The sequence below is a fragment of a genome, unplaced genomic scaffold (assembly GCF_019419815.1).
Source record: "Pyrus x bretschneideri cultivar Hongxiangsu unplaced genomic scaffold, Pyrus_bretschneideri_v1 Contig29, whole genome shotgun sequence".
In the NCBI taxonomy this organism is placed as follows: Eukaryota; Viridiplantae; Streptophyta; class Magnoliopsida; order Rosales; family Rosaceae; genus Pyrus; species Pyrus x bretschneideri.
The window spans coordinates 1,670,944-1,743,032 of NW_025999601.1; the positions used below are offsets into that span (position 1 = coordinate 1,670,944).

The window sequence follows — 72,089 nt, forward strand, 5'->3', positions numbered from 1 at the left end:
TCCGTGTCCAGCGGAAACTTTGTTTTGAATCCTAAATCCGTATGAAGCTATGAAAGCTATAAATTTTCTCCCAGTATATGATGAAAACAGAATAAGCGAAGATCTGATTCTGGCTTCCCGGTATACCTGGAGAACTGGTATTGTAAGTTTGGGTGTTATGTGAACTGAGATATGCTTTGTTGTATCTATTTTTTAATTTCAATTTCAATTGAAAGGGGATATTCTTCATGTTTCCCTTTATTGATTGCACAATAAGATTTGTTTGTAATCTCATATAATGTTATTTTGTCATTATCTGGGCATAGTTCGTAAATATACTTTCTAATTGTATAAGGATAGGTACTTTCAAATTGTTGGTAAAAAATGGATGTCGGTAATTTTCCTACATCTTAGGTAGTTTAAAACCGTCCCAAACAATAATATATCTGTACAACTAATGGTGAATGTAAAAGTCATATTCTACAATGATAGCATAATAAATATATAGTCTTCACAGATTGCATAAGTCATATGACATGTAAGTAGATAATGGAAAAAAGAAGAATATGAGTAAACTAAAAAGTCGAAGGCATCATTTTATTACATTGATAAAAAAAATAATAAATAAATAAAAAATAAAAAAAAACATGTGTTCATATATTTGAAAAAAAAAATATATTCCAAATGGCAATGGAGATGTATGTCAAATAGGGGCGTTGCAAGTTTTCCGATTGTGGCGTGTAGCATCACCAGACCTACTGCACTTGTTGGGGCATGTTTCTTCCCCAATAGATTTTAGTCTTTTAACTTTTGGTCTACCTGGGGGCCTCTTTGTCAATGGGGGTTCTATCACAAACTCCTGACTCATAGATTGTTCATCCTTTTCAATATCAGGTACAAGAATAATGGGATATGAATAAGAAGACTTATAGAAATCTGTTGTGAAATAATCTTCGACATAATCATATGGGTTACCTCCAACTTTCAAAAAAGCTGCCAAAGCATGTGCACAAGGGAACCCTTTAATTTGCCATTGATAACAAGAACAATTATGACTTTGTAAGTCCACCATGACAGAATACTCATCTCTGACTTCAAAAATATGTTCACTTGAACGACACACATTCCAATGTCTTCCAACTTCAACCATTTTCATCATTTCGTCATCCATTGTTGGGCATATTGGTGAGGTCCATCTTTCGGCTTCACGTTGCCTATCAGAACTCATCTCCATCAACTTCACACGTATGTTATCAATCATTTGGTAAGTTGGCATCTTGCGTTCATCCAAAATCCAAGAATTGAAGGATTCTACAATATTAGAGCACATCTCACCATATTTTTTTCCCCCTGAAGTATGCATTGGACCAGTTTTCTTTAGGTGTGTTATGCAAAAATTTCTGAATTATTGTACCACCATCCTTGATGAGAGTTTTCATTTCCTGATCGAACACAAGTTGGGATGGAGCGTAACAACATTTTGGAACAGGTTAGCAACGACTTCACCATAACTAGAACCCATCTGCTTTGGATATTTACTTTGTATATTCAATTTCAAATGAAATATGCAAAATGCATGTGGTGCTTCTGGAAAAACGGTGGAAACAGCTTCAAGTAAACAACCTTTCCACCAAAGAATGCCCAAAATCAAGAAAATGAGGAATAATGTTGAAACAACTCCAATCACAATGAATTTCTTCCTTTTGCTATGATAGTGACAATAAGAGAACAATAAATTTCTACCGGAAATTAAAGAGTACACTTTTCAAAGAGGCATAACATCAAACACCTTCTATGCATTGGTTTTTTTTTTTTTTTTTTTTTTTTTTTTTTTTTTTAAATAAAAAGAGAAGGAAGCATATCAATGAGAGATGATAGAAAGGGATTAGGAGGATTAGGATAAAGTCTTCATGTTTGAATTCGCACAGCAAACAACAATAAAGTGGAAAACAATTATAATATACCTGACTTGAAAGCTAATTGGCATTCAATCTGCTGTGTTTTAGTCCTTTGATAGATGGAGAAGGTTGAGTATCGACAAACCACGAAGGAAAAACACGGTCATAAAAATTGTACCTAGAGAATAGGTCTTCTGAAGAAATCTGCACGTATAAACACATGTAATTTGTATAGAAAGTTACTAGAAAGTTAAAAGTGATTAAGCCTTCCTTAAAAATAGATTGATAAGAAATTCAAATTCAAAAATTGTTATCAAGAAATCTAGGAGAAAGATGAAAGACCACTGAACAATGAATTTGAACTCTGATAAAAATTTAAAACGTGGGAAATATATGGAGAACGTGCAAAATCTACAGGAGGGTAAAATAGTAATAACAATGCAAAAAAAATCAACCTAATCAGAAAAATTGCTGACATGGAATCCTAGTCATTGGAGCTAAGTCAAAACTAACTAAAAATTGGACTAATCCTAATGTTGGGCTATAAAATTGGACCTATTTCAAGTTTCCCCTACAATGAAAACATAATTGTTATGTATATAAGATTACAATGACAGTTTGAAAAGTCTCGTTACGTATATCAACCACCGCTTAACCGTGCACGTGGAAAACATGATACTCGTTGTCGTTATTTCACAGACACGCATGATCCTTAACGTCCTTTAAGTTTTTTCTTAATTTTGTTTTTAGCCGAGGCCAACTAGGTTGTGGTCATACTTGCTAAATTTTGAGGCACAACATACGTGCATCATAATTAACTAGTGAGCATTCCCGCTTCTCATATTAAGATGTAGCCATGCACACCACATGCACATTACAAAAAAATATTTCACAAATTTCTACAATTTGACACTTGAACCAGAAATTGTTCCATCCCAATCTTGTAGCATGTCAAAACTTGAAATTTATTCCACAACCCATATGCCCGAACATGAAACACAAACCCTAATTTAACTTCTAAGTATTAATTCATGTTACAAACAACCCATTTATTCCATAAATCATTGATGACGGAACTTGGAACAAAATACCCTACCTTGCTATACCTGTTGAAGCTTCAGTTGCTTGAAAAAATGGAACTTTCTAGCCAAAACAGAAAATATGGTACAAAACCCAGCTCACTCTTCTTACCTCTCTCTCGCATCCCTTTGTTCGAAATTAGAGGTATGAGGTGAACCCAAAGCCCAGCTCACTCTTCTCACCTCTCTTTGGACTTTCATCTCTTCAAAATCGAAGCTCAGAGATCTGAGGAAGGGAGAGAGTAGAGAGTAGAGAGAGAGAGAAGGTGAGAGAAGAGAGAGAGAGAGAGAGAGAGAGAAAGGAAGGGTGAGAGAGTAGAGAAAGAGAGAAATCAGAAAATGGGGGAGAGAGTGAGGAATAACCCATTTATATGTGGGTATTTTAGTAATTTCGGTTTTGTGCATGGTGTGCATAGCTTGTGCATGGCCGGTTTATCCTATTTATGTCCCAAGATTAAGAAATTGTCCTATTTTGGGGTATTTTCCTAAAAAATTTGGAAAACAAATTGTAACAACACACTAGTTTGATAAAATATGAGTAATGAGACACTTAGGTTCAGCCGTCACCTAAACAATTTTATGTAGTTTTACCAATTACTCCTAAATTTGTCTATTTGATCACTTTTTCTCAAGAGGAAGTCACAAGTCATACATTGGAATAATAAATCAAAGTATAAAAATTTCACCAAAATATACAAAAAATAGGGTAAAATATATAATATAAAATCAATTCATCATACACACACAAATGCACCTTTTTTTTTTTTGTTGACAATAGGGCATAATCCTGAAGGATAAGGAAAGATTATACAAGAATATCACGAGGCCACGAGACCTCAACTATATATGCAACTAGTAAGCCAAGACAAGAAGGTAGAGCTTGCTAAAAAAAAATCTGAACCCAAACAAACCAAATTATCAACAATGAAATTCCTTTCACGGTAGTTATGACGAATTTCACAAAATCAACTTTTGTGCATTAAAGCACGATAATTCAGTACTAAACTTCTCAAAATGTGATTATCCACTTTTACACTTTTGACGTATGATATAAAAAAAATCAGTGTTAAGAGGTCATGTTCATGCTGAAAGGGCCAAACATTTCCAATTCTTCCAATTTTCTTCCTCAATTGGTTTATTTTTTTGCTTGTTCTTCATTTCCAATCATTAAAAATCTCATTTCCCCTTAAGAATATTTAAGAATCAATCAGTCTTCTTATAAATAAAAACACTTTAAGATTTCACTGGCTTCGCGAATTTTTTCAAAGACGTTAGACATTGTTTCGTAAGAGATGTTATTGAGAATTTAAAAATGTTGTATTGATGATTTAGGGACTGCTTTTAAGATGGCTAGAAACACTTTTGTGAAAATAATTTTGAAACCAATTTTTAGTGAAAATACAAGTGAATCGTGAAAAAGCAATTGAAGTATTTTTGGAACCTTGGAACATTTTGTTTGTTTAAAAAAAATGGTTTTAATTATTTAAAAGCACTTCTAAATGAGTCTTAATAAAGTGCAAGTTGATAAGTTAAAATAGCAATTCCCATAATAATTCTCATTTTTTATTACCAGATTGTACATAAATGGTATGACAGTAAACTCAATCTTTTTATGGCCAAGTACGATAAACTCATTATTCAATAGTGGAATTTGGAAAACTTGAGGCTGAGTTGATTTCTTTAGAAAAATATTTGACTTGTTACATGTGAACTAACAAATTTTACATGTAATTTAAATGGCTTCTTACGATCCTTTTGTTCTTTTCAAAGAGAGATTCTCGAAGCAAGCAGTTGTCCATCCTATTCGCCCAATATATCAGAGCAGATTATATACGTTAACTAAACAATTTACGTGTGTATTAAGTTCAAAATACGTCACGCATAAGCACGTGTGTCGAGAGTAATCTCAACTGCTTTCTTGATCCTCATGCATAAGAATGATACGTTACACCAAAACAACACCAATACAAGCTTTGCTACAATAAATTTATGTACGTAATATGATCACTCATTGTGCTTTTGGGAGTTGTTGGGTTCTAATTGGCTGCATGTTTGAGTATTTTACTTGACGAGTGGTTGCAGGAAGCAAATGAAAGTTTGTATTTCGTTGATTCTGTTACTTTTGTAAAGATTTTGAATTGCTACAGATATCATACATCACTAGGCGATACACGAATGAATGGTTACCTGAATTCGACTCAGCCGTGGAACAACACTCTCCAATGCAACATTCAAGGGAAGGAAGCCCCCAAACTTGTCTAAACTGCAGAGATGCAAATCAGTTTCATTGCGGACTTTCTATAAATGCCAACAAAGCAAGATCTACTTCATCTTCAGACAATAAATTAACGATCAACTTCGCAGTTGATGCATCTAAAGAAAAACCCCTCTCCACCATTTCTTGAATAAGCCTCACCGCCCTTGATATGTCGTTGTTATTGAAAAACCCTCGGATAATTGTGTTGTACGTGCAACCATTTGGAGAACGACCTCTCTCTTCCATTTCCCTTAGCAAGTTTTCTGCCTTACATGTTAGCCCCCCATTACAAAATCCACTAATCATTATATTATATGACCTGACATCAGGTTGAACTCCTTTCGATGACAAACTCCGAAAGAGATCCCATGCATATTCAACTTTTTCAGCTCTGCACAAACCTTGAATAAGAATATTGTAAGTTACAATATTAAAATCCAACTTCTTTTCCTCCATCTCGTCCAACAATTCAACTGCCTCGGGAAATTGTTGGTTTTTACAAAGGCCATCCAGTAAAATAGAATAAGTTTGAGTATTTGGAAGTTGGCCTAAAGCTTGCATTTGAGAGAACAAGTTATGTGCATCTTGTAGTTTTCCCATCTTGCAAAACCCATCTATAAGAGTGTTATAAATAACCATATTTGGAACAATTCCCCTTTGAGACATTTCCAGAAAAAGTATCCGGGCATCATCTATCCTTTTAAGCTTACAATAGCCGTTTATCAATATGCTATAACTACGAGCATTGACCATGCATCCTGTGCTAAATATCTCTTCAAAAACCTTTTTCGCCTCGTCCATTTCTCCTCGCAAACAATACCCATCCATAAACGAATTGTAAGTAATCGTATCAGGTTCGATACCTCTTTGAATCATCATTTCGATCACGCTCCTTGCTTCTTGGACCATTCCCTCTTTACAAAATGTATCAACCAAGACATTAAAGGTGTACACATTTGGAAAGATATGTTTACTCACCATTTCATTCAACAATCTTGTAGTTTCTTTCCAATCCTGTAATTTGCAAACTCCAAGAATCAAAGAGTTATAGGTCAAGACATCTGGGGCAATACCCTTACTCTTCATTTCTGAGAAGAGGTTCAGTGCATCCACAACTAGAGTATCTTTGCAAAGACTGTCGATAATCGTGCTATAAATAACTATGTTAGGCTTGCAAGCCCCTTCTTCCATCTTCTTAAGCAATTGGATTGCTGCAGTGTTGTTACCTTTTGTGCAAAGACCCTTTACTAGGGTACCGAAAGTAACCACATTCGGCTTAGAATTACCACTGTCCAACATTTTTTTGAAAAGTGCTGCTGCCTCAGCCACTCTATTACGGAGAATAAAGCCGTTGATTAGAATATTTAAGGTTGCGACATTTGGTTCAAAACCCAATTTGAAGAAGTTTCCCAAGACTGACAAACCAAACCCCGTTTGGTGCAAACGACAAAAGCAGTTAATGATAATGTTCAGAGTATAAACATCAGGACGAATTCCGGACACAACCATTTGGTTATTCAAGGAGATGACTGCCGAGTAATGTTTCAACTTGGCAAGTTGAGTCAAGACTTGGTTGAAAGGGACAACGGAAGGCAGAGGACAACTTTGAAGCATTTCGTCGAACACATTGAGAGCATCTTCGACATTAGTGATTTCAACAAGATGGTGTTGTTGGGTGTTTCTAGATTCGGTCGATTTGGAAGACGGAGAGTGAAACAAAGCCAAGTAATTGTTTAAGAAAACAACAGCAGTAGAAGATTGAAGAAGACAAGGCGGCATACCTCTGAGTCTGAGTCTGCCGGTGGTGTTGCCATAACCAACCTTCAAAGAAGAAGACGCAGCAACCGTTGCCCGCATCATCTTCACCATCTCCAAGTCAGCGGTTCAGTGCGTTAATCCTCCACAGCTGAGATCCACTATACAGAAGCAGTTTTGGACAGGATGAATTATGGAGGGAAGTATCTGATTCAACCGCAAAAAGTCGTGGTCATGGAAAGTCTTGCCTATATCAAAAGATCCCTTCTCTCCAAAAGGTCTGGGCCAAAAGTACCGTGAACCGAATCGAATCCGTACCAAACCTAATTGGTTTGGTTTTATTTAAAAACCAAAAGATCCCTTCTCTCCAAAAGGTGAGGAAGATATTCTCTCTTCAAATATTATATACCCAAAAAGCTATTTGACCTATATGTGGCTTCCTTCAAAATGCAACACGTGTCCATTCAATTACTAACCTTAACTCGATTAACTCCTTGGCCCAAAACCTCTATTAACACCTTATTATCTCTTAATTTTTTTTTTTTTTTAAAAAAAAAAAAATTCAAGAAACAAACTCCAACGTGGAGAATTCGAAGTCCCACTCATCACTTATCTGCTCACTCCACTTTGTCTCACTTTCTCAGTTCCCAAACACTCTTTTTCCCACTCCATCAAACTCCCGAGAAATTTTATACCCCAAAATGAATCCCAACCCCAATCCCAGAAATCCAACCATCACAATGCGATCCCAGTGGCGAAGCCAGGATTTGTTGGGAGGAGGGACTAACTTTCGAAAGGTAAATGTTCTCAAACAAATGTAAACAACCAAATCCTTTTAGACGGTAAACAATATTAATGTCGTTATTAATTTATCAATACAAATAAGTTATAATAGTTGATGACGATGTTTTATGTTATGAAAACATCATATAATAAGCTCATTATCAATAAAAACAAAGATATATCTCTCAATATCAACAACTATACTATTACGCAATCATTAATCTACCATTTCAATGAAAGTGTACGGATTCTCCAACATTTACTAGTGAGGGGAATTACTTAATATATCCCACCTTAATGACTAACTTTTATTAAGACGTCACTATTTTCCTGTTATTTTTCTAGTCACAGCCTCTTCAAATAAGAAGTTGTAACTCCCACAAGCTTAAATTCACAACTTCTTTGAGATGGTTGATTTACAATTGAAAGGAATGAGCTCCATGAGACCACTTCAAGTGACAATTTTTTTTTTAACTAGATAATGTCGTTTGTTCAAAAAAAAAAAAAAACCATAATGGCGTATGGCACATTGTGTTATTATTTTAGACAAATCCAAGCTCAAATAAAGATTACATAGACAATTAATAGTTCAGCTGTGATTAACATTCTAATAATACAACAAGTCGAATCATATTACAAGAGGAAACATTTTTTTTTTCACATCCGTGTATATATATTACATTCTCACACCTTTTAGTTTAGATAATATCGTATGTATTTAAAAAAAACGTATATTATCTGTACAAACTCTTTTTAGTTAGGCTCCTAGTGGGTCCCTTGTTGTTTTGTTCTTCGTTTTAACGAAACGAACCGTTTCATTTAACTTCTTTTTTCATTCCAGGTCCAAAACCACGTCGTTTGACCTGGGTTTCTTAAAAAGAAGGGTGATTTGCTGCCCATCGCAACCCAGCGCAGCGCCGCAACAGTGCACAGCAAAGCAGCAGTAGCAATAAGCAGAGGGGTGGAATCTCACCTCAAGGCTTGATTTCCAGCGAGGGAAAGGACGGCCACCACTCCCTGTCCCTCTATAGCTTCGCCTATTCCCAATCATCACTTCTGTTCTCACTTTCTCTCATTTTCCCAATTTCCAAACACTCTTTTTCCCACTCCAACAAACTCTCGGAAAACTTTTATATCTGCCAAAAGAAATCCTGACCCCAATCCCAAAAACCCGATAACCTTCCCCAGGAATCCATTTCCAACATGAAACAGTCCTAGTCTTTGAACTCCGACGACTCAGCATACGCCGACTCGCCCTTCTAATTCCACTCCACAATCCGATTCGAAGCCTTCAACACCCCGCCTTACGACTCCTTCGAGAAATCGTAGGAGAAGCCGGTCGACAACTCCAATGCAATCATGGTCGTGACAAGTTCACCGGTACTCGTCGCTCGTTTCTTGGATTTTTTTTGCTTCAAAATTTTAGGAGATAACAAAGGAGTTAACAGAGAGATTAGGAATGACAAAGGAGTTAACAGAGTTAAGGTTATAGTAAGTGAATCCACAAAGAGGCTAAATGACTTTTTGGGTGCAGAAGATTTGAACTGACTTTGGGCATGGCCAGCTCCCATAGTGTGCCGGGTTGTGTGTACAAGGCCCTAGACAAATTCATCGTCATAGGCTGACTAGCGATTACTAGCGATTCTGGCTATTGAGGACAGGTTTTTGTAGTTAGCTCACCCTCGCGGGATCGTAACACTCTGTCCCAGCCATTGTAGCACGTGTATTTCGCCCAAGGCATAAGGTGGACTATTTCACCTTTCACCAATTTATGAGGTCAATACAATGGTATTAATATGTTTGCAGCCTTACTTCTTCGTCTTTCTGTGTGGGCGATTGATGTAGGGTGACAGAGAAAAGAAATAGGATATAGTATCTCCTACTGTGAGGAAATACCTAAAAACACAAAATAAAGGTCGAGCAATCTCATAAGAGAAAGGCACTAAAATGACATAGAAAACTCTTTCAATATTTCATTATATGCCCCCACATTCTAGCAAGAATTGGGTTTTACAGTCACTTTGTAACATACATTCAAAAACTGAAAAGACAACAAAATTAAAATAAGAATTGGGAATCTGCATGAGCTTTGTATTTTTGACTTGTTTTGAGAAGGTTCTTGTGAGTCATGCTATGGACTTGCTTGACATTGTCAACAAAATTTTTAACGTTGCCACTAATTCTTTTCGTGTTTGGGACAAGAGAAAGATCAATTGGTGCTCGCGGAATTACGCCATAGACAATATAGAAGGGACACTGTCTAATGCTACAATTGACAAAACGACTGTAGGCTAACTCTGCAACTACAACCACAACCGCCACCATCGTTGTTGTCGTCACCCCTACCACTATTGTTACCTTTTCAGCCAAACACCACACCCTTTTAGTGGCATCACTACCACCATCACAACCATTGTCCTCGCCATCGTTCTCGTCGTCATCTCCACACAATCATGTTCATTTTTGTTATTATATACAATTATATCACTTTACATTAAAATATAGGAAACTTTAACGAAAAGCTCCTGATACTGTTCATTTTAACGAAAAACCACATTTTTACACTAAAAAGTCAACCCTGGTACTATTCACTTTACCCTTTATTTTGTCTTTATCATTAAAACTTAATAAAGTTTTAAAGTCCTTTTTATTAGTTTTCCTTAAAATATATCAAACACTTTTACACTACTTTTCATAATCATAACATTGTAAATAATACGGTTTATCAAATGTTCAATAGTTTTATTTTGCAACTGATTATTCTTAAGATACAGTAGAAGCAGTTTTTAAAAAAGCACAACAATTCCAAACTAATCCTTAGCAAAGCAAAAGTGTCACATCCTGACCCGGGGCGGACCACTTCCCCGGCCCGCTCCACCACCGTAGCACGATATTGTTCGCTTTGGGCTTACCATTCCCTCACGGTTTTGTTTTTGGGAACTCACGAGCAACTTCCCAGTGGGTCACCCATCATGGGATTGCTCTAGCCCCCTTCTCGCTTAACTTCGGAGTTCCTACGGAAGCCGAAGTCAGTGAGCTCCCAAAAGGCCTCGTGCTAGGTAGGGATGAGAATATACATTTAAGGATCACCCCTCGGCGATGTGGGATGTCACAATCCACCCCCCTTAGGGGCCCGACGTCCACGTCGGCACACCACGACCAGGGTTAGGCTCTGATACCAAATGTCACATCCCGATGGGATTGCTCTAGCCCCCTTCTCGCTTAACTTCGGAGTTCCTACGGAACCTGAAGCCAGTGAGCTCCCAAAAGGCCTCGTGCTAGGTAGGGATGGGAATATACATTTAAGGATCACCCCTGGGCAATGTGGGATGTCACAAAAAGATCTCTCAATAACCGATTTACAACTTCAGTTTGCCCGTCAATTTGAGGATGATAGGTACCGCTGAAGTTCATATGAGTTTAGCTAATCTCCACATGCTTCTCTAAAAATGACTCCAAAACTTGTGTCTTGATCAGAAACAATTGAACTCAGTAATTCATGAAGTCGGCACTATGAAAGAATAGCTCAGCAACTTTCGAAGCATCTGTTGTCTTCTTACAGGCAAATAAAGTGAGCTATTTTAGAAAATCAATTGACCCCACCAAAATTGAGTCTACACCATGCTGAGTGTGACGCAAACCCAAAACAATATCCATGCTTATATCCACCTGTGGTTGCAAAATAGGCAATGATATGTACTCAGGGCCAGCCTTGAGGGTAGTCTATGTAGGTGCCCGTCCAGGACCCTCACTTTAGAGGGGCCTCAAAAAATTTTGTACATCCTGTAAATAACATATATATAATGAAAAAGTAAGCGATTCAGTTATGTAAATCAGATTTGAAGCCCTTGACCTGCTCGACACCCCGCCTTATGAATCCTTTGAGAACTCGTAGGAGAAGCCGGTCGACAACTCTAATGCAATCATGGTCGTGATAAGTTCCAGTACTCGTTGTTTCTTGGAAAATTTTTTTCTTCAAAATTTTAGGGGATAACAAAGCAGTTAACAGAGAGTTTGGGAATAACAAAGGAGTTAACAGAGTTAAGGTTAGTAAGTGAATGACACAGGTTGCATTTTTAAAGAATCCACAGAGAGGCTAAATGACTTTTTGGGTGGAGAAGTTTTGAACTACGGAAGTAGTGAACTATTTCACCTTTCACCAATTTATGAGGTCAATATAATGGCATTAATATGTTTGTAACCTCACTTCTTTGTCTTTCTGTGTGGGCGATTGATGCAGAGTGAAAGTGAAAAGAAATGAAAACTAAAATATAGGATCCACTATCTCCCAGTGTAAGGAGATACATAAAAATTCAAAACAAAGGCTAAACAATCTCGTAAGAGAGAGGCACTAAAATGACATAGAAAACTCTTTCAATATTTCATTCGTAATAAAAAATCCAATCTGCCCCACCTTCCAGCATGAAGTGGGTTTTATATTCACTTTTTAGCATACATTCAGAAATTGATAAGACAATAAGTAAATCATAGAAAACTGAAAACTACATAATGCCCTGGCTGTTATTAAGTGCTAATGATGGCTCCTATAAGTGCTACTGAATGGTTTTAGTCTTTTACTTTACCCTATGGCTGCATAAATACACTGGCCAACAAATTTGCATCATCCTTTTGGGGTTGGAGAGAATTCATCTCAAATTTGCATGTCCAGTATAGTCGATGTCCCCTCTGAATAGTATGAGGTGTTTCACATTAAATACATCTGAAGCACAAATATGGCTTGGTAACTTCAGGCGATAATCATTGGGGTAAATCTTTTCAAGAATTTTATATGGCCCAATCTTCTTTTGCACATAATTTGTTATAATCTTTAGCTAAAAAACAATCCTTCATCAAAACTGCCCAAACAAAATCTCCCACATCAAACTCGACCATTTGCCTTTTAGAATCTACATGAGCTTTGTATTTATGACTTGTTTCATGATGGTGCTTGTGAGTCATGCTAGGGACCTGCTTGATATTGTCAACAAAAATTTCAGCGTTGCCACTAATTCTATTCATGACTGGGGCAAGAGCAAGATCAACTATTGCTCACAGAATTAAGCCATAAACAATATAGAAAGGACACGGTCTGATGCTAACAGAATGATTGTAGGCAAACTCTGCAATACTTAACTTCTTGTCTAATGACTTCAAAATGGTCACCCACTACGGCCAAGTTTGGTTTGCTTCTTTTTTTTTTTTCACCAAAATCTGCTTCACTTTAAAGTTAAGTAGTAAAAAATGTTTGGTAAAGCCAAAATATCTTGCTTATTTTAAAAGTAATGGCCTTTAGACAAGAATTTTTAAAAGCAGCATGTAGGTTGCTTTTAAAGGTTGATTTACTAAAAAGCAGAGTTGAGCCTTTAATGAATATTTTAATTCATACAATACGCCCATTAATTTTAAAGAATGACATTATTTATCTTTAGAGAACAAAGTGATCACCATTGGTCCACCTACCACTACAAACGCTAACCTCTTACACCACCATTGTCATTACCACCACCACCACACGACCCACACCACAGTCGCGCCACCACCACCATCAATACAAACACCACCACAGCCATACCCACTGTGAAACCCCATCCCCAAATAAATTGTAATTTTACATTTATTTTAACAATTTATGAAATTACAATTCTACACTATATCTCTAACCAATCCGGATCTACTTTTTAGATTTTCTCTAAAATTCCCTCTTTTCTCTGCCTACGACGTGGCAAACCCTCACCTTATCTCTCCTTCTTTCTCTTCTCCTCGAGCACTCTCCCTTTCACTCGTAAATCTCTCTCGTAGCTCACTCTCTCCCTTTCCCGATCGACACCCACACACCCAGACACCCCAACACCCAAGGAAATCCATCGACGCGACACCACCATACTCACCACCATGGTAGCACTTTCTCTCTCTCTCTCTCTCTTCTCACCTCTGTGGAACACAGAGAACCCCTGGCGAGCCATAGTGTTCGAACCCACGTTCGGCCACCTCCGACCATTTCGCGGCGAATCAAAGGTACCAAACACCCCCTCTCATCTCTATCTTTATTTTAGATGCTGAATCGTAGGTTAATGTGGCCAATCGGCGTCGACCGAAGCTCGGGAGGGTCCAGTCTTTGTTCTTGACGAAAACGGGTTAGTTGACCCACACTTGGAAACCCAAAACCCTTAACCCATCAAACCTAGGCTCGTTAAGCCCTAAACCCAACCCAATACCCCCAAAGCCCAAACTCATTTAGTAACCCTTTTAAACCTTCGGACCCGAGCCTTAGGGCCGTTTAGAACTATGGGCTTTGGCCCACTAAGCCAACCCAATCAAATCCTTTGGGCCGGGCTTTCAGGCTCCAGGCCCTTTAAACCCAAGCCCAAAAACCCAAGTGACCCTAGGCTTTTGGGCCATGGAAGTGGTCCACTAGCCCTTAGCCCAGCCCAGCCCAGTTGACTCGACCTGGTTGACCTGGTTGATCTGGCCTATGACCCAACCCACTGATCCGGACCCATTGACCATTGACCATTGACTTCCGATCAACGCTGACCGTTGACCGTTACCGTTGACTTTTTCAGGTTTCGATTGGGACACCTTCTAATTTAATTTTGACGTCCTTAATCCGTTTATGACGTCCGTTTTCTGAAATTCAATCTTTTGAGTATAGTATTATTAATTGGACCATTTATGTGCTTAGGAGCATTTATTAGCGGTGATTCCGTCATTCCTATTTCGCACGACTCTTTGACGACGGAGTATCTGTGAGTGGACCCCTTCTAAAATGCATGTTTTAATAGTAGATATGCATACATGAAAAACATGATTTAATGGTTACGTTTTATGAGTAAATTATATTTACACTTTATTATTATCATGCTTTACTAAGAATATTTTGGAATACCATACTTTATCGAACTTATATTCTTTGTAGTATATATGATGGATAACTATATACTACTTATGAACATGTTTTTACACTTCTTTGTAGTATATATGATGAATGACTATATGCTATGAAGATGTTTTTGAGATATATGTACTTATGTTGGAAAGATTATATTCAATGCTTTTGCATTACTTTGTTCCTTTCGTAAGTGTGATACGTGTTTGTGTGTTATGTCAAACACCTTAAGGAAAGAGCATCTTATTAATTACAATTTTTTTTTTAATATTTTGCCGATGGCTATTGCAACTCCTACTCAAACCGTTTCTGTAAACGTTTCCTCTCTCTCTCTCTCTCTCTCTCTCTCTCTCTCTCTCTTTTGTGTAGCATTTTTATTAATTTATACCATATATTATCAATACACAAACTATGATTCAGTGCAAAACAGAGCAGATTAATATGGTCTTGTTAGTTGATAATGTGATTGATTAGTTGTGCTTTTTGTTTATTTTATATATGTAGAATTATGAAATGAGATTATAAGAGGAAGTTTGCGGAAGTTAGAGTAGGAGTGCCTACGGGCCTCGACTTGTAGTGTTCACGAACCTTTCTAGGGTACCGAAAGTAACCACATCCGGCTTACAATTACCACTCTCCAACATTTTGTTGAAAAGTGCTGCTGCCTCGGCCTCTCTATTCTGGAGAAGAAAACCGTTGATTAGAGTGTTGCAGGTCGTGACATTTGGTTCAAAACCCAATTTGAAGAAGTTTCCCAAGACTGACAAACCAAACCCCGTTTGGTGCAAACGACTGAGTCTGAGTCCGAGTCTGGTGGTGTTGCTTCTGCTGCCATAACCAACCTTCAAAGAAGAAGACGAAGCAGCAATCGTTGCCCGCATCATCATCTCTAAGTCAGCGATTCAGTACGTTAATCCTCCACAACAGATTCTACTCAGGAATAAACCACCCTTCTTGTTGATTGATGGAAAATGCTCTCCCTTGAAATAATCAAATCAAAATCCCATGTTGCTTCAGATGGAGTCTACTCTTGCCAAATGTAAAACCCAAACAATTGTAATCTATCTACTGTTGGAGCAATATTAGAAAATATGAAAAATAACAATATATTCTAATGATAATAATCATAAAGAAATTCACGACATCAATTATATATGAGATTAATATAAACAACTAGAGAAAAAAGTTAGAATAACTGACAAACTTGGAGATTGAGGCTTGCATAAATGCAATGTCCTAAAGATAGAATTTCGCCCCTACTCTTGTGCTTGTAGTTCGGTAGGCGTCCATCTCCCAGGATTCAACAATCTATAATCCGAAGTCAAAGCACTTCAATCTTCGGACTCTGACGAACTTTATATATTCCATACTCTCAAGACACGACTCGGAATTTGACTCACGAAGCATGAGAGAAACAAAGTGGGGAAACCCTATTTCTCAAGAGTAAAAATTAACTCTAATTTTCTATTTTTAATACCAATGGTTTCATGGTTTATATATAATCCAATTTCTACTTATCAAAGAGATGTAACTTTTCATCTATAAGTATACATCACTTATCAAGGAATACAACTAAACAACATAACCTTTCTAAGAAATTGGTTAACAATATTTTTCATTCAATTATTAAAATTATATACTATAATATATAATATATAATTTCCAACAATCCCCCACATGAATGAAAAATTAGGAAGAATTTGAGAGTACAGACGGACAAGAGATGCATCGGGAGAGGTGTCTTTTAGACTTGAACCTACCCTAGTGAATACTTATCGGATTTACTTGGTGACGCAGTGAATATAGAATCTTGAACTGTTCACCGCAGTAGTAAACCGAGACAATAAGCAACACACATCACTAATCCTAATATATTCTGGTTCATACGGTTGTGTTCATTTTGGTCCTGAACAAATCCCGGATTCATGAGAGCTTTAGAGAATTTAGCCATCTCATACTCATAGAAGCGACCCACTTCTACTCTCACATAGGTGACCACTGATTAAGAATACTCTGCAATATTCCTCTTATTTATAAGATATCATTGTCATTAAGTATAAATATACATCCTAAACTTCTGCAGACAACACACTTCTTCCATCATAGGAATGAGGTATATAGTGTGTTAACTTCTTTGAATCATGCCCAACCAGTTTGCCTATTGAACTTAGACCATGGGATCTGCAATCAATTAAGTTAGGTTTCCGCTCGGCTAATTCATTAGTTATGTTGGCTTTAGCCTCATTCCCCTCGATGAACAACTTACTCTCTAGTCTAACCTTTAATGATTGGATTCACCACTAGGTTGACTATCATTAATGGCGTGCACAATCCGTCTTATGAAATTATATTTCATATGAGAATAGTTTGTTTACTATGTCAAGTCCTCAACTGTATATGTTGGGACTTAAGTAAGTAATTTGCTATCACTTGGGCATACTCCCCCACATTTAAGGTATTTGTAAGAAGGTCTCTAACCTCTTCATACCTTAAAAATTGTTTATCATAAAATATATTGTTTATTATCTCTTTTATCTAAAATTACTCTTTTCAATTTAGACATTCTACTTTATACTATTCGACAAACCATCACAGTATATGAAGTCAATATGCTTCGTATCCAGTACACCTCTAATTGAGGATTGATTTCCTTATGTAACCGCATATATTTCCATTTATGTACTTTGACTTCATATTGTAAAAAATTCAATTAGTTAACATCATTGAATTCATCTAGTACATGTGGATGCTCTGAGCTATGAATAACGGAACCCAATGGCTATGTACATTCAATTTCATATGCTTACTTAATAAGCATGACCTTGTCTAATTCAATTGTGCATGCTTACTCAATAAGCCTCTTTTTCAATGTCTCATCATTCCTTTTACGAAAGACCCCCACACTTTAACTGATTGGTTGCAATGACATTTCCCTCTTCTCGGAAATGCACACTTCTTTAGAGCAGCATGAAAGTATGTCCACTTTTATTGAGGTCCACACGTTGACTATCCAAACACTGATGTTGTTCCTCGTTTAAATAATTTCAAGACTTAATCTTCTCTGAATCATGGCCTTTTTGTATATCTATCTTCTAAACCAAATTCCAATGCCTTTTCATCAAATGATGCCAAGCGGTGCATCGTTTCAACTACCCCAAAGACACAATTCGGTAAAAGAGGATATACATCTTTTGGTAGTAATAAAAGGAAATCCTTAAAACATGGTTGCATTCAAATCCAACGCTAACGTTCACAAGGCATATCATTTTAATCCACTAATATTTCTTTAGGAAATACATAACCAAACATTGAATTGCTCTGCATTTGTTTCATGAATATATTTGGGAAAAATCATCGTTCATGCTATCGTCAGTCTTAACCAATTGGTTGGAACAAATACCATGTAATTGATTTCCATTGACACTTATCATGATTTACACCCCTTCATATAGAGTTGTAACTTTCAGATTGCAAAATCTGAAAGAAAACCTATATCCAAATTGCCTCATAACATTCTTAATTTAACTACGGTGGTGGAAGTCATGATGCCCTTCCAACGTTTAGCAAAGAGGGTATCCCTTTCCCTTTATTCATTTTGGGTATGAAAGGATGCCATCTCTAGAGATACGGCAGACGACAAAACACAACAAGCATATAACTGACACAAGGAAAAATAGTTTTCCAAAAATTTGGAACTTCATTTTACCCCAAACAGCACCACTAGTTTGCATACTGATCATTGTATCAATTCCAATGTTTCTTCAATTCACCACCAGTCCCTTCATTGGCACTTGATCTTTCTCTATTTTGTATACTGAATATACAACAAGCAGCGTGCATTATGATATGATGCCAGACTCATCAACAAATACTCATTCTTTTGTTAATTTCTCCGTAAAGAACACTCTGGACATCTTCTAGTATATATAAATTAGAAGTTCAAAAACGTATGATGCAACTAACACTAGTATGACAACATACAGATATAATTCTACTAATATATATCAATATGCATATAAAACTCCGCCCCACAAATCTTTCAAAGAAAGATCAGAGTTTGTTCTTCTTAGTGTTTAGAGCTACATTCAATCTTATTCATTTTAACTTCTATTAATTAGAGTCATATTCTCCAACAATGCAAGAGAAAAAGGTTCTATCTTTAGATTGTTGGAGCAATATTAGAAAATATGAAAAATAACAATATAATTCCAATGATAATAATCATAAAGAAATTCACGACATCAATTATATATGAGATTAATATAAACAACTAGAGAAAAAGTTAGAATAACTGACAAACTTGGAGATTGAGGCTTGCATAAATGCAATGTCCTAAATATAGAATTTCGCCCCTACTCTTGTGCTTGTAGTTCGGTAGGCGTCCATCTCCCAGGATTCAACAATCTATAATCCGAAGTCAAAGCACTTCAATCTTCGGACTCTGGCGAACTTTATATATTCCATACTCTCAAGACACGACTCGGAATTTGACTCACGAAGCATGAGAGAAACAAAGTGGGGAAACCCTATTTCTCAAGAGTAAAAATTAACTCTAATTTTCTATATTTAATACCAATGGTTTCATGGGTTTATATATAATCAAATTTCTACTTATCAAAGAGATGTAACTTTTCATCTATAAGTATACATCACTTATCAAGGAATACAACTAAACAACATAACCTTTCTAAGAAATTGGTTAACAATATTTTTCATTCAATTATTAAAATTATATACTATAATATATAATATATAATTTCCAACATCTACTTTTTCTACCACCACCACCTTGTAAAACCAATACATAAAGGCTCGAGGGAAATTTAGAAATATAGCCAATTCAGAGAACACGTATTTTAATATGACCTACTCTATTTTTTATAAAACTAACCAAAATTTATGTTCCAAAGACTAAATTACCCTAATACTAAAACCTTCTCAGTTCCTCCCTTCTTCCCATTTCTGAATTCTGATTGAGATGCTTCTCTGTTATTTCTGATATCTAATTATCTATCATTTTCTCTGTCTCTTCCGCTTCCGACTTCCGTTTTCAACCTTTATATAATTCCATGAGCTTGAGCTTATCTTTCTTTCCAGTATACACAGCTCGCCATTCTGCTAAGTCAGTTGTCTTCCTCGTGGGTGTGGGTTGGTAGGTGGGTGTTGAATCATTCGCAGAATGAATGGCTACCCGAACTGGACTCAGCAGCGGAACAACTCCCTCCAATGCAGCATTCAAGGGAAGGAAGCACAGAAACTTGTCAAAACTGCAAAGATGCAAATTAGTTTCATCACGGACTTTCTATAAATGCCAACAAAGCGGGATCAATTTTATTTTTAGACAATAAATTAACTATCAACTCCGTAGTTAAAGCATCTGCAGAAAAACCCCTCTCCACCATTTCTTGGATAATCCTCACTGCCCTTGATGTCTCATTGTTATTGAAAAACCCTCGGATAATTGTGTTGTACGTGCAATCATCTGGAGAACAGCCGCTCTCTTCCATTTCCCTTAGCAAGTTTTCTGCTTCACATGTTAGCCGCCCATTACAAAATCCACTAATCATTATATTATATGACCAGACATCAGGTTGAATTCCTTTTGATGACAAACTACGAAAGAGATCCCATGCATATTCAACTTTTTCAGCTCTGCACAAACCTTGAATAAGAATATTGTAAGTTACAATATCAAAATCCAACTTCTTTCCCTTCTTTCCCTCCATCTCTTCCAACAATTCAACTGCCTTGGGAAATTGTTGGTTTTTACAGAGGCCATCCAGTAAAATATTAAACGTTTGAATATCTGGAAGTTGGCCTAAAACTTGCATTTGAGAGAAAAAGTTATGTGCATCTTGTATTCTTCCCATCTTGCAAAACCCATCAATAAGAGTGTTATAAGTAATAGTATTTGGAACCACTCCCCTATGAGACATTTCTCGAAAAACCATCCGAGCATCATCTATCCTTTTAAGCTTGCAATAGCCATTTATCAATATGTTATAACTATGAGTATCATCCATGCACCCTTTGCTAAGCATTACGTCAAAAACCTTTTTCGCCTCATCCATTTCTCCTCGCAAACAATACCCATCCATAAACGAATTGTAAGTAATTGTATTAGGTTCGATACCTCTTTTAATCATCATTTCGACCACGCTCCTTGCTTCTTGGACCATTCCCTCTTTACAAAATGTATCAACCAAGACAGTAAAGGTGTACACATTTGGAAAGATATGTTTACTCACCATTTCATTCAACAATCTTGTAGCTTCTTTCCAATCCTGTAATTTGCAAACTCCATGAATCAAAGAGGTATAGGTCATGACATCTGATGCAATACCCTTACTCGTCATTTCTGAGAAGAGGTTCTGTGCCTCAGCGACTCTATCCTGGAGAATAAAGCCGCTGATTAGAGTGGTGTAGGTTGCGACATTTGGTTCAAAACCCAACTTGAAGAAGATTCCCAAGATTGACAAACCAAACCCCATTTGGTGTAAATGGCAAAAGCAGTTAATGATAATATTTAGAGTATAAACATCAGGACGAATTCCCGAAACACCCATTTTCTTATTCAACGAGATTACCGTCAAGTAATGTTTCATCTTGGCAAGTTGAGTCAAGATTTGGGTGAAGGGGACAACGGAAGGCAGAGGACGCCTTCGAAGCATTTCGTCAAACACCTTGAGAGCATCCTCGAGATTAGTGATTTTCACAAGCTGGTCCTGTTTGGTGTTTCTAGATTCGGTCGATGTACAAGCCCGAGAGTGAAACAAAGCCAAGTAATTGTTGAAGAAAACAACAACAGAAGAAGATTGAACAAGACAAGGCATCATATCTCTGAGTTTGAGTCTCAGTCTGGTGGTGCTGTTTCTGCTGCCATAACCAACCTTCAAAGAAGAAGAAGAAGCCATCGTTGCCCGCATCATCTTCAGCGATTCAGCCTCCAAACCTGAGCTCCACTATACAAAACACTTCAGCACACGAGAAAAACTTCGCTGGTGTTTGGTGGAGTGAAAAAGAGACGAAGTCGGGAGAAGATTAAAAATAGTTATGTGGAGGTGGAGGTGTTTGGGTGGAAGAAACTTTATTTTTGTTGAAGCTTGCATGATTTTTCAATGCCATGTGGTTATTAATATTTAGGGTAAATTACATCAAATTATCTCAACTGTGAATTCAACTACAATCTTATACCTCATATTTTAAATATTATAATATCATACCTCATTTCATTTATGTTGAAGCTTGCATGATTTTTCAATACCATGTGGTTATTAATATTTACATTGCATTACAATTCCATAGTTTCACGCAACAAGAAAAGCATTGAGTCTAAGTTGTGTTCAGCGTCAAGTTGTTAATTTATCCAGAGGATGGGGAAGGTCTTGAATATATATAGTCTGAAAATTTGTGGATATTCAAGTGTAGATTGTTCTGGGAGTGAACATGGGGTACTGAATGTTCAACTTTAACCCCAACCAACATGCAATAGTCATCAAAAGTTTTAGATGTGAATTCTTCAATATTATCCAATCGAATAGATTTGATCAGATAATCAGGATGGTGAGCCCTAAGTTTGATAACCTGAGCCAACAGTTTGGAGAATGCAGTGTTCCTTGTGGACAACAAGTACATGTATGACCAACGTGTGGAAGCGTTAACCAAAACTATAAAATATCTAAATGGTCGGCAGGGAGGGTGAATCGGTCCACAAATGTCCCTCAGAATCCTTCGTAGAGAAATAAGAGGCTTCGAACGAATCTTATCATAAGAAGGCTTAATAATAAGCTTTCCCATGGAGTAGGTTTGACACGCGATTCCTTTAATCAAACCTAAACTTCAGGTTAGTGGATGCCCGTGTGATGATTTGAGGATATAGCGCATCACTATTCGTTCAGGGTGTTCCAAACAATCATGCCAAAGTGTAATTTCGTGCACAGTCCCAGAGGTAGGGCCAGCCACATGGTGGCTTTCTATAGAGCGTATGGTCGTAGTATACAGACCACTCGGGATACGCTTCATCTTTTCTAGAATACACTTCTGGCCATATTCGTAGACAGTTATGCACAAAAATTCAACTCCATTTTCTACATATGTTTCAGCATGGTAATTATTATCTCTAATGTCCTTGAAACTCAACAACGTTATTCCGGAACGTGGAGAATAAAGTGTCTCATCAATGGTCAAAATTGTACCATTGGACAACATTATACGTGTCTTACCGTATCCTTCGATCAGGTTGGATGGCCCTGAGAGGGTTGTCAGTGGTGCATTCTTAGGTATGAAGTTAGTGAAATAGATGTGTTCATGCAAAATTGTGTGCGTGGTTGCACTATTTGCCAGACAACTCACTTTCCCACTAGTCATATCTAGAAATAAAAATTAATTTGAATTGGTCACATGCATAAAAGTTCTTGAAACAAATATCCATTCAAAATAATTTAAGTATTCAAGGATGGTAATTAATTAAAACTTAATATCCAAAAACAAATCGCCAACAAATAATCCAAACATAAAGGAAAATTGTTCAAAATTTAACCAAAAACACATGAGGGGTTTGGCCACTAGGTGAAATTCGACCCCATTGTCTAAATTTCAACTAGAAAAATAGTTTATGTCTAAGATTATAATCTTCCATAAGGGTAATAGCCTCTTGAAAGTCAGAAAACTCCATCTTGGTACTCTCTGGTTCATCTGCTTGCGCAAAGTTTGATCAAACTTCTTATGACGAGAATGATATTCAGTTACAACCTTCTAGGGAGCTCGGCAAACACGGGACCAATGATCCTTTGAACCACAACGATAACGCATGTTCGCATCCACGGTTTCAGGCAATTTGCCCTTATTCTTGAAGTTTGGGGTCTTGGGAGTGAGATTCAGGCGTTTTAGGGCCCGGTTTCCTCCCTTAGACGGGCTTGGGCTCTGTTAACCTTGACGGGATGGTTTCTGGCTGCCCTTACCACGCCTATTTTGGCGTTTTGGGCATTTGTTTGTGCTATAATGTACTTTAGGCACACCAGTAGGTCGAGCTTTATGATTCTTCATCAACAGTTGATTCTGCGTTTCAGCGATAAGTAAAACAAAGATCAAATCCAAAAACTTAGTGAACTTCTAAGCCCTATATTGTTGCTATAGGACAATATTAGTAATATAGAAGGTTGAATAAGTCTTTTTCCAAGATATCCTCTTCAGTCAGGGTCTTGTTACAGAACTTGAGAAGTGATTGGATTCTACAAACTTTAGAATTGTATTCATTCACAGACTTAAAGTCTTGGAAGCGCAAATGCTACCAGTCATGTCTTGCTTCAGGCAAGAAGATGTCCTTTAGGTGATCAAAGCGATCAGCTAAAGTGACCCAGAGTGCTTGTAGATCCTGCTCAGCAAGGTACTCAGCTTGTAGTGCGTCATGAATGTGTCTTCGGATGCAGATCACTAAAGTGGCTTTCTCAGCTTCTCCAACCGGGTTGTCTATCTCATCTTCAATGGCGGAGCGCAAATTATTTGCAGTGAGGTGGAGCTTCACATCTTGGATCCACTTGAGGTAGTTCCTTCCATAGACCTCTAAGGCGGTGAAGTCAAGTTTGTTCAAATTCGACATGTTCCTATCACAAAATAAATGGACAAGATGTGGTTAGTTTAATGGAGAAAAAAATCAATCCATTCACATAGGAGTAAAACATTCAGGTTCTAATAAACATGTATTGGTTTAAATTTACATGAAAAAGCTTCGAGTTTTCATGGGTGATGTTTTTAAGGAAAACTTCAGGTTTTCAAATAAGGCATGTTTCTAGAAACTTCAGGTTAATAATTATGAACTTCAAGTTCATATGTTTTTGCAGACAAACACAAATATATATACAGAAATATGCAACAATAAAATATGTAAATAAAACTTCAGGTCTATAATTATAATTGAATTAATTATTTGGACTTTAGGCCAAATTTAAAACGTGGGTGAAAAATTATAAAACCCAAATTGTCTAAAAAATTAACAATTAAAATCAGGGTCCAAAAACAGGGACCATAAACCCATAGGTGGGTTGAGTAAATTTGTCAAGCCAAAAAACTAGGTTGGGGTTAGGCACAAGCTGATCAGTCAAAAATAAATTTGGGATGTGAGGCCAGTAGCAGTAAACGGGCTGCAAAAAGGCCAGGCCCAAAGCATAGGCCCAGTTAAGGCATTGATTAGGCGTGGTGGGGAGCACGAATACCCCAACGAGGCTGGGATCCGATGTGTCGCAGTGTAGGAAAACCACAACAGCCACATGGGTCAAGATCTGGTGCAGCACAAACACAAATACACTAGCAGAGGCGGTGATTATGTGTGACATGGTGCATAGGAAAGACGACAGGAGCCAAGAAGGGCTCAACTGGTTCTCGGGCCAGGTTATCAACAAAGCCCAAGGGGCTGGTGATGTGGATCAAGGTTATGGGCATAACCAGACCCAATAAAAGGGTGTTGTGCGAGATAGACCAAAAGAATCCGAGGCCCGTTAGGACTTGGTTTTGGATCTTTAGGCCACCCTAGCGGCGATGGGTATGGGGATCTACCAGAGATGGTCAACGGTGCCACTTCATGCAGTGTTCCATGGTTGGTGCAAGTCGTGGTTCATTGGAGAACCAAGATTTGACAAAGAAAGTTGAACCTCAACGTTGTGGGTGGTGATAACCGAAGGGATTCAAATGAATCCTATGAAAAACACACGAAATTCTTCTGGAAAACGATGAGTTTTGTCCAAATCACATGACTGTCGATTGTGTTTTAGTAAAAAAAAAATCGACAAGGGGGACCTAGGCTTCAGGTCGAGGGTTTCAGATAAGGACGATGGTGCCTAAAAAGCACTGCATGGTTCTGGACTTACTGCCTTGTAATTCGTGGTTAGGCTGGGCTTGCCAAGCCGACGCAAGCTGTTGGCCTAATACTAGCGGCTTATACGGCGGCGCAGCATGGAGCCGGCAATGTTAGGGTTTTACGAAACCGCTTTTTTCATATTAATTCAACATATAATTTAATGCATGATATATGTTGCAATTCATGGCAATATCAATTTACATAATTCAATAATTATGGATATAATGCATACACAATTTATGTAGAATTTAAAATTCATAAAACGTAAAGTTGGATCATGCATTATGGTGAATGTTCATGCTATTAGGGTTGCAAAAATATCGCGATAAAAACCGTTGTTTTGAAAGAACATGATTGCGTGATGATATTGATGAACTGGTTTGATGCAGAAAACTTCCACATCAGATTTCTAAGAGCATCTCCAAAGGAAATGTCAAAATCCTAGGTGGAATGCCACTGTGCATATTTGACATCAAAAGTCTCTCCAACTGAAGTGTTATTTGCTAGCTGGATTTGAAGGCTTAGCAATTTGATGTCAAATTTGACATCAATGTCAAATTTATTTTTAAATCATTTTAATAGGAGGTCTCTTATTCCATTAACATTTCAACCAATAAAAATTTTATTTCAACATTTTTTTAATAATTACAATCATTTAAAGCTCTATTTAAATAATAAAATAACATTTGACAATTCAATTGAAGAATCACAAATTTTGACATAAGGCTTCAGATTGCCACATCAGCCATCAATTGTAATTTGACTCTTATAATTTGACATTTCCTTTGGAGATGGTCTAAGCGCATCGGTAGGAGCCTGCTAATAACACGTTGCGGCCTATATTTAACTGATAGGGGAGAGGGGACTGGCGGCACAAAGAGAATATATAGAGAGAAAGAGAGAGATGCGTTTGTATGGTTGTGTAGAGGATATGTTATTCCCCCTACGTAGTGCCTTTATTTATAGTAATAAAAGAGGAAAAAAAAAATTTTCTCCAAAAAATACAAGTCCTAATAGGAAAGAATAATTAGAATCAAATATAATCTAGGATTTACACAATCACACTTAAACAAGACGTTTATATCAAAAAAGAGTATAACAAAATTATAATTTTTCTTCTATAAATACTTAACTATGTTATTCTACCTTACACCACACTTTAATATTTTCAAATACTTTCAATAAATCTTTATTATATTATCCGAATTTAAAAATAAAATTATTTTTCATTATTTTATTAAAAAATAATATTTCAATATGAATTGTCTGGGTTATTTAATTTAGGGGTGGAGATACATTTGTGCAATTATTATTCATTAAATGATGTTACTCTTCACTTGGGAGATTGAATTGCCTATTGCCCAGGGAGCCTAGCAACACTGAAATTGCTCTTACACAAAAATAACGCCAATACAAGCTTTGCTACAATAAATTTAAGTACCTAATATTATCACTCATTCTCGATGCAAGCAGTTGTCCATCCTATTCGACCAATATATCATAGCATATTATGTACGTTGTTAGCTAAATCATTTACGTGTGTATTAAGTTCAAAATACATCATGCATAATCACGTGTGTTAAAAGTAATCTCAACTTCTTTCTTGACCCTTGTGCATATGAATTATACATTACACCAAAACAACACCAATTGCTACAATAAATTTAAGTACGTAATATAATCACTCATTGTACTTTTGGGAGGTGTTGTGTTCTAATTGGCTGTTTGTTTGAGAATTTTACTGACGAGTGGTTGCAGACATCATCTTCTTAAAAATGTAACATAAAAGTTGCTCTATCGCTTCATAGATTAGATTATTAACACATACCATACATCACTAGGCGATACATGAATGAATGGCTACCTGAACCGGACACAGCAGCGGAACAACACCCTCGAATGCAGCATTCAAAGGAAGGAAGCCCTGAAACTTGTCTAAACTGCAAAGATGCAAATTAGTTTCATTGCGGACTTTCTATAAATGCAAACAAAGCAGGATCTACTCCGCAGTTGATGCAAATAGTTTAATTTAGACAATAAATTAATGATCAACTCCGCAGTTGATGCATATGTAGAAAAACCCCTCTCCACCATTTCTTGAATAAGCCTCACCGCCCTTGATGCGTCGTTGTTATTGAAAAACCCTCAGATAATTGTGTTGTACGTGCAACCATCTGGAGAACGAGCTCTCTCTTCCATTTCCCTTGGCAAGTTTTCTGCCTCACATGTTAGCGCGGCGCCCCCGCCCTCCCAAAAAAAAATTACAAAATCCACAAATCATTATATTATATGACCTGACATCAGGTCGAATTCCTTTTGATGACAAACTCTGAAAGAGATCCCATGCATATTCAACTTTTTCAGCTCTGCACAAACCTTGAATAAGAATATTGTAAGTTACAATATCAAAATCCAACTTCTTTCCCTCCATCTCTTCCAACAATTCAACTGCCTTGAGAAATTGTTGCTTTTTACAAAGGCCATCCAGTAAAATATTATACGTTTGAATGTCTGGAAGTTGGCCTAAAGCTTACATTTGAAAGAACAAGTTCAGTGCATCTTGTGTTCTCCCCATCTTGCAAAACCCATCAATAAGAGTACTATAAGTAACCGTATTTGGAACAATTCCCCTATGAGACATTTCCAGAAAAAGCATCCGGGCATCATCCATCCTTTTAAGCTTACAATAGCCGTTTATCAATATGTTATAGCTATGACCATCGACCGTGCAGCCTTTGCTAAGCATTACTTCAAAAACCTTTTTCGCCTTGTCCATTTCTCGTCGCAGACAATACCCATCCATAAGCGACCTGTAAGTAATCGTACCAGGTTCGATATCTCTTTGAATCATCATTTCGACCACGCTCCTTGCTTCTTGGACCATCCCCTCTTTAAATGTATCAACCAAGACACTGAAGGTGCACACATTTGGAATAAATATGTTTACTCACCATTTCATTCAACAATCTTGTAGCTTCTTTCTAATCCTGTAATTTGCAAACTCCATTAATCAAACAGGTATAGGTCATGACATCTGGAGCAATACCCTTACTCATCATTTCTGAGAAGAGGTTCAATGCATCCACAACTAGAGTATCTTTGCAAAGACTGTCAATAATCGTGTTATAAATAACTATGTTAGGCTTGCAAGCCCCTTCTCCCATCTTCTTAAGCAATTGGATTGCTGCAGTGTTGTTACATTTCGAGCAAAGGCCCTTTACTAGGGTACCGAAAGTAACCATATTTGGTTTACAATTACCACTGTCCAACATTTTCTTGAAAAGTGCTGCTGCCTCAGCCACTCTATTCTGGAGAATAAAGCCGTTGATTAGAGTGGTGTAGGTCGTGATATTTGGTTCAAAACCCAATTTGAAGAAGTTTCCCAAGACTGACAAACCAAACCCATTTGGTGCAAATGTAGTTAATGATAATACTCAAGAGTATAAACATTAGGACGAATTCCTGACACAACCATTTGGTTATTCAAGGAGATGACTGTCGAGTAATGCTTCAACTTGGCAAGTTGACCCAGCACTTGAATGAAAAGGACAACGGAAGGCAGAAGACGCCTTTGAAGCATTTAGTCGAACACATTGAGAGCATCCTCGAGATTAGTGATTTTCACAAGCTGGTATTGTTGGGTGTTTCGAGTGTGAAACAAAGCCAAGTAATTGTTGAAGAAAACAACAACAGAAGAAGATTGAAGAAGACAAGGCAGCATACCTCTGAGTTTGAGTTTCAGTCTGGTGCTGCTGCTTCTGCTGCCATAACCAACCTTCAAAGAAGAAGAAGAAGCAATCGTTGCCCGCATCATCTTCAGCGATTCAGCCTCCAAACCTGAGCTCCACTATACAAAACACTTCAGCACACGAGAAAAACTTCGCTAGTGTTTGGTGGAGTGAAAAAGAGACGAAGTCGGGAGAAGATTAAAAATAGTTATGTGGAAGTGGAGGTGTTTGGGTGGAAGAAACTTTATTTTTGTTGAAGCTTGCATGATTTTTCAATGCCATGTCGTTTTTAATATTTAGGGTAAATTACATCAAATTATCTCAATTGTGAATTCAACTACAATCTCATACCTCATATTTTAAATATTGTAATATCATACCTCATTTCATTTATGTTGAAGCTTGCATGATTTTTCAATACCATGTGGTTATTAATATTTACATTGCATTACAATTCCATAGTTTCATGCAACAAGAAAAACGTTGAGTCTAAGTTGTTTTCAGCATTGAGTTGTTAATTTATTCAAAGGATGGAAAAGGTCTTGAATATATAGTCAAACAATTTGTAGATATTCAAGCACGGGTGCAAAATCTTCTATATATTAATTGTTGATGCACAAAATCAGTTAAACTTTAGAGCAATGTAAAGTGTCAAGTTTGTGATCTTCACAAGGTTACTCCGATCACCTAGTGAGGATAATATGTAAAGAGATAGAGATAGGAAAACAAACACAACATGGGTGGTTTACCCTAAGTTGGGCTACATCCACGGGATAAAGAAGTTCTAATTAACAGCAAAGAGTTTACACAATAAATAGGTTCAAGTATAATCATCATCAGTGACTTCTAATGATGAATTTAAGTACAATACTGGTATTAGGGATTAGAAAATTCAATCCTGATCCATCCCGAAATACTAAAAACATTTTGGGAATCCCAAAATTGGGAATACAGATATTTTAGTTCGAGATTGATCTTCAAATTCCCATTCTGAAATTTTCAATTTGGAATTCAGGATCTCATTTTTAGTTTGAAATCTCATACCAAACCACCCCTAAGTATGAAAGTAAACTCGATCTTTTTTTTTGGCCAAGTACGATAAACTAATTATTCAATAGTGGAATTTGGAAAACTCGGGCTGAGTCAATTCTTTCGAAAAATATTTGACTTCTTACTGTCAATCAATCATTTTTCTAAATAAATCTTAACTAAAAAGTTTTACATGTGATTTAAATGGCTTCTTACGATCGTTTAGTTCTTTTGAAAGAGAGAAATTCTAGAAGCAAGCGGTTGTCCACCCTATTCGCCCAATATATCAAAGCAGATTATATACGTTGTTAGTCAAACAATTTACGTGTGGATTAAGTTTAAAATACGTCATGCATAAGCACGTGTGTTAAGAGTAATGTCAACTTCTTTCTTGATCCTCGTGCATAAAAATTATACATTAGAGCACTTACAGCGTGATACTATCCCCTAGGTGATATTAAATCTCCTCCCCCGCCAATATCTCCTCCAGCCCTCCTAAGATCAATGTACTATGGGAAAGCCCTGTTAGTCCCCTAGGCCAGAATTACCTAGCCTAGCCCTTGGCTTATGTATGTGTGTCACGGTGACGTCAGTTCCCATTAAAAAATTATAAAAATTAATTAAAATACAAAAAATTATAAAGAAAAAAAATTAATTATGAATACAAAAGAGTATTAAAAATCATAATTTTCCTTCTATATATATTTAACCATGTTATTCCACTTTGCACCACAATTTAATATTTTCAAATACTTTCAACAAATCTTTATTATTATCCGAATTTAAAAATAAAATTATTTTTTATTATTTTATTAAAATATAATATTTTAATATGAATTGCCTGGATTATTCAGTTTAGAGGTAGAGATGCACTTGGACAATTATTGTTCATTAAATGTAGTTGCTATTCACTTAGAGATTGAATTGCCTATTGCCCAATTACTCTTACACCAAAATAACGCCAATACAAGCTTTGCTACAATAAATTTAAGTACCTTATCTAATCACTCATTCTCGATGCAACCGGTTGTCCACCCTATTCGACCAATATATCAGAGAAAATTATGTACGTTGTTAGCCAAACAATTTATGTGTGTATTAAGTTCAAAATATGTCATGCATAAGAAAGTGTGTTAAGAGTAATCTCAACTTCTTTCTTGATCCTCGTGCATAAGAATTATACATTACACCAAAACAAGACCAACACAAGCTTTGCTACAATAAATTTAAGTACGTAATATAATCACTCATTGTACTTTTGGGAGGTGTTGTGTTCTAATTGGATGTTTGTTTGAGTATTTTACTAGACGAGTGGTTGCAGATATCATCATCTTAAAAGTGTAACATAAAAGTTGCTCTATCACTCGATAGATTACATTAATAACACATATCATACATCACTAGGCAATACATAAATGAATGGTTACCTGAACCGGACTCAGCAGTGGAACAACTCCCTCCAATGCAGCATTCAAGGGAAGGAAGCCCAAAAACTTGTCAGAACTGCAAACATGCAAATCAGTTTCATCACGGACATTTTATAAATGCCAACAAAGCAGGATTTACTTCATCTTTTGACAATAAATTAACGATCAACTCCGCAGTCGATGCATCTGCACAAAAACCCCTCTCCACCATTTCTTGAATAAGCCTCACCGCCCTTGATGTGTCGTTGTTATTGAAAAACCCTCGGATAATTGTGTTGTACGTGCAACCATCTGGAGAACGACCTCTCTCTTCCATTTCCCTTAGCAAGTTTTCTGCCTCACATGTTAGCCCCCCATTACAAAATCCACTAATCATTATATTATAAGACCTGACATCAGGTTGAATTCCTTTTAATGACAAACTCTGAAAGAGATCCTATGCATATTCAACTTTTTCAGCTCTGCACAAACCTTGAATAAGAATATTGTAAGTTACAATATCAAAATCCAACTTCTTTCCCTCCATCTCTTCCAACAATTCAACTGCCTTGGGAAATTGTTGGTTTTTAGAAAGGCCATCCAGTAAAATATTATACGTTCGAACATTTGGAAGTTGGCCTAAAGTTTGGATTTGAGAGAGCAAGTTATGTGCATCTTGTATTCTTCCCATCTTGCAAAATCCATCTATAAGAGTGTTATAAGTAACCATATTTGGAACAATTCCCCTATGGGACATTTCCAGAAAAAGCATCCGGGCATCATCCATCCTTTTAAGCTTACAACAGCCGTTTATCAATATGTTATAACTACGAGTATCGACCATGCAGTCTTTGCTAAGCATTACTTCAAAAACCTTTTTCGCCTCGTCCATTTCTCCTCGCAGACAATACCCATCCATAAGCGAACTGTAAGTAATCGTACTAGGTTCGATATCTCTTTGAATCATTATTTTGACCACGCTCCTTGCTTCTTGGACCATCCCCTCTTTACAAAATGTATCAACCAAGACATTGAAGGTGCACACATTCGGAAAGATATGTTTACTCACCATTTCATTCAACAATCTTGTAGCTTCTTTCCAATTTCCTAATTTGCAAACTCCATGAATCAAAGAGTTATAGGTCCTGACATTTGGGGCAACACCCTTACTCGTCATTTCCGAGAAGAGGTTCTGTGCATCCACAACTAGAGTATCTTTGCAAAGACTGTCGATAATCGTGTTATAAATAACTACGTTAGGCTTGCAAGCCCCTTCTCCCATCTTCTTAAGCAATTGGATTGCTGCAGTGTTGTTACCTTTCGCGCAAAGGCCCTTGACTAGGGTACCGAAAGTAACCACATTCGGTTTACAATTACCACTGTCCAACATTTTCTTGAAAAGTGTTGCTGCCTCAGCCACTCTATTCTGGAGAATAAAGCCATTGATTAGAGTGGTGTAGGTCGTGATATTTGGTTCAAAACCCAATTTGAAGAAGTTTCCCAAGACTGACAAACCAAACCCCATTTGGTGTAAATGGCAAAAGCAGTTAACGACAATACTTAGAGTATAAACATCAGGACAAATTCCCGAAATACCCATTTTATTATTCAATGAGATGACTGTCGAGTAATGTTTCAACTTGGCAAGTTGAGTCAAGATTTGGTTGAAATGGACAACGGAAGGCAGAGGACGCCTTTGAAGCATTTCGTCGAACACATCGAGAGCATCCTCCACATTAGTGATTTTCACAAGCTGGTGTTGTTGGGTGTTTCTAGATTCGGTCGATTCAGAAGTGCGAGAGTGAAACAAAGCCAAGTAATTGTTGAAGAAAACAACAACAGAAGAAGATTGAACAAGACAAGGCAGCATATCTTTGAGTTTGAGTCTCAGTCTGGTGGTGCAGCTTCTGCTGCCATAACCAACCTTCAAAGAAGAAGAAGCAGCAATCGTTGCCCGCATCATCTTCAGCGATTCAGCCTCCAAATCTGAGCTCCACTTAGCACACGAGAAAAACTTCGCTAGTGTTTAGTGGAGTGAAAAAGAGAGAAAGTCGGGAGAAGATTAAAAATAGCCGTGGAGGTGGAGTGTGTGGGTGGAAGAAACTTTATTTATGTTGAAACTTGCATGATTTTTCAATATCATCCTCATATCTAATGTTTTAAATATTACAATATCATACCTTATTTTATTTATGTTGAAATTTGCATGATTTTTCAATACCATGTGGTTATTAATATTTACATTGCATTACAATTCAATATTTTCATGCAACAAAAAAGACATTGAGTCTAAGTTGTGTTCAACGTTGGAGTTGTTAATTTATCCAGAGGATGGAGAAGGTCTTAAATATATATTATATAGTCTAAAAATTTGTAGATATCCAAGTGCGGGTGCAAGAATTACTATATATTAATTGTTGATGCACAAAATTAGTAAGACTTTGGAACAATATAAAATGTCAAGTTTGTGACATTCGCAAAGTTGCTCTGGTCACCTACTGAGGATAATATGTAAAGAGATTGAGATACGGAAGCAAACATAAAATGTACATGTTTCACCCTAAGTTGGGCTATGTTCACGGGATAGAGAAGTTCTCATTAATAAATAAGAGTTTACACAACATATAGGTCCAAGTATAATCATCATTAGTGAGTTCTAATGATGAGTTTAAGTAAAATAATGACATTAGGGATTAATTGTAGGAGAATAGTCTCCTTTTATGGTTGAGGAGAGTCCCCAACTTCCACTTGTGGTCGATGTGGGACTCTAGGAGTTTTATTCTGAGGTTGACACGTGTCGCGTTGTGATTGGGCTTTTGGTTAAAGAAAAACTCTTGTGCTTAAGCAGTGGTGCGTCAATATGAATCTTTCAAATCCCTTAAACTATTGAGTTGACCAGTGCTCAGTAGTTTCGGAATTGATAAAGTATGGTACAACATTAATTATTAAGAAATTTTAAGGAAAATAACTTATATTAAGTTTAATTTAACCAAAAACCATCCTATAATATTATTTAACAAAAATGACTTCATGTTTGATCATAAAGACAAAGTTAATCTTTATGAGGCCTCACAAGCATTGAAAACACACATGGGCTGAGTTAAAAACCCAACACGAAATAAATAAGTTTCCAACTCTTGCCCCTAACGGAAAACCATTCCGTCAGCCGATTCGTTAAGAATTTTTTTTGGTTTTGTTAGTGACACTCAATGGCAACAACAGAGCCGCAGAAGCACACCAACTTTCAAACCCAAGACCACGAGGTGTCAGCAGGAGCTGGGCAATTTTAGATGAAGCGTTCGGAAATTTCACAAGCCTTTATATAGGCTTATTTCCTTTTCTTAGTAATTAGAACTTGGACTATTTGGAAATGGATTGAAAGCTTGGCCCTTATGGTTATGTGGATTAGGCTTGAATATAATATAGCCTAAATACAATTAATATTAATTAATCAAGACAAGGATTAGGCTTGAATCAAGACAATTAAGTTTTTTAATTAATTTATTAATTAAAAAACGTTTTGATTAAAAGACACAGCTGTTAGAAAGAGTTGTACTTTTTTATTAAAAGATACAGCTATTAGAAAGAGTTGTGTGCTTTCAAATACACTGAACAGGTATTTAAAAGGGTATGAAACAGCCTATATATTTATAATCACAGTATCCAAGTAAGAATCATGTTTTCTTCCTTCTTATCTTCCGTATAAAATTTCCAGAGAGTAAACACACAAAGCAATTCGTTAGAGTTCTATAATCTAGTGCAAGTTGTAGAATTTGGTAGTTGTATCCTGGTCGAGCAGACGTTGTAGAACCACAAGCACAAGAGTGGGACGAAAATACTGTTCGAAGGACATAGCTTTTACGCTAGCCTCTACCTTCTGTGATCAAGTTAGTATCATTGATTATATTAGTTTATGTATTTATTGTATAATTTCATTCTGCACGTCAAGTATATTTGGTAAATAAAATATTAGAATTTCAAGTTCTGTTTATTTCTGTTATTTTTGTTTATTTCTGAATTGTTCTCCAACAATCCTATTCGGAGGAAAGTAAAATAAAGGGTATGAAAATTGGGACTGGAAGCTTTCAGGTGAGGATGAAAGTAAACTACATTGAATGGAAATTGGGACCCTTTGGAGGATCGACGGCAGGAGTGAAGGATTTGAGTTTGCAGTATGTTACGGATCTCCCGCAATCAAGCTCTCCGTTCTCACTGACGTTTGCGCAGACATTCCCGCTTCCGCTTGAAAGAAAGGCAGACCGCTTTGCCGACTGCCGAGTGTGTCCGCGATGCAATTGTGCAGTGGGTGTGCTGCAATTGTGCAGTAGATCTCAAAGGAGACAACCAGATTTTCAGTAAGGGGAGAGGGACGATTGGCTTTTTGTTTTTATTTTTTTTTATAATTGTTTAAAAACATTTGAAATTATTATTAAAAAAAAAAATAAGGGTGGAGCTTCCAAGATCTGCTGCCCCACTATTCCTGTCTGTCATCAGACTCACCTAGAGAGAGAGAGAAAGAGAGGAGAGAGAGAAGGTTAGGTGCTTTGACAGGGAATGGTAAGCAATGCTAGTTGATTGGTGTGGCACTATAGCTCAATATTTTTTTTAAGATAAATTATATAAAACTACCTCAACTGTTAAGCTATTCACAGTTTCATATCTTGTCTTCAAAAAATGTCAATGTCATACCTCATCTACGAATTTATTAAAATTTCATATATTTTGTCCCCGTGGCCTCCCTTAACCCAAACCTTCCTTTACCACCCCATTCTCACAGTCGTAGGTGACGCAGAGGGTCGGGACTCCCTCTCTCTCTCCTGTCAATTCTCGATCTCCTCCCTCTCGAATCGGGGGAGCGTGACCGCTTGACGTCTCCCTCCTCGCCTCGATCTCTCCGTCAACGTCGGAAAAGTAACGGTCATCAAGGAAGTTGACAGCGGGGATGGAATCGGTGGCCGAGTTCACCGAGTCGTAGAAGGGTGTAACCGGAACTCGCTCGTTTCGTCGGCTAAAAGGGTTGGCAGAGTGGATGTCGCGGTCACAGGTGATGTAGAGAGTCGGGACTCCCTCTCTCTTTCTTGTCGATTCTCGATCTCTCTTTCTCCCACAGTCTCTCTATCTCTCTATCTCACTCTCCCCGAACCTTCTTCTTCTTCGTCAAGTTCTTAATCCGTGCTAGGGGGACACGGTCGATGGGGAAAATCTAGGTGTGGGTGGGTTTTTTTGGTTTTTTAGTTTAAGTTTTTTTTTTTTTTTTTTGGGGTTTAATTTTTTAATTTTAGTTAAGATTTAATTAATTTTTTTAAATATTAAATTATTTTTTTAATAGAAAGTGGATCCCGCCTCAAGCCACATCAGCATTTAACAGAAGAATTGCCGAACAATTGACAGAATGTATGAAATTGTAATAAATTCGTAGATAAGGTATGATATTGACATTTCTTAAAGATGGGGTATAAAACTGTAACTAGCCCAATAGTTGAGGTAATTTTATGTAATTTATCCTTTTTTATGAATTAGTGTGACATGACAAATGCACGCTTGTAACATAAAATAACGTATTTGTCACGTTAATATGAAGAGGAAAATGGTTTGGTTTTCTCGGAAAACGGCTTTTGAGGTTTTATCTTTGACTTTTAGATTGAATAAATTTAAAAAAAAAATTGAAAGAATAGAATGTTGGAGAAAAACTTTAATTTTTAGACTGAATAAAGTAAAAGAGAATGAAAATAACGAATGCTAAAGAAGAAAAAAGACATGCAAAAATCACAAATGCTTTAATCTAGTTAGCTAAACCCAAGAACTAAACTATTTATGAAACTCAACACAAGTACACTATTTACAAAACTAACTATTTATGAAACTCAACATGGGTACACTATTTATGAAATTGAAAATGTTTACACTATTTATGAAACTCAACACAGGTATACTATTTATGAAATTGAAAACGGGTACACTATTTATGAAATTGACCATTTATGAAACTCAACATGAGTACTATTTATGAAACTGAAAATGGGTACACTAATTATGAAACTCAACATGAGTACACTATTTATGAAACTGAAAACGAGTACGCTATTTTTGAAACTAACCATTTATGAAACTGAGAACGAGTACACTAAAACTGACTATTTATGAAACTGAAAACAGGTAGGTTATTGGGTCTAGCGTAAGATCGAAGTCGTTAGCTCATGGGTCTAGCATCGTCACTCCTTTCTTCTTCCTCCCTGTCCTGTCTAGGGAATGGTAAACCTGTCTAGGGAATGGTAATCATCCAAGCATATCACCATCGTGATGTTGTTGATGAGCATGTTGGAGTCGAACAGCCTAAAATATGCATTTGACAACTTCGCAATCAATTTCAACTTCAACTTCAATGGACTGAAATTTGAGAAAACAACCCACATCTCACCGAAATTTGTAAAAAGAAATCATAAAGAGTATTGTATTTTTTAGGGGTGTGATATCCACACACCTCATTTTACTTTTCACACACCCTTTTAATTTTCGATCGTCAGATCGGATGAATTGAAAAAAAAAATCAATAGACAGAAATTATCAAGGGGTGTGTGAGAATTAAAATGGGGTGTGTGGATAGCACACCCCTATTTTTGGACGGAGAAGAAGATATAAAGGAAACAGACCAAATAAACGGGCCAAGACTTGACATTAGGGGTAAAATTGGAAGCTCGATAAATTTTTTTTTTGCTTGGGCCAACTTTACTGGGCCGGTTTAGTGTGGGTTTTGTCCTAACCATTAAATAAAGTTAGTACATGACTTTTGGTTAAAATTCAAAAGTTTGAAGACCTTTTCATTTGTTTTCCTTATTTTTAATTCATGCAACACGCCCATTAGTTTTAAAGAATGATATTATTTATCTTTAGAGAACAAATTGATCACCACCGGTCCACCACCTACCACTATAAACACTAACCTCTTACACCACCATTGCCATTATCACCACCATTGTTGCCACCACCACCACATGGCCCACACCACAGTCGCGCCATCTCCACCACCAATACAAAACACCACCACAGCCATACCGCCACGATTACCACCACCACCACAACTGCCACAACCATTGTTGCCGCCACAACCACCACCACCACCATAAACACAACCACCACTTTGCCACCACAACCACAACCGTCACCATCGTCATTGTTGCCATCCCTACCACTATTGCCCTCGCCACTGTTGTCGTCGTCATTATCCACACTTTCATGTCTATTTTTATCATGATATACAATTATATCATTTTTGCATTAAAATTTATCTAGTGTTTTTACACTGCTTTTACATTACTTTGTTCCTTTCGTAAGTGTGATACGTGTTTGTGTGTTATGTCAAAAACCTTAAGGAAAGAGCATCTTATTAATCACATTTTTTTTATATTTGCAGATGGCTATTGCAACTCCTACTGAAACCGTTTCTGTAAACGTTTCTCTCTCTCTCTCTCTCTCGTGTAGCATTTTTATTAATTTATGCCACATATTATCAACACACAAACTATGATCCAGTGAAAAACAAAGTAGATTAATATGGTCTTGTAACAAACGCAAACACCACATACTATGTAGTGAAATACAAACGCAAACAAGCCCTCATGGATGTAACCGATTTGTAAGATTATCTTATGTAGTGAAATACAAACGCAAACAAACCCTCATGAATGTAACCAAATTGGTGAACCACTTAAATCTCCATGTTCATTTGTGTAATTGTTATAAAATATTAAAATAAAATATTATTTGGTTTTTTGTTTTTTATTTTTTTATTTGATCAGATGTCTATATCGTATCTGGTGTTGGAGTAAGTGCGGAATTTTAAAAATGGATTGAGTCCTACTCCTGTAGCTATCATTTCGTTCATTGCTTCTTCCATCAGACTCATATGCTTAACAGAATTATTACCAAAAAAATAAACGTGGAGTTAAACCAAGCCATAAATGCGTTTACAAATTTCATAGCAGTCCAGGTACTCTGCTTCTCCAACATATTTCATCATCTTAAAAGATTAACATAAAAGTTGCTCTGCCACTTGATAGATTAAATTACTAAAACGTATCATACATCACTAGACGAAGCATGAATGAATGACTACCCGAACTGGACTCAGCAGCGAAACAACTCCCTCCAATGCAGCATTCAAGGGAAGGAAGCACAGAAACTTGTCAAAACTGCAAAGATGCATATCAGTTTCATCACGGACTTTCTATAAATGCCAACAAAGCGGGATCGACTTTATTTTTAGATAATAAATTAACGATCAACTCCATAGTTAAAACATCTGCAGAAAAACCCCTCTCCACCATTTCTTGGATAATCCACTGCCCTTGATGTCTCATTGTTATTGAAAAACCCTCGGATAATTGTGTTGTATGTGCAACCATCTAGAGAACAACCGCTCACTTCCATTTCCCTTGGCAAGTTTTCTGCTTCACATGTTAGCCACCCATCACAAAATCCACTAATCATTATAGTATATGCCTTGACATTAGGCTGAATTCCTTTTGATGATAAACTACGAAAGAGATCCCATACAAAACATGTTGTGACCTATATTTAACTGACATGGGAGAGGGAGATGGCTGCATAGAGAGAATAGAGAGAGATATGTTTGTAGGGTTGTGTAGAGGATGTGTTATTCCCCCTACGCAGTGCCTTTATTTATAGTAATAAGAGAGAGAAGAAATCCTTTTCCTCCAAGAAATACAAATCCTAATAGGAAAGAATAACTAGAATCAAATCTAATCTAAGATTTATACAATCACACATCAACAAGGAGTTTATAACACTCCGCCTTGAGTGTGTAAATACTAAAGGAGATTCGGCATCATGTAGTGGTTGAGGAAGTCGACTTGTCGGCATTGATTCTTGGAACACGCTATTCTCAAATAAGGTAGGAACTTGCATAAGGAAGTAAGTCTCACAAAAAACCCTATTGGCTATGGTAAAAACCCGAGTAGGGACAAAATCCATAGTCTAAGAAAAAATGCTTTAGAAACGCAAAGTCAAATGAAACATTTACGGGATGTCATCAGGGATATGATCAACCCAAGTTTGGTGCCTCGTCAAAACCTAGTTAGGTAGCAAAAACCCAGTGGGAAAAATTCTTCTAATTGTAGGAAAAAGAGTACATTAAGATCAAATAAGAATACTTCAGGATACTTCACCTGAGTTTGACACAATTCCAAAAAGATCTAGCAATGTTACAACTCAGAAAGTTTATGCATACCAATTCCTTGAACAAGCTTCTGAAATGTCGCATTTAGTAGTGAATTGGTGAAGAGGTCGGCCAGATTATCTTCTGAATGGATTTGCGTGACTTCAATCTTCTTATGCTCTTGTTGTTGATGTGAGAAGAAGAACTTCGGCGCAATGTGTTTAGTGTTGTCTCCTTTGATGTAACTCTTCTTAAGTTGTTCGATGCATGTTGCATTATCTTCATAGATCATCGTCAAGACATCAATGATGGGGTAAAGATTGCAGGAGCTTCAAATATGGCCCATAACTGCTCTCAACCAAAAGCATTCCCGAGTTGCTTCGTATAAGGAAAGAATTTTAGCATGGTTAGACGAAGTGGCAACTAAGGTCTGTTTAGTTGGCCTCCAAGAGATTGTGGTGCCTCTAACAGTAAAGATATAACCAGTTTAAGAGCGTGCCTGTGCGGATTAGATAAGTATCCTGCGTCGGAATAACCAACAAGGCAAGAATCGACTCGAGCTAAGGGGTGCGGCATCACTCAAGGATCCATAGGGATAGAACAAACCTAGATCTATAGTACCCTTAAGGTAGCAGAAGATGTCTTTAACACCAGTCTAGTGTCTACGTGTTGGTGCATTATTATATCCTGCCAAAAGATTAGCAGCAAAGGAGATGTCGAGTATAGTGCACTGAGCTAAGTACAATAAAGCGCATATCGCACTTCGATAAGGAACTTCAGACTCTAGAATCTTTTCATCATCCTCATTCGAACGACAGGGATCTTGTTTTGCATCTAGCGATCGAACGACCATAGAAGTACGTGAAGGCTTTGCTTTATCCTCGTTAAAGCAGTGCAACACCTTCTGGGTGTAGTTCGATTGATGTACTAAAATTCCATCCGAACGGTGCTCTATCTTAAGACTGAGACAATATCAAGTCTTTCCTAGATCTTTCATCTCAAATTTTGACTTCAAGTGCGCAACAGTTCTTACGATCTTTTCAGGAGTTCCAACGAGATTCATGTCGTCGACATAAACTGCAACAATCGCAAAACCAGAATGTGGCTTATTAATGAACACACAAGGGCATAATTCGTTGTTCATATATCCCTGACTAGTTAAATACTTATTCTGACGGTTATACCACATTCTTTCGAATTGCTTCAAATCGTAAAGTGAACGTCTCTGCCGAATTGAAAGCATGTTCCGGGGTTTGGAAACATTTGATACAGTCAATGTAAGTCCTTCGGGAACTTTCATATAAATTTTCGTATCAAGATCCCCATAGAGATATGCAGTTACTATGTCCATCAGCTGCATGCTCAATTTTTGGGAAACTACCAAACTGATAGGGTAGCGAAAAGTAATCACATCCATAATGGGTGAAAAAGTTTCGTCATAGTCAATCTCGAGGTGTTGTAAGAAGCCTTGCGCAACAAGACGAGCTTTGTAAAGCACAATTTCATTCTTCTCATTACGTTTTCGAATGAAAACCCACTTGTAACCAACAAGCTTCATATATGGAGAAGCACAAGCTATAGGTCCAAACACCTTACGTTTCGCAAGCGAATCGAGTTCGACTTGGATTGCTTGTTTCCAGTTTGACCAATCAGTTCTACTTCAACATTCATTAACGGAATGAGGTTCAATGTCATCGATCAACATGATCTTAGTAGCTACTGCATATGCTAATGCATTGTCGACGATCATCTCATTTCTACACCAAACATCATCTAAGCTAGCATAATGGACCAAAATCTCTTGATTCTCGGGAGGTGGATTTGTCTCTTCAAGGACGCTTCCGTAATCTAGAATTTCCTCATGAGTTGGATATAATGAGTAGGCGACACTCGAATTCACGGTAGGCTTTTAAAGTGCATCTGTTGTGTGTTTCCTCTTCCGGGGGTATGAATCCTTTAAATCAAGTGGTCTGCCATACTTGTGTGTAGGGGCAAATGATTGGCTAGCCACTAATGTACGTCGATCGACCAAAGTGGCGTCTCGGGCCTCCATAAGGGAAGTCTATCATACATTTGGTACATATATCTTTGTAGGAACATTTGCAGCTGGAATATGTGATCTTATCACTCATGCTAGATCAGTGAAAGCATCTAGCATGCTCTGAGCTATGCTCTGGAGATCTAATATACACTACAATTTAGTTTCAGACTGAGCGGTGCATGGATCTAAATGACACAAAGTGGGAGTCGTCCACGATAATTCACGTCATTCTTCAAGAATGTTAACGTTCTTATCTGCCCCTCACAACAGGAAGACTATCCTATATAAGTGATAATCCACAAAATGAGCGATAAATAGATTGCTTATCAAAGGTTCTAACTAACGAATAATTGAAGGAGAATCATATTCGACATAGATTCCCATCCTTCCCTGAGACCCTATTTTTGTACATAAAGACAGTGAAATCGGCACATAGACCGCACAACCAAAAATGCGCAGATGTGATATGTTGGGCTCGTAACCGGTAACCAATTGAAAGACATTATATGGTTGGGTCGCAATAAGCATCAGGCGAACCAACATGGCTACGTGCAATATTGATACGTATGACCAGTGATCGAGCAATTATTTGTAAGCACTTAATGAATGTCTCTACGAGGTCGTTTTGGGTGTGAACATGGGGTACTGGATGTTCAACTTTAACCCCAACAAACATGCAATAGTCATCAAAAGTTTTAGATGTGAATTCTCCAGCATTATACAATCGAATAGATTTGATAGGATAATCAGGATGGTGAGCCCTAAGCTTGATAACCTGGGCCAACTGTTTGGAGAATGTAGCATTCTTTGTGGACAACAAGCACATGTGTAACCAACGTGTGGAAACGTCAACCAAAACCATAAAATATCTAAATGGTCGACATATAGGATAAATCGGTCCATAAATGTCCCCCAGAATCCTTCATAGAAAAATAAGAGGTTTTGAACGAATCTTGTCATAAGAAGGCTTAATAATAAGTTTTCCCATGGAGTAGTTTGGACATGTGATTCCTTGAATCGAACCTAAACTTCGGGCTAGTAGATGCCCGTGTGATGATTTGAAGATATAGCGCATTGTTGTTCGTTCAGGGTGTCCCAAACAATCATTCTAAAGTGTAATTTCATGCACGGTCCTAGAGGTAGGGTTGGCCACATAGTGGCTTTCTATAGGGCCTATGGTCATAGTATACAGACCACTTGGGATACACTCTATCTTCTCTAAAATACGTTTCTGGCCATATTCGTAGGAAGTTATGCACAAAAACTCAACTCCATTTTCTACATATGTTTCAGCGTGGTAATTTTTATCTCTAATGTCCTTGAAACTCAACAACGTTCTTCCGGAAGGTGGAGAATAAAGTGTCTCATCAATGGTCAAAATTGTACCATTGGGCAACATTATACATGTCTTACCGTATCCTTCGATAAGGTTGGATGGGCCTGAGAGGGTTGTCAACGGTGCATTCTTAGGTATGATGTTAGTGAAATAGATGTGTTCATGCAAAACTGTGTGTGTGGTTGCACTATCTACCAGACAACTAACTTTCCCACTAGTCATACCTAGAAATAAAAATTACTTTGAATTGGTCACATGAATAAAAGTTCTTGAAACAAAATCCATTCAAAATAATTTAAGTATTCAAGGATGGTAATTAATTAAAACTTAATATCCAAAAACAAATCACAAACAAATAATCCAAACATAAAGGAAAATTGTTCAAAATTTAACCAAAAACACAATGGGGGTTTGGCCACTAGGTGGAATTCGGCCCCATTGTCTAAATTTCAACTAGAAAAACAGTTTATGTCTAAGATTCTAAAATTCCATAAGGGTAATAGCTTCTTGAAAGTCAGAAAACTCAATCTTGGTACTCTCTGGTTCATCCACTTGCGCAAAGTTTGATCAAACTTCATACAACGAGAATGATATTCAGTTACAACCTTACAACCTTCTAGGGAGCTCGGCAAACACGGGACAAATGATCCTTTGAACCACATCGATAATACATGTCTGTATCCATGGTTTCAAGCACTTTGCCCTCATTCTTGAAGTTTGGGGGCCTTAAAAGCGAGATTAGGGCATTTCTGGGCTCGGTTTCCTCCCTTAGACAGGCCTAGGCTCTGTTGACCTTGACAGGGTAGCTTCTGGCCACCCTACCACGCCTATTTTGGCATTTTGGGTGTTTTTTTGTGCTATGATGTAATTCAAGCACACCAGTAGGTCGAGCTTTATGATTCTTCATCAACAGCTGATTCTGCTTTTCAGCAAGAAGTAAAACAGAGATCAAATCTGAAAACTTAGTGAACTTATGAGCCTTATAATGTTGCTGCAGGACAATATTAGTAGTAGGGAAGGTTGAATAAGTTTTTTCTAAGATATCATCATCGGTCAAGGTCTTGTTACAGAACTTGAAAAGTGATCAGATTCTTCACAGACTTAAAGTCTTGGAAGCACAAATGCTGCCAGTCATGTCTTGCTTTAGGCAAGAAGATGTCCTTTTGGTGATTAAAGCGATCAGCTAAAGCGACCCAGAGTGCTTGTAGATCCTCCTCAACAAGGTACTCGGTTTGCAGTGCATCATGAATGTGTCTTCGGATGAAGATCATGGAAGTGGCTTTCTCAGCTTCGCTAACCGGGTTATCTGTTTCATCTTCAATGGCAGAACGCAAATTCTTTACAGTGTGGTGAAGCTTCACATCTTCGACTTACTTGTGGTAGTTCATTCCATAGACCTTTAAAGCGATGAAGTCAAGTTTGTTCAAATTCGACATGTTCCTATCACAAAATAAATGTCCAAGATGTGGTTAGTTTAATGGAGAAAAAAATCAATCCATTCACATAGGAGTAGAACATTCAGGTTCCAATAGACATGTATTGGTTTAAATTCACATGAAAATGCTTCGGGATTTCATAGATGATGTTTTTAAGGAAAACTTCAGATTTTCAAACAAGGCATGTTTCTAGAAACAATTATGAACTTCAGGTTCATATGTTCGTGCTGACAAACATAAATATATATACAGAAATATGCAACAATAAAATATGCAAATAGAACTTTAGGTCTATAATTATAATTGAATTAATTATTTGGACTTCAGGCCAAATTTAAAGTGTGGGTGAAAAATTATAAAACCCAAATTGTTTAAAAAAAATTAAACAATTAAACTCGGGGTCCAAAAACAGGGACCATAAACCTGCAGGTGGGTTGAGTAAATTTGTACCGTGGTCCAAGCCAAAAAATTGGGCTGAGGGTTTGGCACGAGCTGATCAATCCAAAATAAATTTGGGTAGACTGCAAAAAGGCCAAGCCCAAAGCATAGGCGCAGCGTAGGAAAACCACAACAGCCACTTGGGTTAAGATCCGGTGCGACACAAACACACATGCACCAACAAAGGCTGTGATTATATGTGACACGGTGCATGGGAGAGACGGCAAGAGCCCAGAAGGGCTCAACTAGTTCTCGGGCCAGGTTATTAACAAAGCCTAAAGGGCTAGTGATGTGGATCAAGGTTATGGGCATAACCAGGCCCAACAAAAGAGTGTTGTGCGAGATGGACTAAAGGAATTTGAGGCCCCGTTAAGACTCGATTTTGGATCTTTAGGCCATCCTAACGGCGCTAGGTGTGAGGATCTGTCGGAGATGGTCAACTGTGTCATTTCATGCAGTGTTTCATGGTTGGTGCAAGCCGTGATTCATTGGAGAACCAAGATTTGACGAAGGAGGTTGAACATCAACGTTGGGGTTAGTGATAACCAAAGTGATTCGAGTGAATCCTATGAAAAACTCATGAAATTCTTCTGGAAAACGATGAGTTTTATCTAAATCACATGACTACCAATTGTGTTTTCGTCGAAAAAAATCAACGAGGGGGGGACCTGGGCTTCAGGCTGAGGGTTTCAGATAAGGACGATGGCGCCTAAAACGCACCATTTGGTTATGGGCTTGCTACCTTGTAATCCGTGGTTAAGCTGGGCTCGCCAGGCCGACGCAGGTTACTGGCCTGGTGCTAGCGGCTTGCACGGCAGCACGACATAGAGCCGGCAATGTTAGGGTTTTACGAAACCCTTTTTTTCATATTAATTTAACATATAAATTTAATGCATGATATATGTTGCAATTCATGGCAATAATCAATTTACATAATTCAATAGTTATGGATATAATGCATACACAATTTATGTAGAATCTAAAATTAAAAAAAACGTAAAGTTGGATCATGCATTATGGTGAATGTTCATGCTATCAGGGCTGCAAAAATATCGAGATAAAAATCGTTGTTTTGAAAGAACTTGATTGCGTGATGATATTGATGAACTGGTTTGATGCGGAAAACTTCCACGTCAAATTCGTAAGAGCACCTCCAAAAGAGATGTCAAAATCCTAGGTGAAATGCCACTGTGCATATTTGACATAAAAAATCTCTCCAACCGAAATGTTATTTGTTGACTGGATTTGAAGGCTTAGTGATTTGATGTCAAATTTGACATCAAGGTCAAATTTATTTTAAAATCATTTTAATAGGAGGTCTCTTCCACTAACAACCAATAAAAAATTTATTTCAACATTTTTTTTAATAATTACAATCATTTAAAGCTCTATTTAAATAATAAAATAACATTTGACAATTCAGTTGGAGAATTACAAAATTTGACATAAGGCTTTAGATTGCCACATTAGCCATCAATTGTAATTTGACTCTTATAATTTGGCATTTCTTTTGTAAATGGTCTAAGCGCAGCGGTAGGTGCGTGCTGATAACACGTTGCCACCTATATTTAACTGACAAGGGAGAAGGGACCGGCAGCACAAAGAGAATATAGAGAGAGATGTGTTTCTAGGGTTGTGTAGAGGATATGTTATTCCCCATACGTAGTGCCTTTATTTATAGTAATAAGAGAGAAAAAAAAATTCTTTCTCCTTCAAGGAATACAAGTCCTAACAGGAAAGAATAACTAGAATTTAATCTAATCTAGGATTTAACAACCACACTTAAACAAGAAGTTTATAACAAAAGAGTATAACAAATTTATAACTTTTCATCTATAAACACTTAACCATGTTATTCTACCTTACACCACACTTTAATATTTTCAAATACTGTCAACAAATCTTTATTATATTATCAGAATTTAAAAATAAAACTATTTTTCATTATTTTATTAAAAATAATATTTTAATATGAGCTATTCAATTTAGGGATGGAGATGCACTTGTGCAATTACTATTCATTAAATGCAATTACTATTCACTTGGGAGATTAGCAACACTGAAATTGCTCTTACACCAAAATAACGCCAATACAAGCTTTGCTACAATAAATTTAAGTACCTAATATAATCACTCATTCTCGATGCAAGCAGTTGTCCACCCTAGCAAATTATGTACATTGTTAGCCAAACCATGTATTAAGTTCAAAATACATCACGCATAATCACGTGTGTTAAGAGTAATCTCAACTTCTTTCTTGATCCTTGTGGATATGAATTATACATTACACCAAAACAACACCAACTGCTACAATAAATTTAAGTACGTAATATAATCACTCATTGTACTTTTGAAGGTGTTGTGTTCTAATTGGCTGTTTGTTTGAGTATTTTACTAGATGAGTGGTTGCAGGTATCATCATCTTAAAAGTGTAACATAAAACTTGCTTTATCACTTGATAGATTAGATTAATAACACATACCATACATCACTAGGCGATACATGAATGAATGGCTACCTGAATTGGACACAGCAGTGGAACAACACCCTCGGCATTCACGGGAAGGAAGCCCTGAAACTTGTCTAAACTGCAAAGATGCAAATTAGTTTCATTGCAGACTTTCTATAAATGCAAACAAAGCAGGATCTACTTCATCTTTAGACAATAAATTAACGATCAACTCCGCAGTTGATGCATCTGCAGAAAAACCTCTCTCCACCATTTCTTGAATAAGCCTCACCGCCCATGATGTCCCCCCCCCCCCCCCCCCCCCCCCCCCCCCCCCCCCAAATTACAAAATCCACAAATCATTATATTATATGACCTGACATCAGGTTGAATTCCTTTTAATGACAAACTCTGAAAGAGATCCCATGCATTTGAAACTTTTTCAGCTCTGCACAAACCTTGAATAAGAATATTGTATGTTACAATATCAAAATCCAACTTCTTTCCCTCCGTCTCTTCCAACAATTCAACTGCCTTGGGAAATTGTTGGTTTTTACATTTGAAAGAACAAGTTCATTGCATCTTGTGTTCTCCCCATCTTGCAAAATCCATCAATAAGAGTACTATACGTAACCGTATTTGGAACAATTCCCCTATGAGACATTTCCAGAAAAAGCATCCGGGCATCATCCATCCTTTTAAGCTTACAATAGCCGTTTATCAATATGTTATAACTACGACCATCGACCATGCAGCCTTTGCTAAGCATTACTTCAAAAACCTTTTTCGCCTCGTCCATTTCTCCTCGCAGACAATACCCATCCATAAGCGACCTGTAAGTAATCGTACTAGGTTAATATCTCTTTGAATCATCATTTCAACCACGCTCCTTGCTTCTTGGACCATCCCCTCTTTACAAAATGTATCAACCATGACACTGAAGGTGCGCACATTTGGAATAAATATGTTTACTCACCATTTCATTCAACAATCTTGTAGCTTCTTTCCAATCCTGCAATTTGCAAACTCCATGAATCAAACAGGTATAGGTCATGACATCTGGAGCAATACCCTTACTCATCATTTCTGAGAAGAGGTTCAATGCATCCACAACTAGAGTATCTTTACAAAGACTGTCAATAATCGTGTTATAAATAACTATGTTAGGCTTGCACGCCCCTTCTCCCATCTTCTTAAGCAATTGGATTGCTGAAGTGTTGTTACCGTTGGCGCAAAGGGTACCGAAAGTAACCACATTCGGTTTACAATAACCAACCTTCAAAGAAGAAGAAGCAATTGTTGCCCGCATCATCTTCAGCGATTCAGCCTCCAAACCTGAGCTCCACTATACAAAACACTTCAGCACACGAGAAAAACTTCGCTAGTGTTTGGTGGAGTGAAAAAGAGACGAAGTCGGGAGAAGATTAAAAATTGTTATGTGGTTATTAATATTTAGGTGTTTGGGTGGAAGAAACTTCATTTTTGTTGAAGCTTGCATGATTTTTCAATGCCAAGTGGTTATTAACATTTAGGGTAAATTACATCAAATTATCTCAACTGTGAATTCAACTACAATCTCATACCCCATTTTTTAAATATTGTAATATCATACCTCATCTCATTTATGTTGAAGCTTGCGTATTTTTCAATACCGTTTGGTTATTAATATTTAATTACATTGCATTACAATTCCTTAGTTTCATGCAACAAGAAAAATGTTGAGTCTAAGTTGTGTTCAACGTCTAATTGTTAATTTATCCAGATGATGGAGAAGGTCTTGAACATAGAGTAAAAAAATTTGTAGATTTTCAAGCACGGGTGCAAAAATTTCTATATATTAATTGTTGATGCACATAATCAGTTAGACTTTGGAACAACGTAAAGTGTCAAGTTTGTGACCTTCACAAGGTTGCTCCGATCACCTAATAAGGTTAACATGTAAAGAGATAGAGATAGGAAAACAAACACAACATGTACGTGGTTTACCATAAGTTGGGCTACGTCCACGGGGTAGAGAAGTTCTAATTAATAGCAAAGTGTTTACACAATAAATAGGTTCAAGTATAGTCATCATTAGTGACTTCTAATGATGAATTTACCTACAATACTAGTATTAGGGGTTAATTGTGGAAGAATTGTCTCCTTTTATAGTTGAGGAGAGTCTTTGGCTTCCGTTTGTAGTCGATGTGGGACTATAGGAACTTTATTATGATGTCGACACGTGTCGCGTGATGATTGACCTCCTAGTTGAAGAGAAACTCTTGTGCTTCGGCATTGGTGCCTCAACACAAATCCTTCAGTGTGTCCCTAAATATATTGAGTTGATCAATGCTGTGTAGTTTCAGTATTGATGAAGTATGATACAAACATTAATTATTATCGTTTAAATGCCTACTTCATCCGCGAACTAGTTGTAAATTAGTACTCCTTATACCATGATATTTGATAATATGCATAAGCTCCAATGAACTCAAGCATTTTTTTTTTATATAGGGAGTTTTCATGAAAGGGCTTGGAATAAGTTTATTTTAATAAAAACCATACTATAATTTTATTTGATGAAAAGAATTAAATATTAATGAAAAACTCTTAAATTTTAATATATATATATATATAAAGACAAAAGAACTTAAATTTTAATGAAAATGACACAATTTAATATAAAAAGAAAATATAAAAAACCTGACGCGCAGGACCCATGCGTCCATGACAGACACTATTTATGAAACTGAACAATATTTATGAAACCGAACACTATTTATGAGATGTACGTGGTTCACCCTAAGTTGGGCTATGTCCATGGGATAAAGAAGTTCTCATTAATAAAGAAGGGTTTACACAACATATGGGTTCAAGTATAATCATTACTAGTGAGTTCGAATGATGAGTTTAAGTACAATAATGGTATTAGGGATCAATTGTAGGAGAATAGTCTCCTTTTGTAGTTGAGGAGAGTTTTCAGCATCTGTCTATGGTCGATGTGGGACTCTAGGAGTTTTATTCTGATGTTGACACGCATAGCGTTGTGATTGGCCTCTTGGTTGAAGAGAAACTCTTGTGCTTTGACAGTGGTGCCTCAACATGAATCTTTCAGTGGGTCCCTGAATGTATTAAGTTAACCGGTGCTCGGTAGTTTCGGAATTAATGAAGTATGGTACAACATTAATTATTATTGTTTAGATGCCTACTTCATCCGCAAACCAGTTGTAAATTAGTATTCCTTTTACAATGATATTTGATAAATATTATGCATAAGCTCCGATGAACTCAAGCATTTATTATATATAACACAATTTGTTATAAATAAGTCATTTTTATTATTTCTCATCATATCTTGCTTATAGATTTTCGTTACTTATAATTAAGATGTGTTTACATCCTAACTCGAGAATAGCCTGTATTTACAAATCAGGGCATGATACATCTGCAAAAGAAAAGAAAAGTGATTAATAAGATGTTTGCTTTAAGTTGTTTGACATAGCACACACATCACACTGAACCAAGTAAATGTTGGATAAAAGGAAGCAAGGAAACCAACCTTGTCCTTGAGAGCGTGATGGAAAGTGCTCTCTTGAAATTGTGAAATCAAAATCCAATGTTCTTGCTTCAGAAAGAGTCTACTCTTCCGTGTTAGGAGTATAACGAAGAATGTGATGTATTGGGTTGTTGACACTTGTCACAATCCTAGATTAGTTAGTTAGCTATATTGATTAGATTGATGAGATTGGGGTATTGAGATGTAAAACTGAAGTTGTAGGGCAGAGTGCTCATTATTCAGAAATAGGAATAACAAAATACAGATTGTTCTCTCTACCTCTCGTTTCTTTCTTTCTTCTATCTTCTTCTTCAACTATCTTAACATGGTATCATCGCTGAATAAGCTTCGTTGCAAGCTTTTTCGATCCTTGGTTCTTTGCTTCCGCTACCTATTTCTTTCTTCTATGATCTCTCTGTGATTTCTTTCTGATTTTCTGGGTTGTGATTTTCTTGGTTCTGTGCGTTCTGCATTCTGCATTCTGCAAGTTCTTGCACACCAGGTGTTTGTTTTTTATCCTCAAAGAAAGCTGATCAACCAGGTGTTTGTTTTTTCATCCGTTTCAACATGGGTTTCAGTCAAGTTGAATGGGCTAATTACCAACAACATGGTTCCGCTCATTTCTTCTATACTTCGATTGATTTCTTGTTCGACTTCTTGATTCTTGATCAAGATTCTTTTTCTTTTCTCTGCTCTATCTGCAATGTGATGTATTGGGTTGTTCATTTCTACAACAAAAGTTATGGTTACAGCTGCATAATTGCAACTTTTGCAATCCCCAATTGTATCGTTGATTCCATCTGTTTCTTCCTCTGTTTGTATATAATTAGATGACTCCAACTACTTGCAGTGGCATTTTTTGATGAAGATGATGCTACAAGGTCATGGCATTATGGGATTCATTGATGGATCGAATCCTTGTCCTCCTCAGTACACAGCAACCTCTACACATTCTGTAATCATATATGAGTCATTTGCCAGACCAGAATTAGATGAATTTAAAGTGTGGAAAATGCATGATCATGCTTTGATGTTGTTACTTACTGCAACACTTTCTTCATCTGCGATTTCTTATGTGATTGGAAGCAAGAGTTCTCAAGAGATGTGGGTTCGTCTTCAAAACAAAATTTTCTTACCAATCACAAGAACTAGTATCATCACGTTAAAGACTGATTTGTACAACATTAAGAAAGGATCTGATTCAATTTCCCAGTATCTTCGAAGAATTATAGAAGCAAGGGATGCACTTTCTATTCTTGGTGTTACATTTCCTAATGAAGACATTGTGATCATTGCCTTGATTGGACACCCTGTAGACTACAACACATTTAAATGTGTAATAAGAGGGCGTGAGAATGTCATTTCACTTGAGGATTTTCATGCACAATTGCTCACTGAGGAAGCCATTGTGGATTGTGTTCCAATGCCACCTTTTTTGTCTGCTGTTGTATCTAAATCTGAGATAAAAGGTTATTCCTTTCCTCTCTCTAGCTCTCATTTTCATGCTAGTCAATCAAGTAATATAAATGGTAATAGTGTTGCTGGTTACAATGGTGGCTATCATGCTTAATCCAATTGTAGTTCAGCCCAATCTAGCTATGATAATGTGGCTTACAATGGTTATATTTGTGGTCAGTTGAGCAATGGTAAACATGCCGGTGGTTATAATGGTGCTTATAGGAATTTTCAGTCCAAGAATTGTGGTAAAGGTCGGTTTCGTTACAATAATGGTGAAAGATTTAATATCTACAAGTCTCTTCCTCAATTTTCACCAGGAGTTCTTGGCTCACCTCCATCTCCATATCTTAATTCTCTACCACTGAATTTCCTACACATCAAATTTGTTCACAGAATGATCATTTTGATGCTGATTGTTATCACATACATAATGCTTAATCTTCAGTTTCAACCCCTGAATCATGTCAAAGCACATTGGATCAACAACTCAAACTAGTGTGTCTAGTCATCCTGCAAAATCATGAAACACCTACAGAGCAATTCTAATGTTGACATTCATACAGCTTATGATCGCAAGTTTGGTTCTCTCTCTCACTTCATTGTTTCAGAAGATGAAATGTTTTTAACTGATGCAGGAAAAACAAGTTTTGGAATGTATTGACAAGGCAAGTGCAGACTCTCAGTTGATTTCAGTGGGTTTACAACCGTGTATTCAAGTGACATTTCCAATTCTTAACTCTGACAACAAGGCGAAAATTGGTGTTCTTACTCAAACTGTTGTACATGAGTTCCGAGGATTTTATGTACTTCGGTTATGTAATGGTGGAAGTATATTTGATATTCAGTTAGGCTACCATATGAGAATTTTTTATAAGGGTGGGGACACCAAGTCTACGTTGATTTGGGTACTATGGTATACACGATATAATGGTGGTAAAATACAAGCTCCAGATGCTAGGAGGTTTTCTTATTGCAAACTATGTGTGCAGCAGTGACCAGATACTCCACTCTCCAATTGCAAGGAATACTATCCAAAAAGAGTTTAGATTGCCAAAGCTCATGGTTCATGCTAAAAGCCTTTGTTTTTTTTTAAGTTTCTACTAGTGGCTGGAGTAACAACAACAGATCTTCATCAACGAGTTGTCTACACTCTGCATTGATGTTTTTTTGACAACCTGAATGCTTCAACCTCATGATTGGGTGCCCCAATCTTGAGTTTGAGGAGGGATGTTAGGAGTCTAATGAAGAATGTGATGTATTGGGTTGTTGACACTTGTCACAATCCTAGATTATTTAGTTAGCTATATTGATTAGATTGATGAGATTGGGGTATTGAGATATAAAACTGAAGTTGTAAAGCAGAGTGCTCATTATTCAGAAATAGGAATAACAAAATACAGATTGTTCTCTCAACCTCTCATTTCTTTCTCTCTTCTATCTTCTTCTTCAACTATCTTAACATTCTGGAGTGTAGCTTCATCGTTCCCTCTTGCAAACAAACTGCAGAAAGGATGACAAATGTAAAATCAATATCGGAATAAGGCCTCATTGGATATATAGATGATGAATTACATGAGATGTTTGTATTGTTATTGATTCATTGATTTCTTGTAATTCTTGTGTCCATTGTATTGCAGTCTTTGAATTCAACACCCTTGATTGTGTATTCATTTCAGTTTACATTTCCTTTCAGATTAGCTTGGGTAAGAAGTTGACATGTTTTTTTATGTATTGAAGAGCTATTGAAGATTATGGTTCTTTTTGGAAGAGATTAGATTTTTTTTTTTAACTGTTTTTACAACATTGTGTACATTATTATCCCACATCAAATCCTCTCGTGACCATTTAGATCCTTATCCTCTCACTCACCCACTTCAACCCTAGATTTGGCATCACCGCTGCCAGCTCTCCGCTCTGGCTTGAGGTCGATGGTAGCCCTCTCCACCCTTTTTATCTTGCATTCTCCTTATCCCCTACTCCCCTCCTTCAATTTCGCCCTACACCCATACTTTTTTTTTTCTCTCCTTCTCCTTCAATTTTGCCATGCACCCACACCTTGTTTTTGCCTCTCCTTCTCCTCCCTTGATCAGTGACCCCTTTCACAATTTTTCCCTTTGCCCCCAATCTGTCTCGCGCGTCCGCTTGCCCCCGTCAGCCATTTTTCTTTTTCACCGATCCCCGAGATGCCCAACGCCCTCTCCTTTTCCCACCATTTTTGCTAACAACCCTTCGATTTTTTTGGAGTTTCTTCCTAAATTCGAGATATGCCCTCTGATTTTGGGCATTATTTGTGATTTGGGTAAGGATTAATGGTTGTGGTGGTCAGATACATCTCACACGGCTTGTTTTCCACAATAGATGTGCACTACTCGGCCAACTGTGACTAAGTTACCTTACCTAGCGTCATCTATGGTGGTTTGTCCCACTATGGCTGCTATAAATCTCTCTATAAGCGGGTTTGTCCTCACTAGGCCTGGCAATTTCTGACACGACCCGATAACCCGACACGACACGACACGAAATTAACAGGTGTTTGGGTCGACACGATAACGAATCGGGTCTTATCGGGTAACCCGATAAGCACCTGTTAAGATAACGGGTTGGGTCGGGTATACACGTGGGTAAACACGATACACGATAAGCAGAATATTATTTTTATAATTTTATAACCCTAAAAAAATACTGTAATAATTATATACATTAGTTTTACAATTTTATACCCCTAAAAATTATAATAAATATATATATATATATATTAAATTAACTATAAAATTTATAATAATTATATATACTATAATAATTATACTCCCGAAATATTAAGTCTATCTATACTAATTATATATATATATATATATTAAATTTTATAAAAACTATAATAATTATTAATTAATAATTTAATATGCATGATCATGAATTGCATATTTGCATGATTTTGCATCCATTGAAATTTGATGCGTCAGGACTCATATGTGATTTGTTTCCATTCTCAAATTTCAATAATCAATTTCTTACCATTGCCATTTGCCAACTTGCCGCCCTTTTTGAAAAAAAAAATGGAGGGAAAATGAAAATGTTAAGAAAAGTTGAAAATAAAACAAAAAAGTGAGGGAATTAGGGAAAGATGTTGGAGGGAAAAGTGAAAATGATAAGAAAAAAAGTTGAAAAGGAAACAAAAAAGAGAGGGAAAAATGAAAATTAATAGAAGTGGTGAGAAATTTTTTTTTTTTTTTTAAGTTATTAACTTTTTATCATACACATGACTGTCATGACATATCTCACTATTTTTATAATGACACACGTGACACGTGATGTATGTACTATTCCGTGTACCAGTCAATTATAATTTATACGTACAAAATAAATAGATTTAAATCTACTTAATAAATATATATATATACACACACACATACACACGGAACTTGATTGATGGCATACGAATTCTCCAAAACTAATTTCAACGATCCCAACCGTCAAACTTGTTTGTATATGCTTTGAGATCACATCAACAAAAAATCATAAAAAATAAACATTCAGAGATCAAGTAACGGGACAAAGCTTTTCAACGGTTATAAACGAAAAATCACGATTTAACGGTTATTTTAACTCTGATTTTGATGATTTTTTATAACTACACTCCTTGACCCTATATGAATACAATGAATGAATTCGATCTTCAATTTAAAATATTTACACAAGTGGATACCACAAAATCTTTTGTTATACTTAATGAAAGTATAAATAAACTCTAAGTGTTAGTCAATCTATCGTTTTACGAATTCTCCAAAACTAATTTCAACGATCCAAACCGTCAAAATTGTTTGTATATGCTTGGAGATCACATCAGCAAAAAATCACAAAAAAAAAAACATTCAGAGATCAAGTAACGGGACAAAGTTTTTCAACGGTTATAAACGAAAAATCACGATTTAACGGTTATTTTAACTCCGATTTTGATGATTTTTTATAACTACACTCCTTGACCCTATATGAATACAATGAATGAATTCGATCTTCAATTTAAAATATTTACACAAGTGGATACCACAAAATCTTATGTTATACTTAATAAAAGTATAAATAAACTCTATGTGTTAGTCAATCTATCGTTTTACGAATTCTCCAAAACTAATTTCAACGATCCAAACCGTCAAAATTGTTTGTATATGCTTGGAGATCACATCAGCAAAAAATCACAAAAAAAAAACATTCAAAGATCAAGTAACGGGACAAAGCTTTTCAACGGTTATAAACGAAAAATCACGATTTAACGGTTATTTTAACTCCGATTTTGATGATTTTTTATAACTACACTCCTTGACCCTATATGAATACAATGAATGAATTCGATCTTCAATTTAAAATATTTACACAAGTGGATACCACAAAATCTTATGTTATACTTAATAAAAGTATAAATAAACTCTATGTGTTAGTCAATCTATCGTTTTACGAATTCTCCAAAACTAATTTCAACGATCCAAACCGTCAAAATTGTTTGTATATGCTTGGAGATCACATCAGCAAAAAATCACAAAAAAAAAAAACATTCAAAGATCAAGTAACGGGACAAAGCTTTTCAACGGTTATAAACGAAAAATCACGATTTAACGGTTATTTTAACTCCGATTTTGATGATTTTTTATAACTACACTCCTTGACCCTATATGAATACAATGAATGAATTCGATCTTCAATTTAAAATATTTACACAAGTGGATACCACAAAATCTTATGTTATACTTAATGAAAGTATAAATAAACTCTAAGTGTTAGTCAATCTATCGTTTTACGAATTCTCCAAAACTAATTTCAACGATCCAAACCGTCAAAATTGTTTGTATATGCTTGGAGATCATATCAGCAAAAAATCACAAAAAAAAAAACATTCAGAGATCAAGTAACGGGACAAAGCTTTTCAACGGTTATAAACGAAAAATCACGATTTAACGGTTATTTTAACTCCGATTTTGATGATTTTTTATAACTACACTCCTTGACCCTATATGAATACAATGAATGAATTCGATCTTCAATTTAAAATATTTACACAAGTGGATACCACAAAATCTTATGTTATACTTAATAAAAGTATAAATAAACTCTAAGTGTTAGTCAATCTATCGTTTTACGAATTCTCCAAAACTAATTTCAACGATCCAAACCGTCAAAATTGTTTGTATATGCTTGGAGATCACATCAGCAAAAAATCACAAAAAAAAAACATTCAGAGATCAAGTAACGGGACAAAGCTTTTCAACGGTTATAAACGAAAAATCACGATTTAACGGTTATTTTAACTCCGATTTTGATGATTTTTTATAACTACACTCCTTGACCCTATATGAATACAATGAATGAATTCGATCTTCAATTTAAAATATTTACACAAGTGGATACCACAAAATCTTATGTTATACTTAATGAAAGTATAAATAAACTCTAAGTGTTAGTCAATCTATCGTTTTACAAATTCTCCAAAACTAATTTCAACGATCCAAACCGTCAAAATTGTTTGTATATGCTTGGAGATCACATCAGCAAAAAATCACAAAAAAAAAACATTCAGAGATCAAGTAACGGGACAATCTTAAAAACAAAAACTCTTTATCCTTGCACATTTAATATTTGTAATAGATTAGTAGTGTATGTATTATTTTTTTTATTAGGCTTTCATTTTCGAGTGTAGATATAGTACTTGAACGAGAAATGTTTTAATGTTTTCAAGTAATATTTATGTCGCAATGTGTGGTATGTGCAAATTTAAAAAAAATATATTTTTTTCTTAACGGGTCATAACGGGTCGGGTTACTTTACCCGTTGGGTAAAGTGACACGACCTGTTAAGGACCCGTTAAGATAACGGGTGTGACACGACACAACCCGTTAAGATAACAGGTGTTACACGAAAACGACACGAACACGACAGACACGACCCGTTTGCCAGGCCTAGTCCTCACCATGAAGACTTGTCAGTTGATGGTTCTATTCTCGGATTAACTAGGTAGTTTTTCATTTTGTATTGTTTTGTCCTGCGTAGCAGGCTGCGCTGAGTTGTTTATAGCCTCATTCTTGCGATGACTTTTGTGGCTCCAGTGTTAGGTCTATTACGTACGCCATCTTTATAGAGGATCTACACTGGTTGCTTATGGTTCTTGTTGTGTGGTGGTACTCGTGTAGGGGTTTTCCATATTTACGAATTTGTGTGAATTTATCTCCAGGTCAAAGATATTTGGTCACTGGAGAATTACACTCATTTGGCACCTTGATGTAACGTTGGTTGTATGTATTTGTTCTAATCAATGAAATTCTCTATCGTTTATGTTAAAAATAAAAATTGTGTACATTAGATATTTTATACCTTTGTTCTAGATTTGAAACTTCGTAGTTTCACTTTGAGGTTTATTTATAAGAATGGTAATGAAATTGCTTATGATTTTGGAGACTTGGAAGTAGTTACATTTTGCTCTTAAAACTAACGTGAATTGTCACCTGCTCGGATTTACTTTGGGCCGAATCCGGGGTGTTGAGCAAAAATTGTACAACAAATAATTCACTCGACACAATTTCACCCTCGTTCATTTTTCCAAAGAGGGCTTTATTAATTTGAGTTCGACCCATTCTAGACAATGCGTCTATTAACTACAATCCTTCGTTAAATAGGAAAAACCTTTGATTCCAATATGAATAAATCGTAACTTGGGGATTTGGGTGTTTGTTTGATTTTGTGGCTGCACCTAGGTCGAGCCCTAGATTGCCTACATACCCTCTCGAGGGATCAAGTCACTCGTAGTTCCTTGGATTTGGGTTTGGGTTTTGTTAATGAGGGAATGACTCACTAAAAAAGGATTTTGTATTTGGTGAATTTGGTTGAATGAACCAAGGATTCGATTTGAATTTTGTGGTGAATGTGGTTGAGGTGAACCAGGGATTCGATTTGGAGTTTTTGTCTTTGTGCTTTTGCATCTAGATTGAATCTCTAGATTGCCTATGTATCCTTGGTGGAATCAAGCTGGCGTAGTTCAAAATGTCTTTGTTTGGATTTGATGCCTTGTGCAATTTTGAACTTGTTCAGGCAATGAGCATTTGATGCCTTACACAGTTTAGGCTCTTGCAAGTGAGAAGTTTGAGTCACTTGGAGCTTGAAGCGGCTTCGTGCTTTTTGGCTTCGTGCCATTTGAGACTTAACGCGGCTTCGTGCCATTTAACGTGACTTCATGTCATTTGAAGTGGCTTTGTGCCATTTAGTATTTGGAGCGGCTTTATGCCATTTGGATTTGGATTTGACTTTGGAGAAATTTTGTATCAATTATATGCCAACTGATACAACGGACAAATTTACTTTGGAAATCATGTCCATTGACTTTACTTGGAAATTTATACCAATTAGTTGTTAATCAGTATGAACCCCTTTTGACTGGCAGCTTTGTTTTCTGAATTCAACTTGCTTCGTATTTGAAAGCTTTGCTTCAGATTTTATTCCGCAACAACATCAGTTTAGAGTTATCTACTAATTTCATTTGTAGCTCCTTGGTGGTCTTGTATTTGTTGTTTAGGAGTACTGATAAGCCTTTGTAGAATTACCTTCGTCTTTTTGGTTTTTGAACAGATGACACCCTTTTAATTGTTGGGTCTTTCAGCCTTTGAACCATCATGTGATTGCCCTATTTCTTTCATTGTGCAGAGGATTTATTTGAACGACCAGGCTGAGGTTTTGCCGTAATTTGAAATCACCACCCAGGATACTATCATCTTTTTCATCCTGTATCCACTTCAAGTCTTTCATAGGAGTTTGCCCATTTGAATCAACCATGTGAAAGGATCAGGGGGTCTTTGACTTCCCTGCAGCACACTTGCCCTTTTTGGGTCTTTTACTGCAATCCTCCACTACTTTGGAATCAACTCTCCTTTTCTTAATAGTAAGGCTTTCGGTGGAATAAGAAGGAAGAACATCTATTGAAGCTGCGAAGCCAGAACATCAAAGCTGCTACAGCATCGTTGTCTCAAGTACTGTACAAAGCTTTCCTTGATGAAAACTTATTTCTTTCTTTGCTTTTGACTTGTAGGTTCTATCATTTTGTCTCCATCTCATCTTTTATTTGTGTTTGCGTCAAATCTTCTAGCAACTTAGAAGACAACTTCCTTTATTTTTTTTTATTCCCTGTTGTAGCTTTCTTTTGCAGACTTTACAATCTTCACTTTTCCTTCTCTTTCGAATTCCTAGCACAAAAATCTTTTGGTGGAACTCTTACATAGAAAGGTAGCCTCCATGTCTTGTACCCATGATGAGCAGCAAAGAAAACACCAAAGACTAGAATGTACAAAGAGAACAGTTTCTTTCTTCTCGAGTTTCTTCTTTTTTGTCCTCCTCTTTATTTTTGTGCTTTCTTTGGTTTTTTCTCTGTATAATTCGAAATTGTGAATTCTGTGTATCTTGGTATATATTGCTTCCTTCCTGCCTTTCTCATAGGGACTAAGCTTGGAACTTTGAAGCTGCACTTGACGGACCGGTGTGTGATATTTGTTGTCTACAGAAGTTGCTTTGTGGTTTCTCCTCCGTTGCATCTAAGGCTTTGGTGAAGAGAATATGACGTTTGTGGTCTGGAACTCCTCTTCTTTCTTTGTCTCGAATACACTTGGTGTAGAGATATCAACTTTCCGGCACCTCCGTGTCTCCGCCTAGAAAATTTATTGACCAGCAGATTTTGACCATCCCGGTAAAGATCATTTTCCGACACCTCCGTGTCTCTGTAGAGACATGCTGTGCCAAAAAAATGCTTAACGAGTAGATCTTGTTAAGTATTGGAAGAAGGACAGCAGGCCAAGCTGTACAGACAGCACAGCAAGCATTTGCTGACTCATGAACAGCAGGGAAAGGAATGTGCATGTGCATGTGTGTTGTCCGAAGTCTTCCCATGCGTGCTTGGTTACTGTTAAAGCATTTTCCCATGTGTGCTGTCAGAAGACAGCAGATGGTGCTGCTGCATGTGTGTGTGCTGTTACCTATCTGCTGCATGTGTGTGTGCTGTTACCTAGTAGTTTAATGTGTAAAGGTGTATAGATGGTGCTGCGGCATGTGTGTGCATGCTGTCACTTACAGTTTAATCTGTAAAGTGGTTGTTGTGGTGTATATATCAAAGCCTTCCCGTAAGGCCTGAACATATGTGAGATTTTGAAGTATTATAATTCAAATCAGAAATTCTATATGGTCTCTAGAGCCTTTTTTGTCTAACGACAAAGATCCTAACCTATTATTCTGTCCATCATCGCTTCCATGGCTGGAAACAATGTCCCTGCTATCAACCCTAACCCCCAAACCACCACCTTTCAACCTTTTTCCATTATCGTCAATATCAAACTTGATAGAACCAACTACCCACTGTGGTTGGCTCAAATTCTCCCTATTTTAAAAAGCCGGGACTTGATGGGGTATGTTGATGGCACCTTGGTGTGTCCCCCAAAACATGTTGCTGGTTTGACAACCGTGAATCCTGCGTACACAACGTGGGTGCAAAAGGATCAAATGATCCTTAGCTGGATTAATGGATCTCTGATTGCGTCTGTCTTGTCTGTGGTGGCAAGCAAAAGAACTGCTCGAACTACTTGGGAAGCTCTGGAGCAAAGGTATGCATCCACGTCTCAGAATCGTATTTTGTTTCTAAGGAATGAATTGTTGCAGACCAAAAAAGGTGATCTCTCTGTGGCGGATTACCTTGATCGCATGAATGTGATTGCTGACAATCTTGCTCTTGTTGGGCAACCTATGAGTGATGATGAACTGGTCCAGATTGTGTTGAATAATCTTGGACCAGCGTATGAGATGACTGTGAGCGCAGCACAAGCTCGTGACAACCCTATCACTTATCCTGCCCTTGAATCCTTGCTGCTGACAACAGAAAGGAGAATGGTGGAACACAATGTTCCGTTGGTTGAAGGAGCCACTGTTAATGCCTTCGTGGCTTCTCGAGGACGTGGGGGTGGTCGTTCTCGTGGTGGTGGACGCGGGAACTACTCACATCGTGGTGGTGCTCAACGAGGTCCCAATCCTCGCCATTACAATGCTTCGCAGAATAATCAAGGTACTGGCGAAAGGTTTGTCTCTAGTGGTGATAGAATTGTGTGTCAGATATGTGGTAAACCAGGCCATCCTGCATTGGATTGCTACCAGCGCATGAACACTGCCTTTGAAGGACGAATTCCGGCCAAACGACTCTCGGCCATGACTTCTTCACCAATTACTCTTAACAAACAGCAGAATGGTTCTTGGCTCCTAGACACAGGAGCCAATGCACACATTACTCCTGACATTCACAATCTGGCCAATCCCAAAGAGTATCACGGGAATGAAGGAGTAGGAGGTGTAGGTAATCACACGGGCATCTCAATTGCACATTATGGTTCCAGTAAACTTCAAACTAAATCTTGCTCATTTGTTTTACGTGACATTCTTCATTGCCCAACTGCCTCCACTAATATCCTTTCTGCTCATCAGTTTACCCTAGATAATGATTGTTACTTACTTATTTTTCCCCATGTTTTCCTTGTAAAGGACCTCAAGACACGGAAGACACTTTTCCGAGGGAGATGTGAGAATGGGTTGTACCCATTTCCAAATGGCAGTGGCTGTCTCAAGCATTCTGTTACTGCATGTGTGGGAGTTCGAGTGTCGGTTCAAAAGTGGCATGCACGTCTTGGCCATCCTGCAAAACCAATAATCAAGTTTTTAATTTCAAAAAAATTGGTACCAATTCATGGTACCTCTGATGTACGCTTTTGTGAGTCATGTCCTCTAGGTAAAAGTACTAAATTACCTTTCCAATTGTCCGAGTCTAGGTCTCAATTTCCTTTGCAACTTATTCATTCAGATGTGTGGTGTTCTCCAATTCCTTCTAACGAAGGTTTTCGTTATTATTTGTTGTTTGTGGATGATTATTCGCGATATTCATGGATTTTTCCCATGAAACAAAAATCTGAAGTTTTTGCGATATTTGTGAAGTTTAAAGCCAAAGTTGAAAATATGTTTAACAAATCCATAAAAACTCTTCAATGTGATGAAGGTGGTGAATATAAGAATCATTCTTTTCAAAGGTTTCTTGATATTCATGGTATTTCTCAACGTTTTTCTTGCCTTAAACATCCTGAACAAAATGGTTTAGCTGAACGAAAACATCGACATTTTGTCGAAACTGCCATGGTTATGCTTGCTCAGTCTTTCATGTCAACTACGTTTTGGTTTGATGCATGCTCAACTGCCACATATCTAATAAACCGATTACCTACTCGTGTATTATTTGATACATCTCCGTTTGAGAAATTATTTCAAAGAAAACCCAATTATGAGTTTTTGAAGGTGTTTGGTTGCCGTTGCTTTCCATGGCTAACACCATACACGCAAAACAAGTTACAACCAAAATCAAAGTCCTGTGTTTTTCTTGGATATTCTTTGAACCATCAAGGATACAGATGCTTGGACATGACCACAAGACGAGTTTATTTGTCTCGCCATGTTCTATTCGACGAGGACTCATTCCCTTTTAAGGGACTCACATCTCCTTCTGCCAGTGTCGACGAACAAGGTAACAATTTTTTCCCTCATATCTTACCTATCTTTCCATTACCCCACTAATCCACCATCCATGGTTGAACCTGTATCACAGCTCAACCTACCTTTAGACCCTAACCTATCTATAGGACCCTCACTATCATCAAATGAGCAAGTTTTAGTAACTGAACATCGTGTGCAACCCACTGTCCCTAGTGATACTGGACATTCTATGACTACACGGTCTAAATTAGGGGTTCACAAACCAAATCCAAAATATGTTATGCATGTTGCACTTGATAACTCTCTTGTTGAGCCTACCTGTTTCAGTCAGGCAGTCAAACATGAGGCGTGGAGAGAAGCTATGGCGCAGGAGTTTAATGCACTACAAAGAAATGGAACTTGGAGCTTAGTTCCGTACAATTCTACAATGAATGTGCTACCCAACAAATGGGTGTTTAAAATTAAACGTCACGCTGATGGCACTCTTGAGCGACATAAAGCTCGGTTAGTTGCCAATGGTTTTCATCAGAAAGCTGGTGTGGATTACAACGAAACTTTCAGCCCTGTGGTAAAGCATAGCACCATTCGACTCGTCTTGAGTCTTGCTGTGTCAAAGAAGTGGCCTGTACGCCAACTTGATGTGCAGAATGCGTTTTTGCATGGATACTTAAATGAACATGTTTACATGAGACAACCATCAGGCTTCATTGACAACCAGTTTCCTCATCATGTATGTAAGCTACATCGATCTCTTTATGGTCTCAAACAAGCGCCTAGGGCTTGGTTTCAACGGTTCTCTGATTTCTTGTTTCAACTAGGGTTTGAGGAATCTACGTGTGATTACAGCCTTTTTGTGTTTGACAGGCAGGGTATATATATTATTCTGTTAATTTATGTCGACGACATTCTTATAACAGGGAACAATCCACGCCAGGTGGCTCATTTGATTCAGAAACTTGGTAGTTTGTTTCTAATGAAAGATTTGGGACCGCTCAGTTATTTCTTAGGCATTGAAGTGAAGTATAATGGTGATGCCATGCATCTTTGTCAGTCTAAATATGCACTGGATCTCCTCACTTGCACAAAATTCACAGATGCCAAACCTATTTCTACTCCTGTGTCGTCTGGTCAAAAACTGAGTGCTCATATTGGCGATCATTACATCAAACCAGAGATGTATCGCAGTGTTGTGGGGGCGCTCCAGTACCTCACCATCACACGACCTGATCTGTCCTACGCTGTGAATCAAGTGTGCCAGTTTATGCATTCCCCGAAAAACACACACTGGATGGCAGTCAAGAGAATTCTTCAGTATCTAAAGGCTACATATAATCATGGCTTACTGTATCAACCAGGAACTGCTACGTTGACAGCTTATTCGGATGCAGATTACGCTGGCAACCCTGATACTCGTCATTCTACGGGTGGTTTCTGTGTTTATTTGGGTTCTAATCTTGTCTCCTGGAGTTCAAAGAAGCAGAAGACCGTTTCACGTTCGAGTGCAGAAGCGGAGTATCGCCAGTTAGCTTATACTGCTGCAGAATTATCATGGTTAAGGTCTCTCTACAAAGATCTTCATTTAAATTTGGTTCCACCAACCATTTGGTGTGACAACATTTCCTCAATTGCCCTGGCGTCCAATCCAGTCTTCCACTCGCGCACTAAGCATCTGGAGGTCGACTACCATTATGTTCGTGAAAAGGTGGTTCGAAAACAGCTCGTAGTAAGTTATGTGTGTTCTCAAGACCAGCTTGCTGACATTTTTACTAAAGGCCTCTCTTGTTCACGATTTAAGTTTCTTGTCTCCAAGCTTCCAGTTGTTCCCCCACCTGTTCGCTTGCGGGGGGCTGTTAACCCAAGTATTGGAAGAAGGACAGCAGGCCAAGCTGTACAGACAGCACAGCAAGCATTTGCTGACTCATGAACAGCAGGGAAAGGAATGTGCATGTGCATGTGTGCTGTCCGAAGTCTTCCCATGCGTGCTTGGTTACTGTTAAAGCATTTTCCCATGTGTGCTGTCAGAAGACAGCAGATGGTGCTGCTGCATGTGTGTGTGCTGTTACCTATCTGCTGCATGTGTGTGTGCTGTTACCTAGTAGTTTAATGTGTAAAGGTGTATAGATGGTGCTGCGGCATGTGTGTGCATGCTGTCACTTACAGTTTAATCTGTAAAGTGGTTGTTGTGGTGTATATATCAAAGCCTTCCCGTAAGGCCTGAACATATGTGAGATTTTGAAGTATTATAATTCAAATCAGAAATTCTATAGATCTGACCGTCCATACAGATCACATTCCAGCACCTCCGTGTCTACATAGAGACATGCTTAGTCGAGAAAATGCTTGACGAGTAGGTCCTGGAATTTTTGGAAGCATCTTTCTGTATCTTTTTTAATGGGAGCACAGCTTTCTTTTCGCGGCTACAACTCCTGAGGTTTTTGCAGGCATAGAGGAACGCAGGGGTTGCTAGCGTATAGGTTCTTGTTGCTGACTAAAGTTTACTCAAGACAACACTTGCCTGCAAAATAAATTTACTAGAGAGAATATGAAGAGAAAAGAAACATAGGTTTTGTACCTTCTGATTGTTGCTTATAGTTTGCTCTCCTTCCTTGAAAGGCTTGGTTTGGAATCGCCGGCAACGGATTACTTCGTCTTCTCTTCCGGCAATACTTCGTTGCTTCTTTTCTTTCTCTCAATTTCAGCTAGTGCCTATTTATAGGCATCCAAGGAAGGCCCTAGAATTTTACATGAGGCAAAATAGAGGTCATGCATTGTACTCCACCACTTTCTCTTAACTTCTCCCACCAATTGTTTCCAGTCCTCCACGTCTTTTGTTGCAGAAAAAATGGGGGGCTCATGTTTTGCACGTCATCTTCTTTTGTGCAATGAAACACATATTTTCTCATTTATTTTTTTTACCCCCTTTTTATTATGTAGCCGACTGCATGTTTTCTTTTGTTGATGAAGTCATGTTTTGCACGGCTTCTTCCTTTTGTAGAAGCAATTTTTTTTTAATTAATATATTATCCTTTGTAAAAATATATAGTTCACCACGGGGCATGACAGCCAATGTCCAAAGAAGCAACTTGTACAAGAGGCTGTGGAGTTTGACTTCCAGCAACAAATAGCATTACTAAAATCAACATTTCAGTAATTATGAACAAGCAAAGTATACTTCTGAATCATCCCAGTTTACTAAACATCGGGAGATGACAGTTTTTGCAAGACGTCACATCTCGACTTAATTTGTATTTGAGGACGTAACATTCAAATTGCTACATTCAACAAAAAAAAACATTGAATTGAAGCTTGAAAAGGAAATAAGTCATCTCACCTTAAGGAACGATCTTGTCATCATAATTAGAGAGTAACTTCAGCCGAATATCATTCTGGAGTATCAATTCTAGAAAAACACTTATGCTTTTGTCGAGTCTTGCCAGAGTAATCTCGAATATTGGATGAGGAGGTGCTCACCGGCGTGAATCATATATAAAGGAATTGGGTATCCTAACTGCCTCCAACTAAAGGGAAAGATGATAGTTTGCTTAACCCACACCTGATTTTGGTAGTCCTTCAAAATCCATAATTCCATTGTATTCATCTGCATCAACTGCCTGTCACCTATTAGAGCCAAACACACTTCCGTTTCAATAAATTTCCAAGCTTATCGATCACACAACAAATTCCTTAAGCATAATCTTTAGGAGTGGGATGACTTTGAATCTTTCGTTTTCAAGGTTGAAAACCGCCATAATAATTTGTGTTGAGTCATGTATCTAATGTATGGCTCCATGGATGCACACGAAGTCTGTTCATATTGTTGTCATATTGTTGTTCATATTGCAGCCGAAGTCTGTTCATATTGTTGTTATACCGACTGTCACCTTTTGCAAGGAGGTAAGACTGCTTGTTTACATTAATGGTACTCCTCAGACAAAATGGCAAGACTGCAAAAGCTCATTCCTTGGTTTTTTATGGGGGTTGCCCTGGATAATGATTGTAAATTTTTTTTTTTTTTGCTGAATGAGGAAGTGGGCTAATTTTCTTTTACTTGAAACCTCTGCCTTCCAAGAATTATTATCTTTCGCTAGCCCGTCTTTGTCTCTGTCTCTTTCTATCTTCATATCTCTCAAATGGCATTTTGTTCATAAATCGCCCTCCCTATGTATTAGGTGAAGGGCGAAATAGATTGGTGGGATAAAAACTTCTTCTGTGCCTGGCTTTTATTATAAGAGGAAGTGGCAGTGGCAGTTGACCTCAAGGTATAAATGGTTGATTTACTGGATGCATCTGGTAAGTAGGCTTTTGTGGCTTAAATCCTATGTGCCTGCTTTCTTCCTAATCGATACACTGTTTTTCTTCTTTAACACAAAACTTTATTGCACAAATTTCCATTAGAAATAGAATTTTTCTTATTTCCTTGATTTTATTTATCATTTTTTTAAGTTTCTAATATAAATGGGAGAAGCTTACATAATTAATCTGATAAATACTATAGAAGTTTTAGAAGGATTATGACTGGCTACTTCTACAACCAACAGTCCGAGAGCAATTTGGCTACCTGGGGATACTGATTTGCTCCTGATAGTTTAACAGCACTTTTGTTTAAGGTTATGTTAATAATGATGATTTTCATGTGTGTTGAACAGTTCATTTGCGTCCATTTGCTTTAAGGTTATGTTAGTATTGAGAATGTGAATTGAGATTATACATGAAATTTGCCCTACTGATGATTATGTTTATTACGGTGGTCAAGTACTTGTGAGACAAATTTTGTGTGCCGTATGGGTTTGGTACTCTTGAACTCCATATAGCTCAGTAGGCCTACTAACCAATTATCCATAATATTTTACGAGCAATACCTATAATAGCTACTTTGGATTTTATACATGCATTATTGATTCAGTTTTTTGTCTTTGCTTGAAAATTCCGAATAAGTATGAACGGCATTCATGTCTATATGTGAAGGGATTTAATGGTTTCAATGATAGAAAGTTATGATTATTTTTTGCATAGTTTAAAGAAGTTTGGCCATCACAAAGTTAAAGATTGCTTGGCTAAACAATTTCAGCCACATGTTGAAGTTATATATAATATATAGTAGTTTGCATTTGTGGTAACACTAAGACACCGAGTGCACTTATATTGCAGCACAAAGTTTTTCATTCAAGCTATGACCATGCATTGTTCATTAAAATATTAATTTCTTGGAGGGCTAAAGGGTTAAAACAAGTCATTTGGCCCTCATTCGGTTAGAGATGGCCTTAGGCGGGCTAGGGTGCCTATGCGCCTGGAGACAAAGACCTTGGTAGAATAGACGAATTTAAGTAAACTTACTATATTTTATACAAGTAAGTGCCTATTTAAATTACACTTACAAAATAATATACTAGTATTGAGAATTTGAGGTTTATTATTTTAATTAGGTTTATTATTCAACATATAACATACAAAAATATCAACATTTTTGCTTTAGCATTTTAGTGAATTTGATGGTATGAGATGAAAGTGCAAGCGACTACGAGTTTACAGGGGTGGGAAAAAAATAGGGAAAATTAGAATCCCCTACAGTTTGTCTATACCATTTAGATTAAACATCTAAATTTGATTAAAGTGCTTTGACCAATACTCACCTCTATTTTTTAAAATTAAAATAATTTTTGAATTTATCATTTTATCTGCGTGATGCACTTTTCCTTATTTAGTGGAGATATTAGTAATTAAACTATATTTTCTCTTCCTCCAAATATGTTTTTTCGATCACAGTTTTTAATTTTGTTGTGCAAACATTTAATATTATTTCTTTTTCCAAATGGTTTTTTCTTTTTCAAATAGTTGGTGATCAACATAAAAGGTCCATGTAATTTTTTCAATTTTTTTTGTGAAATTATTATTATTATTATTATTTTTTGCTTTTTTTTTTTTAAGTATAATTGTTGACGAATTATTATTAGGTAGAATACATTACGTATATATTATCTGCGGGTACGTTTGAAGTTACAAAAATTATTAATTGGTACGTTTATTTGCAATTTTGGTACATTTGATTTGATACATATTGTTAATATTGGTACATTATTTTTATTTTGGTACGCTTTATTTTGTACATATTGTGTATTGGTAAGTTTGTATTATTTTCAATCCTATTTTCTCATAACATACTAAAAGAAAAACTTATTTCGGTACATTTGATTTTGGGGAATTTAAAAATATTTTAAACTATTTTGGAAAGAAAATATCTTAAATCGTAGATAATTATTGCTAAATTGTAGCATTATTGTGAAAATAAATTGAATCTAACCAACCTTTTTTTTTATTTTTCACAATTACCTCTAATAGAGGAGAGTGTAATCAAAAGGCTAGATTATAGGAAATTTATTACAATATAATGTGCATATAGCACCACATTATGACAAAAAAAAGTTTAATCAAATCACTAAAAGGCATAGATGTTTGATATGGAAAATTCAAAACTGAGGCGCCTATATCAAAAGATCCCTTTAAAAAATTTCTATGTGCCCTATAAATATTGAAAGAAGAGAAGGCTATCTCTCAGTATACAGAAACCAACTTACTTATTTTCAAGTATTCTGAAGTTTGTTTTCAGACGTATAATTGTGCAATCTCAAGTGCTAGATCATACCGCCTACCAGATGCCTTGCCACACCATCCCAATTTTTCTTTCACTCCCTAGCAAACCAGCCAAAATCGACAGAAGAAATTGAACTCGCCTCTTCTCACTGCCGCACACGATTTGCAGAAAACTTCTATTCAGACGTTACTCTCCTAATGGATTAATTTGACCTCTCAAATCAAAATTTTAAATCCCATCCATGGGCGGATCCACTCTTGGACCCAGGTGGTTCGGGGACCACCCGGACGTCTGAAAAAGCATCTGTAAGAACCTTCGAGGACCACCCAATGATCTAGACATTTGGTAGAAGAGAGAAACCATCTTGAACCTTGGTTACAACGAAGAAGAGAGACTTTTCTCTCCATTTCCCAGTAACAAACTCTCATTTTTTTAACCA

General features: G+C 37.0%; 4 protein-coding genes and 2 pseudogenes across 4 annotated transcripts; 1 reads left to right on the top strand and 5 right to left on the bottom strand.

Moving 5' to 3' along the window:
- Positions 1 to 4,768: 4,768 nt before the first annotated feature.
- On the bottom strand, positions 4,769 to 7,278 carry LOC125479464 (putative pentatricopeptide repeat-containing protein At1g12700, mitochondrial). Its single transcript, XM_048588757.1, has one exon. It carries the CDS (start codon positions 7,080 to 7,082, stop codon positions 5,241 to 5,243), a length of 1,842 nt encoding a protein of 613 aa, XP_048444714.1. The 5' UTR covers positions 7,083 to 7,278; the 3' UTR covers positions 4,769 to 5,240.
- Positions 7,279 to 19,928: 12,650 nt separating this feature from the next.
- On the bottom strand, positions 19,929 to 21,551 carry LOC125479442 (pentatricopeptide repeat-containing protein At1g62680, mitochondrial-like). The gene has a single exon (XM_048588720.1). The coding sequence runs from the start codon at positions 21,549 to 21,551 to the stop codon at positions 19,929 to 19,931; it is 1,623 nt and encodes a 540-aa protein (XP_048444677.1).
- A 5,873-nt stretch (positions 21,552 to 27,424) lies between these two features.
- On the bottom strand, positions 27,425 to 29,595 carry LOC125479443 (annotated as a pseudogene).
- A 1,994-nt stretch (positions 29,596 to 31,589) lies between these two features.
- LOC125479516 lies at positions 31,590 to 33,789 on the bottom strand (annotated as a pseudogene).
- A 4,799-nt stretch (positions 33,790 to 38,588) lies between these two features.
- On the bottom strand, positions 38,589 to 49,839 carry LOC125479444 (pentatricopeptide repeat-containing protein At1g63080, mitochondrial-like). The gene is made up of 4 exons (XM_048588721.1): positions 49,504 to 49,839; positions 49,085 to 49,230; positions 48,904 to 48,975; positions 38,589 to 38,889 (listed from the first exon to the last, which is right to left on the bottom strand). Exons 1-4 carry the CDS (start codon positions 49,837 to 49,839, stop codon positions 38,589 to 38,591), a joined length of 855 nt encoding a protein of 284 aa, XP_048444678.1.
- Positions 49,840 to 52,047: 2,208 nt separating this feature from the next.
- On the top strand, positions 52,048 to 54,927 carry LOC125479521. Its single transcript, XM_048588969.1, has 2 exons — positions 52,048 to 53,531; positions 54,156 to 54,927. The coding sequence occupies exons 1-2, from the start codon at positions 52,925 to 52,927 to the stop codon at positions 54,179 to 54,181; spliced, it is 633 nt and encodes a 210-aa protein (XP_048444926.1). The 5' UTR covers positions 52,048 to 52,924; the 3' UTR covers positions 54,182 to 54,927.
- The last annotated feature ends 17,162 nt before the right edge of the window (positions 54,928 to 72,089 follow it).

Excerpts from the sequence above, each read along its gene's own strand:
- LOC125479444 (XM_048588721.1), bottom strand. The coding sequence starts at position 49,839 with ATGATGCGGGCAACAATTGCTTCTTCTTCTTTGAAGGTTGGTTATTGT. Across the intron at positions 48,976-49,084 it reads ATGAACTTGTTCTTTCAAAT|AGCTGAAAAAGTTTCAAATG; the intron begins GTAAAAACCAAC and ends AGGTTTGTGCAG. Across the intron at positions 38,890-48,903 it reads GGAATTCAACCTGATGTCAG|ACATGAAAGTGTGGATAATG; the intron begins GTCATATAATAT and ends TGATAAAAATAG.
- LOC125479442 (XM_048588720.1), bottom strand. The coding sequence starts at position 21,551 with ATGGCTTCTTCTTCTTCTTTGAAGGTTGGTTATGGCAGCAGAAACAGC.
- LOC125479521 (XM_048588969.1), top strand. The coding sequence starts at position 52,925 with ATGAAGATGATGCTACAAGGTCATGGCATTATGGGATTCATTGATGGA. Across the intron at positions 53,532-54,155 it reads ATCTAAATCTGAGATAAAAG|GAAAAACAAGTTTTGGAATG; the intron begins GTTATTCCTTTC and ends TAACTGATGCAG.
- LOC125479464 (XM_048588757.1), bottom strand. The coding sequence starts at position 7,082 with ATGGTGAAGATGATGCGGGCAACGGTTGCTGCGTCTTCTTCTTTGAAG.